Source organism: Apium graveolens, chromosome 9 (assembly GCF_009905375.1).
Source record: "Apium graveolens cultivar Ventura chromosome 9, ASM990537v1, whole genome shotgun sequence".
Taxonomy (NCBI): Eukaryota; Viridiplantae; Streptophyta; class Magnoliopsida; order Apiales; family Apiaceae; genus Apium; species Apium graveolens.
The window spans coordinates 20,785,009-20,849,238 of NC_133655.1; the positions used below are offsets into that span (position 1 = coordinate 20,785,009).

Here is a 64,230-nt window from a genome sequence, read left to right on the forward strand (position 1 = left end):
ACCGTTCCCACTTATTTAATTATTGTTCACTGCAACATCAATATTCTGAAAATAAATCGAGTGAAAATGACCAAGATAAATCAGATGAGTAAGTACTGATAAAGGAAAATCAGAACTTAAATTAAAACAGAATTTATATGGTCATCAGAATATGAATATGTATCAGGATTTAACAATGCATTAAAATATCTCAGAGACAAGATCTTGAAACAAAAACAAATTTTATTAATATATCAAGAGAATACATTCATGAAATTTAAATTACATCAGAACTTGTACAAGATTTCCCTAAGCTTCTAAACCTAACGTCAACAGCCTTTGTCCTAGCTCAAGAAGCAGGGCAAGGCTGATGATGAAGAAAAACAGGAAGAAGAAAATAAATCATTTCTTCTTCCTACTCTCGACAAACAGAATGGCGAGTCGAATGATTCGCTCTTGCTGGCGGAGAGCTTCCAGCCTTTCCTCCTCCAATCGCTCCAGATGGCGATGGTAATCCATATAGAAGAACAGGAGGTGGGTGAGTACCTCCTGGGGAACAGAGTCCCATATCTCATCAGGAATGGCAGTGACGTGTCATTCCTGCTGCCAATCAGCACAGCTCAGCTCCATGTTGAAAGTTTCGTAGTTCAAAAACATATTATATCTGACCATGGTGTTTTTGATATAAAAAGTATGAAGGTGAGTTTGTGAGAAGAGATTTGATGGGAAGGCTAATGTGAAGTGGTTGCTTATATAGACAAGAGAATGCCAGGAGACGTAAAGAAATTTAATGCTTACAGGTGGAATTAATTCTACCTCGTCTCCCCAGACTTGGAAAAAAACATTCATTGGAAAGAGAAAACATGGTTTAATGCGCACAAGAAGCAAGTAAAAGTTGACTGTTCAAGTACGAGTACCACTATCCCTAACCATAGTGACTATTAATCTTCCACTTCGACATATTCAGGTTTAAACTGAGACTGTTAGGTCAAATTTTATCCACAAATAAGTCAAGTAAAGAATCAGACGTGAATATCAGAACTTAGACTTATATCAGAACTTAACAGTCATCAGAACATAATCTCTTAAATCGAAAAATGAATGCCTATCTTAGTAAATCCTCACACAAATTTTGATTTATATTCTTCAGAACAAAATCATCAGAACATGCAATCAAAACTTGTCCTCGGAATTTGTGCAATATGACACAATGACTGTTCATCTAAAACAACATAGATCACCACAGTGATTTTCATCATTCATATGGAGTGGTTAGTGTGTGCATTAAGCTAAATATCAGACAAAGAGTAAAGTCTGATTCACTTCAGTACATCTTAGAAATAAGGCATAACTAAAACTTTGCTAAAGAGCTGTCAATATCCTGAAACCTACTGGTGAATGAGTTCATGCTTTAGTCCACCTCAACTATTGTGTGCTAATTTTGTGCATCTTTTTAAATTTCTTTTTACAGTGGCTTCTCAGTGTAAGTGAGTCACGACTGCTTATCAGAATTTATGCTATTATCAGAGTATTTCTCCAGTAATCATAGAGTGTGAAAAGTCACCAAAAAAATATTTTATTTGCTTTTCTGATGCATATTACTTAATACCAGTAACGCACTTGGGTCTTCCCTTCCACATTTTTACTCTAGATCTCAAAGGAGTACCTGATTTTTAATCCTTTTTTCATTTTTTTTTCTTTTGATAAGTGAGGTTTATCAGCACTTAGTTCATTCAACAGGTTTACTAGCATCAGAACTTAACAGATGAGCAGCATTATTCTAGTTTGTGACTTAGTAGTAAGATAGACAAAGTAAACTCAACTAAGCTCAATTATCAGAATTTGCTTGTGTCAATAGATTTCCACAAGAATAATTACTTCTTACATGGGATCCCTTATTTATTGAAGACTACTAGGTCAGCATCTAGCACAGTTATCCTTATAGGATTGAATAGTTACCTAAACAGACATATCACTATCAGAGTTTAGAAACATTGATCAGACAACAGTCAGTACTTTAAACAAATTTTTCAATTAAGCACAGAATACACAAAGAGATTAAATTTTGTAAATACTGATCATAAAGTCTGATGCACCAGAACAAAACTAAGCAGATTTAGAGAAAGAACCTGAAACCATTCCAAGTTCATTTACCAATCTTGTAAAAGTAGCTTCACACAATGGTTTTATGAAGATATCTGCTAGTTGTTGATCTGTTGGAATAAAGTGCAATTCCACTGTACCTTCATCTACATGTTCCCTGATGAAGTGGTACCTGATGCTGATGTGCTTTGTCATAGAGTGTTGAACTGGATTACCTGTCATAGCAATAGCACTTTGATTATCACAGTAAATAGGGATTTTGAAATATGTTAACCCATAATCCAGTAACTGATTCTTCATCCAAAGAATATGTGCACAACAGCTTCCTGCAGCAATATATTCTGCTTCTGCAGTTGATGTGGAAATTGACTTTTATTTCTTGCTAAACCAAGAAACCAATCTGCCTCCAAGAAATTGGCAGCTTCCACTTGTGCTTTTCCTGTCAATTTTGCAACCTGCAAAATCTGCATCTGAGTAACCTATTAGTTTAAAATCTGATTCTCTGGGATACCATAATCCCAGATCAGCCGTTCCCTTAAGATATTTAAAAATTCTTTTCACAGCTGTTAAGTGAGGTTCTCTTGGATCTGCTTGAAATCTTGCACAAAAATAGGTAGCATACATGATATCAGGTCTACTAGCAGTTAGATAGAGTAGAGAGCCAATCATACCTCTGTAATCAGTAATATCTACTGATTTACCAGTATCCTTATCCAGTTTTGTTGCAGTGGCCATGGAAGTGGATGCACTTGAACAATCTTGCATTCCAAATTTCTTCAGCAAGTTTCTGGTGTACTTAGTTTGACAAATAAAAGTGCCTTCTTCATTTTGCTTGACTTGAAGGCCCAGAAAATAGCTAAGTTCTCCCATCATACTCATCAGATACCTTGACTGCATCAGTTTGGCAAACTTCTTGCAAAGTCTGTCATTTGTAGATCCAAAAATGATATCATCAACATAAATCTGGACCAAAAGTAAGTCCTTTCCATGGTTGAGGTAGAACAATGTTTTGTCTATTGTTCCTCTGTTGAATCCACTTTCCAGAAGAAACTGAGCTAAAGTCTCATACCATGCTCTAGGAGCTTGCTTAAGTCCATAAAGTGCTTTATCAAGCCTGTAGACATAATCTGGATGTTTGGAATCTACAAAGTCTGGAGGTTGTTCAACATATACTTCCTCCTCCAATTCTTCATTGAGAAAAGCACTTTTCACATCCATTTGAAAGACAGTAAACTTTTTGTGAGCAGCATAAGCCAAAAATATCCTTGTGGCTTCTAACCTAGCAACTGGTGCAAATGTTTCATCATAATCAATTCCCTCATGTTGAGAATATCCTTTTGCAACCAGCCTTGCCTTATTCCTTGTAATTATGCCATCACTATCAGTTTTGTTTCTGAATACCCAATTTGTACCAACAACAGATCTATTCTTTGGTCCTGGCACTAGGGTCCAGACTTTGTTTCTTTCAAATTCATTTAACTCTTCCTGCATTGGTTGCACCCAATCAGCATCTTGAAGAGCTTCTTCCACTTTCTTTGGCTCAGTCTGAGAGAGAAAAGAATTGTAAAGACATTCGTTTGAAGTACTTATTCTAGTTCTGACACCTGCATCAGGATTTCCAATTATCAAATCAGGTGTATGTGATTTAGTCCACTTCCTTGCAGATGGAAGGTTTTCTCTAGAACTGGATGCTCCCCCATGATCCATGTTGTCTTCATTTTCATTTTCTGATGCTCCTCCTGAAACTATGCTCTCTGAGTTGGATTCTTCAGAATTTAGATTTTCAGCACTATCAGAACTTGGCTTATCAGAACTTGACGAATCAGAACTTGAAGAGCCAGATGTGTGTTCTGATGCTTCTTGAGATGTGGTATGTTCTTGAGTATGCTCCCCCTGCATAGGTGCATCTTCCTTTGGCGTAGTCACCACAGTTTCAATAACATCAGAGTTTAATCCATCAGAGTTTACAGTATCAGGACTTAGACTGTCAGGATTTTCAGTATCAGTACTTGAGTCTTCATTTTCAAATCTCAGCTGATCATAATCAATAAAATCTTCAAGACCAGTAATATTCTTGTCATCAAAAGAGACATTGATAGATTTCATGACCACTTATGTTCTCAAATTATAGACTCTGAAGGCTTTTGTGGAAAGTGGATATCCAACAAAGATTCCTTCATCATCTTTTAGATCAAATTTAGATAGCTGTTCAGGATGAGTCTTGAGAAAAAAACACTTGCATCCAAATACATGAAAGTACTTCAGATTTGGCTTCTTTTTCTTCACCATCTCATATGGTGTTTTTCCTTGCTTGTTAATGAGTGTTGCATTTTGAGTAAAACAAGCAGTCTGCACAGCTTCAGCCCAGAAATAGGTTGGAAGCTTTGCTTCTTCAAGCATTGTACGTGCAGCTTCAATGAGAGTTCTATTCTTCCTTTCAACAACTCCATTTTGTTGTGGAGTTCCAGGAGCAGAAAATTCCTGCTTAATTCCATGGTTTTTACAGAACTCTTCCATTATCAAATTCTTGAACTCAGTGCCATTATCACTCCTTATGGTTTTCACAGAATCTTTGACCAATTTATCCAGATGTTTGACATGATCAATCAAGGTAGATGCAGTTTTACTTTTTGTGTGCAAGAAATACACCCATGTGTATCTGGTGAACTCATCCACTATGACCAACGCATATTTCTTCTTTGCAATAGACATGACATTCACTGGACCAAATAGATCAACATGTAGTAGATGATAAGGCTCAAGAATTGATGATTCAGTCTTACTCTTGAATGAAGATTTTCTTTGTTTGGCCTTCTGACAAGAATCACAAAGGCCATCAGGAGCAAATACTGACTTTGGCAGTCCTCTCACAAGATCTTTCTTGACTAGTTCATTTATATTGTTGAAATTTAAATGAGAGAGTTTCTTGTGCCAATTCCAGCTTTCTTCAATTGATGCTCTACTCATCAGACAGATTGCAGAACCATCAGTACTTGTTGAAAGCTTAGCTTCATAAATGTTACCACGCCTGTATCCTTTTAGAACAACTTTGCCTTTGGATTTACTCACAACTTCACAGTGTTCTTCAAAGAAATCAACATGATAACCTCTGTCACAGATTTGACTTATACTCAGCAGATTGTGTTTAAGTCCTGAGACCAGAGCTACATCTTTAATGATGACATTCCCAAGATTGATATTGCCATATCCCAATGTTTTTCCAATGTTGCCATCTCCATAAGAAATACTTGGGCCAGCTTTCTCCACAAAGTCTGATAGCAGGGCTTTATTTCCAGTCATATGTCCTGAACATCCACTGTCCAGAACTAGAATATTTTTCTTGTTGCCCTACAATCACAAAGACCACTAATGATTAGTTTTAAGGATCCAGACTTGCTTGGATCCTTTGGCCTTATCAAGTTTGTTAACATTTGCAGCGGATTTAGCATCAGAGTTTATGTTAACATTTTTCTTATCAGAACTTACACTATCAGACTTTGAATCTGAATTTACACTAGAAGGAACAATGGAAACTTTCTTCAAAGAAGGTTTTAATTGATAATAATCATAGTACAAACTATGATATTCCTTACAAGTATAAATGGAATGCCATAAACTACCACAATGAAAACAAGGATTTTGTGGTTTATATCTAACAGACTGACTCTTAACTCCTGATTTTGAAGGTGAGGAGTTTATGTTCTTATTCTTCCTGCAAAAAGAGGCCAGATGGTTAGAACTTCCACAGTTATGACATGTTTTCCTAGGAGCATCAAGAATAGATTTATAATCATTGCTTTTATTTACACCTTCCTTTCCATTCCTATTTTTCCTAGGTGATTTTACCTTGTTTGCATTCTTAATATCTTTCAGCTTATGCTTAAGCTGCTTCTTAGTCATTAAGCCTATGTTTACTTCAGCTGTCTTTTCCTGTTTTAGTTTGTCAGAAGTTAATCCCTCTCTAACTTCTGATTTATCATTATCAGACTTTACAGTTACAAACTTAACAGGTTTTAACTTTGGCTTTTGCTTAACAACAGGCTTAATTTCTACAGTTCCTTTATCATTCTTATCCTCTCCATAACCTAAGCCCTCTTTCCAATTTTCACTACTTAGCAAATTTTGAGTTGTTCTGCCAGAGTTAGTCCAAGTCCTGATTATCTCTCTTTCCTTTTCTAACTCAGTTTTTAGAGATTCATTCATTTTTAGCACTTCATCCCTAACATAAAAAGCATCATCTCTATCCTTCTGAGTTTGATGGAACATAACTAACTCTTTTTCTAAGAAATCATTTCTTTTCTTAAAAGCAAGATTTTCAGAAGTTAATCTTTCACATGTTAAAGTTTGATCTCTATAACTAACAAACAAGGTTTTAAGATATCTTCTCAACTCATTAATATCATCAGTATGAAAAGCATAAGTAGTCTGAGGTACCTTTGTTTCAGCAGCTTCAGAACTGCTCTCAGCACTTTCTTTATCAACATTTGCCATCAACGCATAGTTCTCCTCACTTTCAGAGTCTGAGGTGTCTGTCCAGCTTTTCTGCTTTGTGACAAGAGTCTTGCCTTTGTCACACTTTACTTTCTTGCAATCAGGAGATATGTGGCCTTTCTCACCACAGTTATAGCATTTGACATTGGTATAATCTCCTCTATCAGACTTTCCTCCTCTGCCTTCAGATATTCTGAAATTCTTCTTATCAGAACTTGTACCTTTCCTGGAAAACTTCTTTCCCTTCCTGAACTTCCTGTATGCAATCTTTGTGATCCCTTTTACCATAAGAGCACACAGCTTTATCATCTCCTCATCAGCATCAGTCTCAGGCAAACTTTCAGAATCTGAGTCATCATCACTTTCAGAACTTGTTGACTCGGTATCAGACTTTGTGAAAAGAACTTTACCCTTGTCTTTTCTTGAGGTAGCTGCCTTGGGGGATTCTTCTTCAGCCTTAAGAGCAATTGTCCTTGACTTTCCTCCTTTCCTCTTGTTTCTTTGTTCCATCTCAAGTTTATGAGTCTTGGACATTCCATAAATTTCATCAAGAGTTGTTTCATCAAGACTGTAGTTGTCTCTTATTGTTGTTTCCTTCAAATCCCAACATTCAGGAAGAGCTAACAGAAATTTAAGGTTTGAATCTTCAAGATCATACTCCTTATTAACCAGTGACAGATCATTCAAGAGTTTGACAAATCTATCATATAAATCAGTCAATGACTCATTAGCCTTTGAGTCAAAGTGTTCATACTCTTGAGTGAGTATTGTCTTCCTGTTCTTCTTAATTGTATCAGTTCCCTGACACCTTGTTTCCAGAGCATCTCATATCTCCTTAGCAGTCTTGCAGTTAATAACCCTATTTGACATTACATTATCAATGGCACTATGCAGTAAGTGTCGTACCTTAGCATCCTTAGCAATTGATGTGATATCTTCAGCAGTATAATCACTCTTCTCCTTTGGTACGGTCTTTGCTGCTTCACCTGCAACTGCAACATCGAGCTTGGTTGGTTTGTGAGGCCCTTCATTGATTCTATCAAGATATTCTGGATCTGTAGCTTCCAGAAACATGGTCATCCTCACCTTCCATATGGCATATTCAGATGGTCTCAGTATGGAAACTCTGATGGTTTCATACCGACTTTGAATTTGTGTCTTTGGAGGTTCTTCAGTTTTGGTAGGCTTAGTTGGAGTTTCTGTGTCAGACATGATTGTGTTTGGATCTTTAACTGTATGTGTGTTAACAGATAGGCTCTGATACCACTTGTTAGGTCACACACACTGTAGAGGGGGTGAATATAGTGTAAAATACAATCAAATCGAACTTTTAATGTTTTGAGTAACAGAAAACAAACTTTATTGAAACAATAAACTCTGTTACAGTATGAAACTGTTACCTCTCAATGATGAACAAATATCACGAGAGCTGCTAGGGTTACAATGAATAATCTCTTCGAATATGATAACACTTATAGCGTAAACCCTATGTCTGTGTTTATATACTACACAGTTACAAGATAATCGCTAATTAATATGGAATATAATTCTGCTTCCTAAAATATATCAATCAGATATCTTTTCTTCCAAGTATTCAATTCTTCACGGAACTCCTTCTTCATGCATATCTCTTCTTATGTTTATCTCGATCTTCTTTCCTTTAATCAGCTATTGTCCTTATCTGAACGTCCTTCAGCACTTAAGTTCTGATATCCATCTTCTGATGATTATCTCCTGATAATATAAGTACTGATATCCTTAAGTCCTGACTTCCAGTAAGTACTGATTTATCCTGTTAAAGTAAGATCTGAAAACTAAACATAAATCATATTAGCCATGACATTATCAAATATATCTAACACAGGTGTTGGAGCAACTCCTGAAAGATTGAATCAACTAGAATCTGTACAGATGGTCTACCATACCTACTTGAAAGAACACATCTTGTTATATTTCATGACAGATGGTAGGGTTTACCATATAAGGGAAAATGATATACCACTGAAGTATTTTGAAGAACTAGAACATGTTTTATTCTAACTTCAAGTGAATGACAGAATAACAGAAAGTGCTGCAAACTATTTGAAGACTCAAATTCAGAGACAGGAAAGGCTTTATTCTGTAAAGACTGACATCACATATCTTCCAAAGTACAGAGATCACAAGGGTGATATAGTTGAAATGAAGCCTAACTCTGCTAAGATTATAACTACCTTTCTGGGGTATAAGGCTGTAGAATTCAATCTTGAGTCTGACAAGGCATATTTGATCAGACTGGATCAGAACATAAGGAAAGCTAGAATAAATGATCTCAGGGCTGCTATCTTCCAAACTGGTGAAGATTCTGCAGAACTCAAAGATGCTAAGAGGAGGATGATTGATGAACTCAGATATGCCGAGAGATGTTTGTTAAAAAACTATCTCAGAACAACTCCTGACATCAAAAAGATCCAAAAGTGAAGCCAAGTCAAGATCTATAACTGCTCAAATTCTGATATATATACAGACTAAAGTTGTTATCAGAAGTTAAAGTTGGTAAAACTTTAAGGACTGTAAGTTGTAGTTATCTAGTCCATTTCTCATGCATTTGTAATTAATGTTTTTGACATCATCAAATATCTGTTAAACTTGTATATTATGCTAATTTACAAGTTGGGGGAGATTGTTAGATATATTTGATAATGTCATGACTAATGTGATTTATGTTTAGTTTTCAGATCTTATTTGAGCTGGATAAATCAGTACTTAACTGAAATCAGCACTTATACTGAAGTCAGAACTTAAGTAATCAGTACTTAAGATTCAGGAGATATTTATCAGGAGATAATATCAGGACTTAAAGGAAACTTTCAGAGAAGGAAGGCGGCTGATTGAAAGGAAAGAAGATCAAGATAAACATAAGAAGAGATATGCATGAAGAAGGAATTCTGTAAAGAATGGAATACTTGGAAGAAAAGATAACTGATTGATATATTTTAGGAAGCAGAATTGTATTCCATATCAATTAGCGATTATCTTGTAGCTGTGTAGTATATAAACACAAACATAGGGTTTACACTATAAGTGTTATCATTATCAAGAATATTATTCATTGTAACCCTAGCAGCTCTCGTGATTTTTGTTCATCACTGAGAGAGGACAGTTCCATATTGTAACAGAGTTTATTGCATCTAATAAAGTTTGTTTTCTGTTACTTGTGTTATTTGAATTCGATTTGATTGTGCTATACACTGTATTCAACCCCCTTCTACAGTGTGTATGACATAACATATCAGAATCTAATATCCAAAACAGAGTATAAGCATTGCTAGATCATAAGAGTTACATATAGGATCAACACATAAGTCATAGAATCAATTAATCATTTATGCCAAGAGTATATCCAACAAGTATGCACTAACTGATTAGTCAAAACAAGACTGAAAAACTACTCCTGACATAGTCATGTCAAAACTATCACTAGTTATGTTGCATATTTATTCTAGCACAAAACAGACAAAGTTATTCTAGCATAAACATAGAATGAGAGTGACCAAGGAATCTGTTGTCAGACTTTCCTAGGGTCCGAAGCACAAAAATCATACAGAATTACTCAGAAAACATGATATAATCACACAAAAAATAATCAGTGTACTCAAGCTAGTTGCACAAAATCTTAAGCAAGATCTAAACCTATAAATCAGAGTTATGATAAAGTCACAAGTGAGATTGCAGGGTCTTAGATCAAAGTGCAAACAAATTGAGATGTGTGTGCGTGCTAAACTAAATATCAATATCATGAGTGTTTGCATCATAGAAAACATATAGCATGTAAACATTCAAACATCTCATATATTGTATCAAAAACTCTAACTTACTTACCACTAGCATATAACTTGTAACACATGGTAATCAGTTAGCTTCAAAAAAAGTTTACAAACATGGATATATATAATGAAATAGATATATAAACTTACTTTTCCCTCAAAGCATCATCATTGGGGTACTAAAGTTTACCCGCACCAAATTACATTTGTTGATTTTTAATTAATTGGACAAATTCAATATACCAAGTTCCCTAACCAACTTATTGAAGGTAACTTCATCAAGTGGCTTCGTGAAAATGTCTGCAATTTGGTCCGTTGTGGGAACATAATGAAGTTCCACAATTCCATTCATTATATGCTCTCGAATGAAATGATACCTTATATCAATATGTTTGGTCCTTGAATGCTGAACAGGATTGTTTGAGATTGTTATGGCACTTGTGTTATCACAGTAGATATGAATATTCTTCAAATCAAGTCCATAGTCTCGGAGTTGGTTTCTCATCCAAATAATTTGAGAGCAACAGCTTCCATCAGCAATGTATTCAGCTTCACCAGTAGAGGTAGAAACTGAATGATGCTTCTTACTAAACCAAGAAACAAATCTTCTTCCAAGAAACTTACAGCTTCCTGAAGTACTTTTCTGATAAATCTTACAACCAGCGTAATCAGAGTCTGTATAGCCAGTGAGATCAAAGCCCGTATCTTTGAGATACCAGATACCTAGATTAGGTGTACCCTTAAGATATCTAAAAATTCTTTTGACGGCTATTAGATGAGATACCTTCGGATCAGCTTGGAACCGTGCACACAAGCATGTTGCAAACATAATATATGGATGACTTGCAGTTAGGTAGAGTAATGATTCAATTATGCCTCGATAATAAGTGATGTCCACCTTCTTACCAGACTTGTCTTGATCAAGTTTTGTGGCAATTGCCATCGGTGTCTTAGCAGGTGTTGAATCTTCCAACTGATATTTCTTCAGAAGATCTTTGATGTACTTCATTTGAAAAATAAAGATATAATCTGGCTTCTGACTCACTTGAAGTCCAAGAAAGAATTTCAACTCACCCATCATACTAATCTCATACCTACTCTGCATAAGCTTAGAAAACCTTGCACAAAGTGCATCATTCGTAGACCAAATATAATGTCGTCAACATAGACTTGCACAAGTATGATATCATTTTTATGATTCTTATGAAACAGAGTCTTATCTATGACACCTCTAGTGAAACTATTTTCAAGTAGAAATTCTGAGAGAGTGTCATACCATGTTCTCGGCGCTTGCTTTAGACCATAAAGAGCCTTGAAGAGAAAATATATAAAATCTTTAAACTCAGTATCGATGAAGCCAAAGGGTTGCTCCACATAGACCTTTTCTTCAAACTCACCATTCAGGAAAGCACTTTTCACATCCATCTGATATACCTTGAAATTTGAATATGCTGCAAGTGCTAAAAACATCTTGATGGTTTCAAGTATAGAAACTTGTGCAAAGGTTTCATCATAGTCAATTCCTTCTTCTTGAGAGTATCTCTTAGCAACCAGTCTCGCCTTGTTCCTTATTACTACTCCATCTTCATCAAGCTTATTTCTGAAAACCCATTTTATGTCAATCGCTGATTTATCTTTAGGTCGGGGTACAAGCTTCCACACTTTCTGTCGTTTGAACTGATTTAGTTCCTCTTGCATAGCAATCACCCAATCAGGATCCCCAAGAGCTTCATCTACATTCTTTGGCTCCATTTGAGATAGAAACCCAGAATAGAAACATTCATTTGTTGTAGCTCTTCTAGTCTTAACTCCGCTGTCTGGATTACTAAGTATCAAGTTCCGAGGGTGGTCTTTACTCCATACTATATGTCTTGGTAGACTAGCCCTTGATGACTTAGTAACTAGCCCTTGATGTCTTGGTAGACTAGCCCTCTAAATTCATTCATCTTTGGGAACTAACTCTTTTCGCCTGGTAGAGGCCGATAGTGATCAATTTTCCCTGTCACAACCGGCTCCCGATCGACCCTTCTATCGACAAACATATCCTTCTCCAGCCTACTTAACCTGGTTCGGGACGCCTCGAGTTCAGCATCTGAATCAGAAGAATAGTAGGCTTTCAAGCGTTTCTTCTTAGGGTTCGAATCAGAGTCAGACTCGTATTCTTCGTTATGCCCCCTTCGCTCTCTTCTAGTATTGGCGATTACTAGCGTATCGTCGGCCTCCAGTGCCTCACGAAGTGCCTTCTCCTGTAGCACAATTCCCTCCCTCTGAAGCTGTAGAGCTTTCAACCGGAGTGCATCGGCCTCTGTTCGTGTCGTCCGGGCTTGGGCTTCATTTTCCGCCTGTTCATTCTACTTTTCCTTGCCTATTTCGTGGGTCAATTTCTCAGCCCTAATTTTAAGCAGCAAGGCTTCTTCGTCGGGGGTCAGTTTGAGTACTTCGTCGGCGTTGACCAACCAGTGGTTCATGTGGGGTGAAGTCATACGGTATCTCATCATTGTTATTGGCCATGGTCTCAGTAATTCAGATAATTCTTGTACTTCTCACAGATAGCGTCAAATGTTACCCTCATATTTCTGCGGATGGGAAGAACGTCTTTCGATCGCTTAGAACGCTCTCCGGCTTGACCTGAAAAGGAAAATAATGTGAGGGGTTATCCCCCTGATTCACCTCTGGTGTAAGAATCGGTAATCTGGATCCAAGTAGGTTTGAGAATGCAAGAAAGTATAGTGCATGAGTGTGTAGATAGTCCTTCTTTTTCTTACGTTCCTTGGATATTTATAATCAAACATTAGCCATTAATGTTTGTCCGTTATGCCGAAGATACGGACGAACGTTTGGAAGAGAAGAAAGGAGACATTTTTGTTTTGGTGAGATTCCCTAACCATTGGCTCGTATGTTTAGTGTTTTGGGCCTTCCACTTGATGGACTTTCGGCCCAATAATTTTTCAGCTATTAGGCTTTCGTCCATTGGGCCTTTTCGGACTTATAGCTAACAGTCTCATATATTAAAACGAAATAAATAATAATTGAACTTAAATACACAAATTTGGAGATGTGCCTGGATGGAACTCATAGATGAGAGATAAAGTTTTACCACTTAAGTTTTAATTTTTTTTCACCCTACCGAGCCCAGACATTGAACAAAGTTCTAGTACTTGGACCGTTAGAATTGCAAAAATAGTGATGATGATTACCAAGTAGTATAAATTAACTGCTCTCGATTTGTGATATTTTTTTACTAACTGCAAATGCACCGAATGTCCTAAAACCAATTAATTTTAGGAGTTTTCGGCCTTCGGGTCTGAAATTATAAAACGTTTAAGAAATGATCATCACGTTAACACTTTTTGGAACACATAATGCTACGCGAACCAGTTTATTAAAGATTTTGATTTCAAATATAAGGGAACTGTATTTGTACCACGGATAATGTTATGGGCAAGTTTTGGCCCATTTGTAAAATTAAGCCCAAAATTTCTATTGGACTTTGTTTATTAGCTGGGACAAAAGCCTTTCAATATATATGCTCTAGCTCCATTTACAACAAGTTGTTTTTTTTCAAATTTACAAGTTGATTTTTTGATATCGTGCGAAAATTTTAGAGCCCTCAAATATTTTTAACATTTTTGTTAAATATTTTATAAGTGGTGATTTTTATTATAATTATATGAGATCCTGTATATATTTATATGCGTTTACAAATTAAATTTTGATATTTCTACTACCATGTCATTTTGTAATATTTTCGTAAAATATTTAGATTACCTAGTATTACTCCATGCCGCAAAGACTTATGTGGTTTTTTTTGGGTCGGGATAATTTTACTCCTTGTTAAACAGGGACAAGGGTAGAAATTTTAATTAAATTAAAAAATTGCAGTAACAGTATTTAGTTTATTTTTAATTTAAATCATATATAACTGAAAATATCTTTAGTTCATTTTATGACTAACTAAATTCATTTCTTACATCTTAAAGTTATTAATTTATCATATCTACTATTTATTAATTATATATATATTATATAACAAAAGTGGAAAATTATTGTCTCCCATTGATTTAGTTATACCCTCTTAATTCTTTTTGAATATTTTTTTATCTGGTGATGTTTTTGTGATCTTGTAAGACGGTAAATAAACCGAACTAATTGTTTCTGAGTACTCGACTCGTTATGAAGTCAAGCTCGAATTCGAATAAAAGAAGATATTCGCTAAACTTATTTAATGGACAACTAAAAAAATAGTCTGTAATATCCCATCATCCCCAAAATTATATGAACATGCACAAAATAGTGAAAAATTATAGATAATTTACCAAAAATACTAACTTTTTTAAGTTTTTTTGTAATTTTAATATCTTTAAATTTTTTTTTGCAAAAATACGGAATAAATCAGAGTAAACCAAAATCAACCAATATGCAACTAGTTGAATAAAATTTTTTTGGTTAATTTGAGATTGCAGAAACTTACATACAGTTAATTCAAATTGCCAAAAAATCGTATTTTTGTAAAAGTTTTTGAAAAATAGTATTTTTGCAAATTAAAAAGTATTTTTGTAAATTTTTTGATAAAATGACAGTATTTTTGTAAAAATATTTTTAGATTTAGGTATTTTTCAAAAAATCCAAAATTATATGAACATGCACGTGAAAAAATAATTTAAAATGATTCAACTTTCTCAATTTGCAGACCAATTCGAACCTGACTTGCTTTTTAGCAATCTCGAGTTTGAACAATATAAATTGATTGATAACTCGAACTCAAAAACAAAAACTAGACGCTGACCCCTAATCCTATGCCTACATCTATGCTAATACAAACAAGAGTATTTTTTTTTTAAAAAAATTATTGTTATTTCAATTTTTTAATATGTTATCCCATGTGTATTATTTATTCAATTGAACAGATCATAAAGTTCAATTTTTAACTCTTACAAAAGATATATTCTTATTAATAATCAAAACTTATTTTCAATGGTATTTCATCATATTTTAATATTTTAATATTATTTTTATATAGATATGCATTCGTACTATACTCCATCCTCCCAATAATAGTAACCTTTTTTATGATATTTTTTTTTATCATACTACATATCCATTTTTCTAAAAAAATATTGCTATTTTTTCATAATTAGCCTTCCGGAAAATTGTAAATACAATTTAACTGTACAATTTTCTTTTTCATTTCGAGGAGAAGGTGCAAAACGAAAAGGAAAAGTGAAGAAATCCGAATCGGGCCTAAATGAGAATCACTTCAAAAGTCTTTTTAGAAATCTAGCATTCTGGGTGTAATATAAATGAGAATCACTTCAAAAGTCTTTTTACTGACAGGTGGGTATTCAATCGACTAGATTTGACCAATTTTTCAGAAAATGGTCTTTTCGTTAATTTTATATAAAAAATAGAGTTGACCAATTTTTCAGAAAATGGTCTTTTCGTTAATTTTATATAAAAAATAGGTTAAACTTATCCTTCAATCCTAACTTTTTAACCTTTCAAAAGCGTTTTGTACGTTACTACAATGCTAATAATTTGAGATTTTTGTCCAAAATTTAATTAAAAAAAATACTCTTCTTTTTTTTTGCCCCAAATATTAAATTCTTGCCCAGTTTAATATTTATTACGTCCCTATTAGTATTCCATGCAGGTTTATCCAAATCCAAACCAAAACGCAGAAACCGTGACAAAGCCGGAACGAAATCTAATAAAAGATGAATCATAACTGTTGAACAACCTGAAGACTCGCTTTGACTTATGAGACCCGGAGTATGCGTAAGCAGTTTGACTGGGGAGTGCAAGAGATAGCCGCGAAATTTCATGTTAGATTAGCACTAAAATAACTAATCTCACAAATTCCCAACTTTCGAACCGGATTTATGTCTTTTAGTGCTGCCTTATTTCGTGAACAAGGCCTTTAACCAATTCACACATGGTATAGTCACAACCGTACAATTATCAAATCATACAAGAATGTGATATACTATATATTTCTCGCATAGATCTTTGTTGCTGGTTAGGTAGTCCGTTCAGACTTAACAAACACAATCAAGTACGTACTTGTAATGGACAGTAAACTCACTTACATGTTTTTTTTTATTTCTTAATTAGAATTATATATGATTGAGGACAATAAATATTTAAAAATTTTAAACGACTTTCTTAAATACATAACATATTGCCGGGTTCGTTTTACTTTTAGAATTCGATATTCTGAAAATCATTTTTTCTAATACGTACCTAAACACATAATTTCATAAATTTAGCTCATTTTAATTGGCTATAATATTAATGGATCTCATATATACATATAAAAATTACACCAATCAAAATGTGCTAAACTTATAAAATATGGCGTTTAGCATGTGTATAAGCCCCGGAAAAACCCTCCAACTAATAGCTTAAGAGCATCTTCAATGGTGTTGACTATAATTGGTTGACTAAACCGGACCCGAAGACAATAGATAAAATTTGTTCAATCTGTAATATATTATACTTCGATGGTATTGGTTATATTGGTTAGCTATATTTTAAAAATGGTATGTTATTGAAATTTAATGTTGTTATAAATAGAATATATTACTTCGAAATGGTAATAAATTATTAGATTTTTTTTACAAATTTTTTACAGGTTTGTAGTGGTTCAACAAATATAATCAACATCAAGATGTTGGCTATATTTATAAATAAGGGGAATGTACCATTGGAGATAATTTTTTTTACAAAATCTCTATTTTTTATTTATAATATATATTAATAATTTTTAGCTAAGGATTTCACATGGTTGGAAATGCTCTAATAGCTTATTCATATGGCAAGATAGGTAAATGGGACTATTACGTAAGACCTTGGATTTTACCGATAAAATGACAAAAATAACCGATTTTTGAAAAAATTTAACAAAAATAGTCATTCTGAAAAATGTGGTCAATTTTGGCCGATTGAATACTCCACTGTCAGTTGGGTATCCCAATTTGTATAAGATACTCCAGTGGTAGTTGGGTATTTCATATATGGGATACTCCACTGCCAGTTGGTATCTTGTATAAAGTGGATACTCCACTGACAGTTGGGTATCCCATCGGCTAAAGTTGGCTAACTTTTCAGAAATAAGTTATTTTTGTCAATTTTGTGTAAAAACAGGCTAAATTTGTCCTTCACCCGATTTTACCCCGCATCCAAAATATAGCTGCTGCGGATTATATTCGATAAAAAAAAATAATTATTATTATAATAGGTGAATGGCTTGTAGCATTTCTTATGATATCTATTGCTGAATGGCTATAAACCATTTCAAGATATTGCAATTGTGGACCCAGACCATGAATTTTATATAAACATTCACAGCTAACTCAAATGATCTCCATCCAATCAAATTTAGACAATATTCCAAAATTTACAATTGAGACCGTGACTTATAATTCCTCTCGGGACTCTGACGTCCAAGAGTATTATTTTAACCTAGGAATGTTACATAGTACGTATTACAGACTTACAGTTCATCTGATAATGTATTTTTTTAATGGATGCCAATCGGATTCAGCATTACTTGCATCTTTAAATTCTCTCCAACACAGGATATCTAAGATAAAGTGATGCATGGTATCAGTTTACTAACATTCTAATACGTTAAGCAACATGGGAACACCTGGATCACCACATACCACTTGGCCATTGATATTTATACAGCTTCACACATTCCTTAGATTCTTAGAATAACACTGGTATGCCCCCCTCGACCTACTAATTAGGCTATGTTGTAAAAGTTGATCATTAATCGAGATTAGCTACTTATTAATAGCCAACTCTGACTAATCCCCTTGATTATGCAAATAATTGGTCAAAATTTATATTTTATAAAAAATAATCAATAATGAGATTTCAGACATATTTCATCTTTTCCCGCAACATTTTAGTGAAATGAATTTTATAGTTTTTGCCTAATAGTACATGCAACAATTTTATTGGGGCTAATGATGGAAATCTTGTATTTATAAAAAATTTCACTAATAAAATTTTGACGACTCATCCAATACAGATTAGTGTGTCACTGGGCACACACTTTAAATTTTTTTTAGCAAAATGTATTTATTCTGACAAGACAAATTATATGTATTCCAGATTTATTTACAATAAATTGAATCATTTTTGCATATGTTAAAGGATGTAATAAAAATATTATAATAAAAAATATGGATTTTTTCATAAATACCCAAATTTCGGAAAATATTTGCAAAAATACGGATAAATCTCAAATGAAACCTCATATGCAATTTGTATCCGTATTTTTGCAAATATTTATATAAAAAATGGTATTTTTTGATAAATTTCCTAAAAAATATGCAACACGCGTCTCTATTTTTGGTAAATTCTCTCATATACGTGGAGATGATAATAAATTAGAATATTACATAAAGATATGACTGATATGATTTATTCTTGTTATTAAGAAATATTATACTTAGTGATCAAATTTTATAATTTATATATATTAAATTATTATGAATAAGAATGTATAACTCCGTATCATATTTATCATGGTATCAAGTATTTAGGTTATCCTCGTAAAAGTTTGTGAGTATGAAAAAAATATGAGAATTCGTGATGTGATAGAAATAAACAAATGACATCTGAAAAATGTTTTTTAAATGAAAACAAATGACGACGACTCATTAATCGTTTCAAAATTGAGAATGATAAAAAAATGATGATGAACCAGTGACTATGTGACTATGACGATGTGGCATTAATAACAGAGATAACGATAATGACAATATGAAAAATACAAGGATGAAGATTCCTAAAAAATATGCAACACGCGTCTATATTTTTGGTAAATTCCCTCATATACGTGGAGATGACAATACATTAGAATATTATATAAAGATATGACTGATATGATTTATTCTTGTTATTAAGAAATATTATACTTAGTGATCAAATTTTATAATTTATATATATTAAATTATTGTGAATGAGAATGTATAACTTCGTATCATATTTATCATGGTATCAAGTATTTAGGTTATCCTCGTAAAAGTTTGTGAGTATGAAAAAAATATGAGAATTCGTGATGTGATAGAAATAAACAAATGACACCTGAAAAATGTTTTTTAAATGAAAACAAATGACGACGACTCATTAATCGTTTTAATATTGAGAACGATAAAAAAATGATGATGAACCGGTGACTACGTGACTATGAGGATGTGACATTAATAATAGAGATAACGATAATGACAATATGAAAAATACAAGGATGAAGACTTGATCAGAGAAAAATAGTTTCAAATTAAAGCAAGTGATTCAGAACGGCAAAATCGATTTAAGTGACTGATTAAAGCGGATGATTCAAAACAAGAAAACTGAATTAACTGGCTTGTTTAACGAAGGATTCCGTTTTTTATTTTGACAAACTCTCGATTCGATCGAAAATCGTGAGTTTGAGGGGGGATATTATGAGATATAATAAATATATTATATATAATAGAAAATTTGTGAAGATGGATATAAAATTTTAATTTTATATAAAATTATGATTGATATGTTTTATTTTCGTTGCTAAGAAATATTATATTTGTGACGCCCTCAATCTCGGGGTTAGGAAATGAGGACTCACACACCTCTAATCTAATAATTAAATATGCATAAACCCCGATTAACCCCTAACAGGATCAACAGGATAAAGTATGAGACAAGATCACAACTACCAATCACAAAATATAACTTACAAACCCAAAATATTATTAAATATACAATATCGATTCCGGCTGGGAACCGACAAATAACCCATTGTATCTTTATACACCTCTTTCTAGGCGCGAGCTCACTCATAAACACCACTACCTGCTCTGGTGACCGGAAGCCCTCAACACGGTAGGGACCACCAAGTACGCTCTTACGAGCAGTGCGTCTAAGTCTGACCATCTTCTTGCTTAACTGCCATAGTTAGATTAAGACAAAACAAATGAGTATAAAACTCAGCAAGTAACTATATAGCAGTTCTACAATATCAAATCACAATATGCTTTATCAAACTAGGGCATTCTACTTTAATTAATCTAGGTGGCAGATTTCCATCTTTTTGGGTTAAGGAAAGGTTTCTGAAGAATAGTAAGGGCTTTCAAGGAAACAAGGCTCAAAGCAGGACGAAAGCCGACATTCATCACAAATCATTATAGGATCAAAATAGATCTTTCGATAGAGGAAAGCAACAGTATTTCAAGATATAGAATCAATCATATGATCAACAATTTCAAGAATCAGGGTTCTCGAGCTTTAAGCTCCACAATGACATAATCAACTCTTTTCAAAGCAATATAAACCATTTTCATTTTCAAAATCAATTTACTGAACAAAAGTTTCAGTTCCCTTTTTAAATAATCACTTAGAACCCTTGATTGGATCACTTTATCTTTCCATTTTATTATATACGGGTGATCAGCCCGTATCGACCTCCATTCCGGTCTTTAAGGTACCAATCGGCATAATTTCAACCTTAAGTTGGACTAGTCCCACTAGCCTCTTACCATGACTGGACTAGTCCCACTAGCCTCTTACGTCCCAATCCAATCCATCAGGAATTCATTTGGAAAACCTTGAGTTGGAAAAACAAATAGGTTTTCTAAAATTCATTTTATCATTACCAAGTATTTGAAATCATTCGGACTCTTTCAAGCCGAAACTCATTCTTAAATCAGATTTTAAGGAAACAAAGTTCAGAGAGTGATTCAAAGGTACGCAAGAAACAATTCACAAGAATTCTTTATCAAGGATAACAAGGCACTAAATTAGAAGGATCAACATTGATTTAGGGATCAATAGGGTGATCAAGAGAAACAGGGTATCATTAAACAGGGTTAACAAGGATAATCAAAAGGTTCAATATAATCCATGGCTTAATAGGTACTTGAACAAAAAGACAGATTATCAAAGGGTGAAATCAATGGGATTATCAATTACAGGTTATCAAGAACAAGGGTACTTCAAATCAATATCAGGGTTTCATAAAGCAAGGGTTTCATATTTTAACAGTTCAATACTCTACATGGTATGAACAACATTTTCTTTATAACCGTTTACACAAGTAATCAGAGTTACTTGCCTGTATTTGCTTTCCTGAAAGTTGAACTACTGCCACCTAGTAAATCTTTTCCTTTCCTAACCTGAATGCCCTCACGCTCCGAATCTACAATAAAACCAAAAATCTTAATTAGATTCCCAACTCTCGTTCCCGGAACGATCACTCTATACGATAACTCGATTATATCTTTGACTCGAGCATACGAATATAGCTTATACATATAAGCACATAGCACATAGCACATAGCACATAGCATATCCCTTTCTCATAGTTTTTATATCCTTATATACTTAACCGTCAAAGTGCGCTCGCTCGACCTTGGCTATTTCTCAAATCACACTAACACGACTCTTTTACGAGTACAAGACCTATTCACAACCAAACATTTACGTTCATAACTATCACTTAGATCCTTTAAAATCAATCAACTTAGTTCCCTTTTCTTTTGTTCCTTAATTCGAACCACATATTATAATCAATCAAACAAATTCATAGATATTTACTTATACACCTTCAATCATCCTTTTAATCATAAAAACCAAACATTTTGACTTTCATTCCCTATGGCCTATTCGGCCTTATCACACAAAATAAACCAAATACTCACTTTAAAACACGTAACTCATTCAAAACCATTAAAGAATCTTTCTCATTTCTTTTAATCATAGAAATTCGAATCATAAATATGTATATACAATCAAATTTCTCAAAATTACACCATGCATCCTTAATCATAGCATAATCCAACAATTAAACTATCATCTCTTTTATATCAACAATAATTCGAACCAAATCATTCATACATGCTCGCATGCAATTCGATTCCAACTCATCATTATATCAAGCACTTTATTCTTATCAATTAAACCAACTAAATTTCCTTAACACAATCCAAGAATTTCACCTAAATCTCAACATGCATCCACTTATTCATCAAATTAATCCCCTTTTTAACTCAATTTCATTCGGCAAAACTCAAACTTACATCTCAAAGATAAATCAATGACATGCACATCTTGATCTTCCTTTAAAACTAGCATGCAATCACTTTTAGGCCATATAACTTAGTGTTTACCAAGATTATCTCACAAAATCAATTTCCTTTCTTATTAATACAAAAATCTGAACCTAACTTAGCATGCATCAACCATTTCATTCCTTTTTAATCTAATAACCATCCATAATCACTTTAAACAAGTTAACTCAAATCAATATCTTCAAAGATCAAAACCATTTGGGTTTTTCAAGAATACACATGCAATAATCGAAATAAGTTTTTGGTATAGTAGAGCTCAGTTTTTAACATCATAGCTCACCACCGGTTCACCGGAGTTCATCACCGGTGGCGGTGGCATCTCGGTGGTGCCCTCATTCGAGGGTGACCAACCACGAAGCCCCCGATTCCATCAATTACACAAAAAGAACTAATATGCACATCTTCTCTATCATTTGTTTACAAAGAATCAAGCTTAACAAGATGACATCAACAACAAATAGCAAGAACCATGTGGTTCTCGGGTGAACACACACACCGAACACCCACAACACACACACACATCGACATGCAAGTGGGTATACACACATGCACACACTTCTACCTACAAATAAGTGTTTAACAAGAAGATTTAGGGAAGATTGGTGTGTTTGATCAAAGAAAAGAGAGGTATACCGAGAGAGATTGAAGAAAGCCGAGAGAGAGAGAGGGTTCGAGTGAGAGAAGGAGAGAAAAGAGAGAAGAGAGAAATGATGTCACGGGAGCAAGAAGAAGAAAGAAAAAGAAGGGAGTGAGGTTATATAGCACTCAAAAACAAGGGCACTTTGGTAAACTTCTAATTCCTTTTTCATTCTTACTTGTCCATCTTTTTACTAAAATAAAACAAGGACTAATTATAAAATATATCTCTCTCGCGAAGTCAAGAATTATTGAAAATGACATTTTTAACACGTAGGCCTCAAAATTAGCTTTTTATCCATTACTCATAATAAGAAATTGAGCGAACGGTTGATTTTATATGAATTTCGCAAACTTGCTTTAATAATTACATTTTCCACATAAAATCAATTTAAAAATGCAAAGATCAATAATTAAATTCACTCATCATTTTTAAAAAGTCTCTAGGACCACTACGAAGATAACAGAACAGATTCCATATTTTTATCCTTCTCGGATAATTTTATAAAAATGCGCGAAGGTTAATTAAACATTTATTTAAATCACGTAATTCCTTTAAAATTCACAAAATTGACACAAAACCCATAGTCATGCACTCAGTCAAACAATCACACATATACAGTCACATAACGACTCAGGTCTGATCATAGATTCTATCCCTTTTTAATCTTTATCCTCTTTTACGCGTACTGGGGCACGTTCAACTTGACGGCCCGACGTTCAGCGTTTTGATTACGCTTCTCAATATCTTACCAATCAACACGTCACTTAGGACGAAATACTTTATTTACTCATTTACTCATTCATTCAATCATACATAATTCACATTTTATATTCTTTAATTCCATATTAGGACGGGTTCCGTTCTACCTGACGGCTCGACACCACAGCTTAACTTCTAAGCTGACTCTTTAAATTGGAACGTCTTTATCCATGCTCCTTAACTCTAGTATACATATAAGACAAATAATCATCACTTAGTCACATAATTATAATCACATCACATAACACATTCTTTATTTACTTAATTACGACGCAAAATTCTTAGTCGTCACAATCTACCCTCCTTAAAAGGATTCTGTCCCCAGAATCTAATCTAAGCAAACAGATGGGGATACTTTTCTTTCATTTCACTTTCTAATTCCCAAGTCGATTCTTCGACTAACGGATTTCTCCACAACACTCTAACTAGAGGTACAACTTTATTTTTAAGCGTCCTTTCTTTTCGATCCAAAATTCGCACTGGCTGTTCCACATAGGACAAATCTGGTTGGATTTCCACTTGTTCCAACTCGATCACATGGCTCGCATCAGCATTATACTTCTTCAGGAGAGATACATGAAACACATTGTGCAGATGTTGCATTTGCGGCGGTAGCGCCAATTCATACGCCACTTTCCCAACTTGACGCAATACTTCAAATGGTTCAATGTACCTTGGACTCAGCTTTCCTTTCTTTCCAAATCGAGTTAAACCTTTCCAAGGAGATATCTTCAACAAGACTTTGTCTCCAGTTTCAAATTGCACATCTTTCCATTCTTGATTTGCGTACTTTGCCTGTCGGTCTTGAGCTGTAATTAATCTCTTTCGAATTATTTCAACCTTTTCCTTCGTTTTCTGAACTAGCTCTGGGCCAATTAACTTGCACTCACCAACTTCGTCCCAATAAGTAGGGGATCTACACTTTCTTCCATACAACGCTTCATAAGGCGGCATGCCAATACTCGCGTGATAACTGTTGTTGTAGGAAAACTCAATTAAGGGCAAATGATCGTCCCAAGTTCCTTTGAAATCTATTGCACAGGTTTGCAAAATGTCTTCAATCGTCTGAATTATCCTTTCACTTTGTCCGTCTGTCTGCGGATGATATGCCGTACTCATTTTCAATTTCGTTCCAAAATGATCATGGAATTGTCGCTAAAATCTTGAATTAAACCTTGGATCTCTATCAGACACGATAGATACAGGAACTCCATGACGTATCACGATCTCATCCAGATACAATTTGACCAACTTTTCCAATGAAAACCTTTCGTTTATCGGCAAGAAATGTGCTGACTTCGTCAACCGATCGATTACCACCCAAATCGCATCGTGATTTGACTTGGTTTTAGGTCATCCTACCACGAAGTCCATCGCTATATGTTCCCATTTCCATTCGGGTATGTCCAATGGCTGAAGCAATCCGCTTGGCCTTTGATGTTCCGCTTTAACTCTTTGGCACATATAACATTTACTTATCCATTCCGCAATTTCCTTTTTCATGTTTGGCCACCAATAATTTTCTTTCAAATCCTGGTACATCTTCGTACTCCCAGGGTGAATTGAAAATCTCGAGTAATGCGCTTCTTGCAAAATCTCGTGCTTTAGTTCTACGACATTAGGTATCCAAATACGTGAGTTAACACGGTATATCCCTTTTCCATCCTTTTGAGCTTTAATTTCTTCTCCCGTCAACTTATCTTTTTCGCGACTCATCATTTGCTCTTGACAACATCGAATCTTTTCCAAAATTTCAGGTTGAAACAACATTGCATACATAGCCTCACCTCCATATTCTGGAGTCTGCACCTCTATTTCCATCTTGTCAAAGTTCTTGATTAATTCTTCCGATGACGTTAACATATTCAATCTTTCCTTTCGACTCAAGGCATCAGCTACCACATTTGCCTTTCCAGGATGATAGTTTATCGCACAATCATAATCTTTGATCAATTCCAACCACCTTCTTTGTCGCATATTCAATTCTTTCTGAGTAAAGATATACTTTAAACTTTTATGATCCGTATAAATCTCGCATTTTTCCCGTACAAATAATGCCTCCAAATCTTAAGAGCAAACACAATTGCTGCCAATTCCAAATCGTGCGTTGGATACTTCTGCTCGTGCGACTTAAGTTGCCTTGACGCATATGCTATTACCTTCCCGTGTTGCATTAACACGCATCCAAGTCCTTTATATGAAGCATCACTGAATATCACAAATTCCCTTTTATCATCTGGTAATACCAACTCTGGGGCGGTTACCAATCTCTTATTTAACTCCTGAAAACTTTCCTCGCACTTTTCTGTCCAAACAAACTTTTCGTTCTTTCTTGTCAATTTTGTCAATGGAACGGTAATCTTTGAGAAATCTTGCACAAATCTTCTATAGTATCCGGCCAATCCCAGAAAACTTCTAACTTCCGTCGGAGTCTTGGGTCTTTCCCAATTTATTATGGCCTCTATCTTGGATGGGTCCACTTTAATTCCTTCTTTATTAACTACATGACCAAGAAATTGCACTTCCTTTAGCCAAAATTCACACTTTGAAAACTTCACATACAGCTTCTCTTTTTGCAGAATTTCCAAGGAAATCCTCAAATGCTTCTTATGATCTTCTTCCGTCTTGGAGTAAATCAGTATATCGTCGATAAACACAATAACGAACTTATCCAAATACTGCTTGAATACTCTGTTCATAAGATCCATAAATGCAGCTGGCGCATTCGTCAAGCCAAATGCCATTACCAAAAACTCATAATGTCCGTATCTCATTCGGAACGCTGTCTTGGGTATATCTTCCGCTTTAATCATTAACTGATTATACCCAGATCTTAAATCAATATTGGAGAAACACGAAGCTCCTTTCAACTGGTCAAACAAGTCATCGATCTGCGGTAGAGGATACTTATTCTTGATTGTCAACTTATTCAGCTCACGGTAATCGATGCACAATCGCATACTTCCATCCTTTTTCTTTACAAATAACACTGGTGCGCCCCACGGGGATACACTCGGTCGGATCACTCCTTTGTCCAACAACTCTTGCAACTGAGCTTCCAATTCCTTCATTTCGACCAGCGCCATGCGATAGGGAGCTTTCGACACTGGTTCCGTACCAAGAGCCAAGTCAATCGTAAACTCGATCTCTCTGTCCGGAGGTAGTCTAGGCAATTTATCAGGAAATACATCCGGAAAATCTCTTACTACCGGAATATGCTCGATCTTTACAGATTCTTTCTCCATGTCCACGACATTAGCCAAATAAACTTCGCATCCTTGACGTATTAATCTTTTCGCCTCAATAGCCGTTAGGAATTTCCTCTCTTGCCTCTTTCCTTTAAATATCACTTCCTCACCATCCTTGGTTCTTAACTTCACCTTCTTACTTTTACATTCTATTTACGCCTCATGGTTTGACAACCAATCCATTCCTGGTATAACCTCAAATTCTCCTAACTTAAAAGGAATTAAGTCAGCAGAAAAGTGCCGACCTTCTATAGACACATCACAATCAGGACAAATCTTATTAACAACAACTTTCTCTTGATTTGCTACCTCTATAATCAAATTAGGCTCTAGAGGGTACGCAGCACAATTTAACTTATCAAGAATACTTTCAGAGATAAAAGATCTAGTTGCTCCAGAATCCATCAAAACTTTTACTTCTACTGAGTTTATAACAAGCATACCTGCTACCACGTCCACCTCTTGCACCGTATCTTTCATTGTCATGTTAAAGGTTCTAGCTCTGGGTTGAGCTGATGGTGCTGGGAGAGACGGCGGTCCAGCAATTCTGAGAACATTAGCCTTCTGCACAGGCTCCTTGCAATTTCTGGCCATATGGCCCACTTTGCCACACTTGAAACAAGCCAAATTAGGCTTCCTTATTCCATTTGAACATTCTGAAGAATAATGTCCCTTCTGGTTGCACTTAAAACATGTTATGTCCAGCTTATTACACCTCCCCGGGTGTCTCTTTCCACAGTTCCTGCATTCTTGCATCTGGGGCCTACTATCCTTCCCCGGTTGTCCTGCTTTCTGGAAACGGTTCTTCTGAGCTCCATTCCCGGGTCTAAACTTCTGGAACTTTTGGTTCTGACCTCCACCATTCTTCCCAAACTTTCCTCTGAACTTTGAGCTTCCTTGCTCTTGCTCAGAGCTTTCAAACTTCCTCTTTCTTCCTTCATTTTCTCTTCTGGCAGCTTCCCACTCACCTTCCACTATCACTGCTTTCTGAACCAAAGCAGCATAATTCTTAATCTCCAATATTGCTATTTGACTCCTAATCCACGACTTGAGTCCCTGCTGGAACCTCTTAGCCTTCTTCGCTTCCGTATTCACGTACTCAAGTACGAACCTTGACAATTCCGAAAACTTCACCTCATATTCTGCTACCGACATTTCCTCCTGTCTAAGATCCAGAAATTTCATTTCCAACTGATATTGCATATAACTTGGCAAATACTTTTCCAGAAACATCTCAGTGAACTTCTCCCAAGATAAGTCTTTTCCTTCCAACAACGCCTTAGAAGACTCCCACCAGAAACTTGCTTCATCTTTCAGATAATAACTTGCATACCGAGCTTTCTTATCATCCTTAACTTCTGCTAACTCAAAGGCTTTTTTCATCTCTCTTAACCACGACTGCGCTTTAATTGGGTCTGGCAAACCTAAGAACTCTGGAGGATGAACAGATTGAAAGTGCTTGAAATTTCCAACTTTAGGGGCCACAGGTTGTTGCAAAAGCTGAGTAAGTCTACTCATCATAGTGGTTTCTGGGTTTATTTCTGGGTCTTGGGTGAGAATTTCTTCTTCTTGCTAATCTGGTGAGTTGTCCATTTCTTACAAACCTGATTGAGCAATTATTTAGCAATACGATATCATGGCATATATATAACAACAGTTTCTATGAAATCTCTTTTGTGGGTTTTAAGTTTTACCCAATTTGCACATGCAATCCTATTACTACATAATTCTCATATCAGTGTTGTTTTATCATGGCACGGAATAGGATTTTATGATCTTTAAAACATGGTTGTACGAAAACATGGCATTGAGAACGGTTTATAAGATAATCAAGGTGCAAAAAGGAAAGCAAGATAATAGATTTATTTAAACAAAGGTTACATAGGGAATATTCTGGATATTAAGGTTCTGAAACAAGGTACAATAAATAGCAGGGTTAAACAGAGGAAAACTGGAAAACATCCTCACATCTACCCCTAACTTCCAACTACTACTACTACTACTACACTGGTCTGAAATACATCAAGATAAATGAAAAAGGGATCCCGGCATCTGACCAAGTATCCCAAAGCCTACCGGCGCTGAAAAATAACAACAATCTACGGGCTCAACCAACAGTCCCGTCTAATCATCTAGAATCTCTTTCAACACAACCAACATCCAGCAAATGATCTTATGCAGCCTCCGGGCCTCAGCATCAGCATCACTAGTGGATGGTCCCTCATCCAATCTCCTCCTGGCAACCTGCCCCACCAACTGAATCCTAGCTCTCCACTCCTCCATCACCACTGAAGTCCTCTGCCTAGAATCTCGAATCAATCTATCTACCAGACCTCCCAACTCAGGAATGCGGGAGTACACAAAGTCTCGATCCTGGGCTAACTTGCCACCAACACTGACAGGAACAGTCTTAGGAATCTCCGACTCTGGCTCAGGGGCAGGGGTCTCTAAATCTGGCCTCAAGGGTGAAATCTGCATGGGGATCTCACTACTCTCAGAAGGGTCCTCCTCTGGGTCTGAACTAACATACACAGGCTCCTCTGGAGAGGGTGGAACGAGGTCCACAAGGGTACCAGTCAAACTAATCTATGAGTCTGAGTCACTACCACTACTAGGATCCTGAGAGAAAACACAACACAGCAACCAAGAAACAATGTTAGGGTTAAATAAAGCTTCCAGCTAACTCACACCCTAACTCTAGTTTCCGCTTTACCAATCAACACTTTCCGTAGACTATACCTAATAGTCTAACTCAACTCTATATGAGTCGAACTCTCTCGCGATATAAATGTATTCCCAAAATACCCCTTTTAAAACCTAACTTGTCTTAGGGACTAGATCCTGTAGCTCTGATACCAACTTGTGATGCCCTCAATCTCGGGGTTAGGAAATGAGGACTCACACACCTCTAATCTAATAATTAAATATGCATAAACAGCGATTAACCACTAACAGGATCAACAGGATAAAGTCTGAGACAAGATCACAACTACCAATCACAAAATATAACTTACAAACCCAAAATATTATTAAATAAACAATATCGATTCCGGCTGGGAACCGACATATAACCCATTGTATCTTTATACACCTCTTTCTAGGCGCGAGTTCACTCATAAACACCACTACCTGCTCTGGCAACCGAAAGCCCTCAACACGGTAGAGACCACCAGGTACGCTCTTACGAGCAGTGCGCCTAAGCCTGGCCATCTTCTTGCTTAACTGCCATGGTTAGATTAAGACAAAACAATGAGTATAAAACTCAGCAAGTAACTATATAGCAGTTCTACAATATCAAATCACAATATGCTTTATCAAACTAGGGCATTCGACTTTAATTAATCTAAGTGGCAGATTTCCATCTTTTTGGGTTAAGGAAAGGTTTCTGAAGAATAGTAAGGGCTTTCAAGGAAACAAGGCTCAAAGCAGGACGAAAGCCGACATTCATCACAAATCATTATAGGATCAAAATAGATCTTTCGATAGAGGAAAGCAACAGTATTTCAAGATATAGAATCAATCATATGATCAACAATTTCAAGAATCAGGGTTCTCGAGCTTTAAGCTCCACAATGACATAATCAACTCTTTTCAAAGCAATATAAACCATTTTCATTTTCAAAATCAATTTACTGAACAAAAGTTTCAGTTCCCTTTTTAAATAATCACTTAGAACCCTTGATTGGATCACTTTATCTTTCCATTTCATTATATACGGGTGATCAGCCCGTATCGACCTCCATTCCGGTCTTTAAGGTACCAATCGACATAATTTCAGCCTTAAGTTGGACTAGTCCCACTAACCTCTTACCATGACTGGACAAGAGTCACTAGCCTCTTACGTCCCAATCCAATCCATCAGGAATTCATTTGGAAAACCTAGAGTTGGAAAAACAAATAGGTTTTCTAAAATTCATTTTATCATTACCAAGCATTTGAAATCATTCGGACTCTTTCAAGTCGAAACTCATTCTTAAATCAGATTTTAAGGAAACAAAGTTCAGGGAGTGATTCAAAGGTACGCAATGAACAATTCACAAGAATTCTGTATCAAGGATAACAAGGCACTAAATTAGAAGGATCAACATTGATATAGGGATCAATAGGGTGATCAAGAGAAACAGGGTATCATTAAACAGGGTTAACAAGGATAATCAAAAGGTTCAATATAATCCATGGCTTAATAGGTACTTGAACAGAAAGACAGATTATCAAAGGGTGAAATCAATGGGATTATCAATAACAGGTTATCAAGAACAAGGGTACTTCAAATCAATATCAGGGTTTCATAAAGCAAGTGTTTCATATTTTAACAGTTCAATACTCTACATGGTATGAACAACATTCTCTTTATAACCGTTTATACAAGTAATCAGAGTTACTTGCCTGGATTTGCTTTCCTGAAAGTTTAACTACTGCCACATAGTAAATCCTTTCCTTTCCTAGCCCGAATGCCCTCACGCTCCGAATCTACAATAAAACCAAAAATCTTAATTAGATTCCCAACTCTCGTTCCCGGAACGATCACTTTATACGATAACTCGATTATATCTTTGACTCGAGCATACGAATATAGCTTATACATATAAGCACATAGCATATCCCTTTCTCGTAGTTTTTATATCCTTATATACTTAACCATCAAAGCGCACTCGCTCGACCTTGGCTATTTCTCAACTCACACTAACACGACTCTTTTACGAGTACAAGACATATTCACAACCAAACATTTACGTTCATAACTATCACTTATATCCTTTAAAATCAATCAACTTAGTTCCCTTTTCTTTTGTTCCTTAATTCGAACCACATATTATAATTCAGCAAACAAATTCATAGATATTTACTTATACACCTTCAATCATCCTTTTAATCATAAAAACCAAATATTTTGACTTTCATTCCCTATGGCTTATTCGGCCTTATCACACAAAATTAACCAAATACTCACTTTAAAACACGTAACTCATTTAAAACCATTAAAGAATCATCCTCCTTTCTTTTAATCATAGAAATTTGAATCATAAATATATATATACAATCAAATTTCTCAAAATTACACCATGCATCCTTAATCATAGCATAATCCAACTCATCATTATATCAAACACTTTATTCTTATCAATTAAACCGACTAAATTTCCTTAACACAATCCAAGAATTTCACCTAAATTTCAACATGCATCCACTTATTCATCAAATTAATCCCCTTTTTAACTCAATTTCATTCGGCAAAACTCAAACTTACATCTCAAAGACAAATCAATGACATGCACATCTCGGGTGAACACACACACCGAGCACCCACAACACACACACACATCGACATGCAAGTGGGTATACACACATGCACACACTTCTACCTACAAATAAGTGTTTAACAAGAAGATTTAGGGATGATTGATGTGTTTGATCAAAGAAAAGAGAGGTATACCGAGAGAGATTGAAGAAAGCCGAGAGAGAGAGAGAGAGGGTTCGAGTGAGAGAAGGAGAGAAAAGAGAGAAGAGAGAAATGATGTCACGGGAGCAAGAAGAAGAAATAAAAAGAAGGGAGTGAGGTTATATAGCACTCAAAAACAAGGGCACTTTGGTAAACTTCTAATTCCTTTATCATTCTTACTTGTCCATCTTTTTACTAAAATAAAACAAGGACTAAATATAAAATATATCTCTCTCGGGAAGTCAAGAATTATTGAAAATGACATTTTTAACACGTAGGCCTCGAAATTAGCTTTTTATCCATTACTCATAATAAGAAAAATTGAGCGAACGGTTGATTTTATATGAATTTCGCAAACTTGCTTTAATAATTACATTTTCCACATAAAATCAATTTAAAAATGCAAAGACCAACAATTAAATTCACTCATCATTTTTAAAAAGTCTCTAGGACCACTACGAAGATAACAGAACAGATTCCATATTTTTATCCTTCTCGGATGATTTTATAAAAATGCGCGAAGGTTAATTAAACCTTTATTTAAATCACGTAATTCCTTTAAAATTCACAAAATTGACACAGAACACATAGTCATGCACTCAGTCAAACAATCACACATATACAGTCACATAACGACTCAGGTCTGATCATAGATTCTATCCCTTTCTAATCTTTATCCTCTTTTACGCGTACCGGGGCATGTTCAACCTGACGGCCCGACGCTCAGCGTTTCGATTACGTTTCTCAATATCTTACCAATCAACACGTCACTTGAGACGAAATACTTTATTTACTCATTCATTCATTCAATCATACATAATTCACATTTTATATTCTTTAATTCCATATTAGGACGGGTTCCGTTCTACCTGACGATCCGACACCGCAGCTTAACTTCTAAGTTGACTCTTTAAATTGGAACGTCTTTATTCACGCTCCTTAACTCTAGTATACATATAAGACAAATAATCATCACTTAGTCACGTAATTATAATCACATCACATAACACATTCTTTATTTACTTAATTACGACGCAAAATTCTTAGTCGTCAAATATTTGTTGATCAAGTCTTGTAATTTATATATATCAAATTATTCTAAATGAGAATATATAATCTCGAAAGCATGATGAGATATAATTTTAATAAATTTATCTTAAAATTTGAGAAGAACCGGTAAGTTAACTGTTCCTCAAACTACATTCATGAAATGGTAATCATAATATTTGTGTAAGTCTTCAAATTTTATTTGCAAGAGTCATTTTCTTGTATTTCCACGAATCTTTACTTTTTAATGCCGTGTATAGCTTCTTCTTGTTTGCCCAACTCAAATGTAAAATTTCTGATTCAAGGACACTTTATATTCTATATAACTACGGAGTTACAAAAAAGTGGCATAACTTTTAGGGTTTGGACATGCTTATACAAAAGTCCTCTTTAACTTGCAATTGTTTTCTTTCGTGAATATTATGTTAGTTTACCAAGTTAGCTAGAAAGTACCCTGCAGGGCAGATGGAAATTTCGGATCAGGTCATGTCCTGTTTATTTTAAACGATTTTGAGGGTAAAATTAATTATAAAAGAAGAAAATAAAACTATACCAAAAGCTCAATGCGAAAAATCCCACAAGAGTTTATTGTGAAAACAAAAGTTTTTACCAAAGTGGTGAATGTGAAAATACTTGACAACGAAGATGACGATGAGGAAAAGAGAAGGAAAATAAAATTATTGATGAATTGCAAAAGAGATTTTATGACAAAGAAGAAGATTTAGTAGAATCTCAAACAAACTTGTAATCCGGAAACTTTAACAACGGGTAATTCTGTTTTAATAATAAAATCTGTTTTTAGCAAATTCATTATCCTAATTAAATTTACATACTCATTCGGTCTCACTCAATTGTTTATATTGAGTTTGGCCACGGGGTTAACAAAAAGCATGAAATAGTGCAGTAAAGTTTTGAATTGTAAAAAATTGAGAGAGATATTTTTCAAATGTAAAGAATTTAAAGTGATATTAACGATGTGTAAAGAAATGGATGAATAAATGAAATAATTGACTGTTATAAATATATGAAAATAAGGGAATAACAAGTAAAACATATCCTCTTAAATTAAATATTGGTAGTTACTTGTCTGAAACAAAGAAAAATTGAATATTAAATTTTAAAATAATTTATTTGAATTTATGTATTACAAATAAATATTACATGAAATTTGCAATTTTATAATTGTGACCTCAGTGATAAATGATTACTGGACAGTAATGAAGTGCAAAAAGCGACCATGCGTGCGTTAGTGGTCGCCTGATCACTGTTGGACGCATTATAAATTTTTGGTGCTCATTAAATCATTATTTCAGCAGTTCATTCTTTATTGAAGGAAATAAACTCTTAATCTGTGTTTGGTCGGTCCAAAATTCATCTAATATTAGTTCCGTTTCTCCAAACCACAATTTATTTTTAATATAAATTTTTATTTTACATCTTATAACTCATAAGTTACTCCCTGGACCAATATTACATTTCTCGTTTTTACTTTTTACACTATTCGTCGTAAAAGATTGACTACTAATTTACGTCTAATCTATAAAATCAAATATAGTTATTAGTGATATTGTTGAATTCATATTTATGAGTAATTTAATACAATAAAGTTTTTATATTTAATACTAATACGAAATTAAATATATTAACAATCAAAATTGTGCATTGACAAACGTATCCAAGACAAACGGGACACCTTTTTAGGGACGGAGAGAGTAATAATGAAACTCTTACTACTTTTCTTTTCTTAGAACATTTTCAATGATCAAAAACTTTTAGCTAAAATTATATTAAATATAGTATAAATAGATATTATAGAGATCATGTAAAAAATTATTATGATTACCCATATTTATTGAACCTATACATATTATAATTAAATTATACGTCATATATTATCATATTAAAATATTTTTCTTTTGTTAACTAATTACACACTTTAGAGGTGTACATAACTCGATCAACCCGCCCAACTCAATCTGAACCAACATTATTTTAACCGATCCAAAACCGACTTTTCCCAATCCGAAACATAGTTGAGTTAAAAAAATGTCAACTTAATTTAATTAGGTCGTATATGGGTTTCAATATTTTTTAACCGGTACAACCCAATCCCGTAAATAAATTGAAGGTCTCTTCCAATTTGGTATATTTTTTATCGTAGATAACTCGCAGCCGATACCCTTCGGGTGCGCACTGATAAAACCTCCGGGCTCACACAATATTCGGCAAATCATGTGAACCAAGATAAACCGCATTTAAGTGACATGTTCAAACTCATGAGGCATAATCATAAATTCTTCTTCCGTGTGATTCAAAAATGTGACCAAGAAGATAGTTATCTTATCTTTAACCAACCGAGTCAACTCTTACGAGACAATTGTTGATATTTGTAATTCATTATCCCTCAAATTACTCTCACGTTAACTAAAAATGTAAAACCAATTTAAGTATAGTGTATTAAGTAGCAATTAATTATTCAAATAGATTCCTTCGTACAGAAAAACAAATGAGAATTTTAAGTATTTTAGACTTTAATTCGGTGTATTCTATAATTATTAATTTTAGTTTTATATATTTAGTAAACCGATCAAACTGATCCCAATCAAAGTATTATAAATTGAATTGGGTTATGATTTTTTTTTATGGGTTGGGTTACAACTTTGACAATCGGATTAAATTGGGCTAGGTTGTAAAATTTCAGTAAACCGTCCAATCCGAACCGTGTACATCCCTAACACACGTACACACCGGAGATTGAACTCTTGACCTTCCAAAAGGAGGTACAAGAGCTCAACCGCTACACTTACACTTCGTGGGCAAAATTAAATATTTTATTTACAACAACTGAAAATAATAACAACGTACAATTTTAAAATATAGTCAAACTCCGCTAACAAATTCAACAAATTTTACATAATTATCATTTTATACTATTTTAAATAGCATCGGAGATGCTTTTATCGAAGTATTTTTCGGGTCATTTTGGTTTACGTTAGGGACGTAATCGAGCCGAGTCGAACACTGTCAGATTCGGTTCGAACTCAATTAAAATAGTTCGGGCTCAAGTTCGGGTCGTAAAAAGTTCAGTAGACTCGAGTTCGGCTCGAAATCTCACTTAATATTAATAAAAACTCAAAATATGATCGGTTGATCTCGAGGTCGCCTTGAGTTCGATTCGATAATAAATAAATAATAATGTTAAAAATTTATTTAAAAATGTCTTTATAATAAATAAAATAAAATAATAGAGGCTCGATAAGGCTCGCGAACCTTATAAGCTGATTAATTTGAAACTCGAGTTCAGATCGGTTAAAATTTTTAAAAGCTCGAGCTCAATTATTTCCGAACCAAATTTAAATTTTTTATGAACCGGTTTCGAATAGCTCCGGATAATTTAACTAGACCCAATTTGCACAAACACCCCAGGAACTCCAAGGACAACTCAAAATATTATGATTACCATAAGACATGGGCCCCATTACAGCTAAAAATAAAAACAGTTTTTACTTGAGTAATATCAAAATAATTTGCAACACTGAAATTTGCTTCCAATACAACTTCAAGATAAATATAAATAAAAAATTTATTTTTTACATAGTTTACGATAAATACAAATTCATAACTTTTTTTGTTAAGATTTCTTAATTTTATTAGTAATTGTTGGCAGCCACAAAAAATTGGTAAAAAAGGAGTCCATTCAGAAAATATAGCAGTTAAGGATACCACCTCTTTTTAGCCCCCTCACCCCATCAAAACACACACACACACGCACTAAATTTATACATAGTACTTGCATACAATTTTCTGTATGTAAATATCCCAGTGCCCATATATAAATACACAGATATAGAGAGAGAAACCCACAACATTTTTCCAGATAGAAGGAGGAGAGAGAGAGAGAATTTCACAAAAACTGCTCCCTCCCCCTTCCCCACTTACCCAAATTCTCCCTCTAACTTGGGCTTTTTTGGGTAGTTTTTTTAACTGTAATTTAAAGGCTCTTTTAAAGATCTCTCTGTGTTTATGTATTTTTATGTAGAAGGGGCATTGATAAAGAAGAGAATTATTGGCATTCTGGGGGCTGTCTGGATTGTATTTGGGTCCTCATAATGCCTTTTCAAAATTACAAAAAGACTGATGATTTTTGTCAAGATTTTTGTGGCAAGGTATTTTTGCATTAGCCCTTTTGTTTCGTTTTTGTTTTTGAATTTAAAGTCTGTGTCTTTATTGATTCTTGGTTGTGGCTAATTTGTACTTGTTGGTTTTTTTTTAATATTTGATTAGGATTTGTTTGGTTGGGTTTGGTATTGAATTTGATTAGTAAAGTGAGTTGGGCTATAATTTATGTTTGATTGATTGTGTTCTGCATTGCAATATTGTTGGCTTGGGTTGATTTTGAATTGCTTACATGTTTTTAAGACAAATGTATGAGTTGTTTGATGTTTGTATGAATGCTATGTTTAAGAGTCTTATCTTTTTTTTTGCATTTGTGTAAGTATGTTGTTGAGCCCTTCTTGGGATGTTGTGATTCTGTAGGTTTCTTTGTATATTGTGTTTGTGTTTGGCGGAGATTGTATGCCTTCCTGAAGTTACTCTGTCTATGTATTTGATCTTTTTAGGGGATGTTTGTATAGTTTAGAGACGTTGTTGGTTTGGTTTAAACATGAATTGAAGTTTAGGACTCAAGAGTATTGAGGTTTTTTTAATGATATTAATTTTTTTTCAAGTGATTGAAGTTGTTATACAAGTATCTAGGACCTTTTATCTGCGCCCTTTTTTTGCTATTGATGGTTTGAACTATTTGTTGAATGTCGCGATTCTGGTGGAATATAACGGTGTTGAAAAATTAAAGTTAAAATCTTATGTTGTTTTCGTAGGTATTTGTAAGATATTTTACATTGTTTTCTATCTGCAGGATTCATCACGGCCTGCATTGTTGACGAGACTTCGGTGCATGCTGCATGGGGCAGACCTAAGGATTTTCATGTTGTTATTTCTGATTATTCCGTCATGCATCATTGGTATATATGTTCATGGACAAAAGATTACATACTTCCTGCGACCCCTCTGGCAGTCTCCACCTAAACCCTTCATTGATATACCTCACTACTATAATGATAATGTGACTATGGAAACTCTTTGTAACCTTCATGGTTGGGGAATACGTGAATATCCTCGGCGAGTATATGATGCTGTTCTGTTCAGTAACGAAGTTGATATGTTGACAATTCGATGGAAGGAGTTGTATCCTTATATTACTCAATTTGTTCTTCTTGAATCGAATTCAACGTTTACGGGATTGCCCAAGCCCCATTATTTTTCTATTCATCGGGATCAGTTTAAATTTGTTGAGCCACGATTAACATATGCAACAATTGGGGGAAGATTCAAGAAAGGTGAAAACCCATTTGTGGAAGAAGCATATCAGAGGGTAGCACTAGACCAACTTCTCAAGATTGCAGGTATAGAGGATGATGATTTATTGCTTATGTCTGACGTCGACGAAATCCCCAGTAGCCACACGATTAATTTATTGAGATGGTGTGATGAAATTCCCCCTGTTATTCACCTTGAACTGAAGAACTATTTGTACTCCTTTGAGTTTGAAGTTAAGCACAAAAGTTGGAGAGCTTCAGTTCACAAGTACGAGAAGGGCAAGACTAGGTACGCACATTATCGTCAGAGTGATCTTCTATTGGCAGATTCAGGTTGGCATTGCAGCTTTTGTTTCCGTCTAATTAGTGATTTTATATTTAAGATGAAAGCTTACAGCCATACAGATCGAGTAAGGTTTTCTCATTACCTGAACCCTGAAAGAATCCAATCTGTCATTTGCAATGGAGCCGATCTTTATGACATGCTTCCAGAGGAGTACACATTTAAGGATATTATTTCGAGGATGGGAAATATCCCACATTCTTATTCGGCCGTTCATCTACCTTCGTATATACTAGAAAACGCTGATATGTACAGATATCTTTTACCCGGAAACTGTATAAGAGAAAGTGGTTGACATATATAGCTTCCAGTTGTGGCAGTAGAAGGACTTTCTTGATTTGGAGACGCGGGCTCTATGTTTCGCCAACGCATATGAGGGTCATTCTCTGTACGTGATATCTGCAGTGAAGCATTAACTTGGAAAAATAGGCGATTCTTTGAGGAGATGCTGGGAAGGCTTGGGATGGTACCTGACATGCTAGATGTCGTTAGATGTCGTTCTTGGCATTCAGAGGATCGAGTAAAACTTTGTGCTGGACATCTTGGATGGAGGCATCTTCTTTTTGCCAGACCCTGCGTCCATTGTTTTTGTATGAAAGTTTGTGAGATAAATATTAACTTTAGATTAAATAACATCTCTTCGCCTCTCTTCGCCTCTATTTTATGCTGCTGGCCCTGGGGTGAGAATCTTTTAGTCTTGTTTTTGTTTACCTCTTACGATTCTGTTTTTATATTTATTACACATAGACTTGTCCTTTCTTTTCCTGGTTCTGCTCATCTTTAGTAACTGTTGGTGCTGTTATCCATATTTGCCCTTTGTTCGGTAACAATGAGATAAATTAAAAATTAAATAAAAGCTGAGTTGTAACTTATTACTACTATATATCAAATGGAATACTTTGCTACCTATCATACGGGTAACTAGAGATCATCTTCATGCCATGTACAAGACTACAAGTATCTAATATCTTTACCAAACTTTGCAGCCTATTTTTCTGATGTAAGATTTTAAGTATGATAAACTTAAATATTATAATATGATAACTTCAATCCCTATTGATTTTGCTAATTCAGATAAAAACTACAGATATCAACAAAATAGTAAAAAATGTAAAATAATTATTTTTGAAAAGCGTAAATATAATGGGACAAATGTTCAAGAAACATCACAAATACATATGGAGCATCTTGCAACAAGGAGCTCAAATGTTAAGAATAGATGATTGTAAAATTGCTGATGACTGGACTTTTTAATCGCTGTCCCAAATTTCATCAGCTTCTTTAGCAGTTCTCATCTTACTATATTCTCCACTATTCTTATTTTTCTGACCAACAGTTTCTGTTTTCTCGCTTCTATTACCATCAGTTGATGCTTCTAGTGTTTTACAGCCAGGTTCTTCATCGTCATCTGATTCCCACATCAAAATTTCAGAATCACTAAATAAATCCTCAGAAGATCGCTTCTGATCTCGGACACTGCTCCGTTGATTTTTCATCCCATTCACATGGTTTTTTGAATCATTTGTGTTGCGTGGACTCTCTTCATCACTGCTGCTCTTGTACTGATAACTTGACATTCTTGATTCTGCACTTTTAACTGTTTCACTTTTATCATCGGATTCCCACATGGCATCATCCAAGTCGGTTAACATTTCATCCGACTCTGAAACTTTTTCAGCTAGCTTTCCCCTGAATTTATCTTCATTTTTTATCTGAAACCCATCATCACTGTTGCGTTTGCCAAATTTAGCTGCCTTACTGCTTCCAGCTTTAGGTGTGGTAAATTTTTCACGAAATTTATCTGCGTTACCAGCATCAATTTCACGCTTATTAACTGCTCTAGCATAACTCGCATTCCATTCTTCATCATCATCATCATTATCCTCCTCATCCTCGGTATGGTCAATTCTCTGCCTGTTATTTTTATCTTTCCAACTCCTTGCCCCTCGTTGGCTCTCACCATCATCATTGTAGTCACCTTTGACCAGTTCAGATCTGTAACTCCTCCCGTCCATATCTTCTTTATTCCAATACCTAAGTTTGCTTGCTTCCTCTTGCTCTGCTGCTTCCTCAGCCTCCCATTCCCTATCAGCTGCATCTTCTATCTCAGCTATAAATTTGTCAAGCTCCTCCTGATCACTATCATCTTCGGGTTCTGCTTGTTTGATATTACTGGTAGACTCTGCTGCTCGTTGTTTGTCCCCATGAAAGACATACGGGCTTCCTTCTTTTTTGTCAATTGCATTGAAAAATGTTGAGGCTACTCTCTGAATGCTGGCCATGGCAACAGGATCATCGGGATTAACACCCATCCTACGGAGCTGCTGCTCCAACTTCTTTATGTTTAATTTTTGAGAATCAAGTGCTTGTTCAAATCTCGCTTTAAATAATGCCTGCACATAATAAACAATGGTGCTTACCCTCTGTGCATCAGTGGTTTGCGAAATGTGACAATACTTTCTGAAATCTCAAATAGTGTAATAGTTATCACTATCAAGTATTAACAGGCTATATTAGCAAAAAAATTATAAAAACAAGAGTATTAACAGGCTTTTCAGGTGGCAACACAAAGAAACCAATATAAACACATTCTTGTAGGACATTGCTCATGGAGTGCAGAATAACATAATATATTCAAAGCGCCCATTGCACAGACGGCAAAACTATAAACATAAAAGAAATAATAGTATGCACACCAACCTTCCTCTTTGTAAGGGTGTTAATAGGTATTAAATTCTTCGGCTGTCGATAGTTTCTACCACGAAACATGATAATAGTTTTCACATTATGTACATTTATCACAATTCCACCGCTCAACCTTGCAAGCATAGTTGCCATTTCTTTGATTTTTTCCTTGGGAAAATTATCACAGCAAACCTGCACAGTTTCATGAAATTTCCAGTGGAGGTGCATGTTTTGGACAACCCCTCCAAATACTCCACGGACACCAACAGGGACATAATTTTTGTTCCTGAAGCCAATTTTCCTGTATGCCTGGAGCTGCTCAGGAGTCAAAAGCTCTGGATCATGCCGTGGAGGTGGTAGCTCTGGTAGCTCATATTTTTTCAGCTTCTGGAGAAGCAACGCCACCTTTTTCTTGGCCTACACATATTACGAAGGAGAAAAGAGAATTACATAGTTGTAAAACTAATAGTACAAAATATGAAATATATTAAGCATTATGTCAATATTCCTCCATATTAAGAATGAAAAACATTCAGAGTATAGGTCTTGGGACATGACTAAAGCTATTATGATATATCCAACTAGGAATTAGCTGAAACCACATCATATGAATCGTACTGTTAGTTGTGGGCACAAACTGCAAAATATAGCAGTTCAACTACGTTTCTAATGCCACATCACCAGCATATATAGTTTAATAATTTGTTTGTTATAAGCTGACTGGTGATATAATGACACTCTTTATTCATAGAGGACTTAAAATTGCGATATACAAATCTTTTACTGATTTGAAGTTAAAGGTTAGTACATCTATTTTCCCCCATTGTGATCCAAATCTACGATTATGTTAGCCCTTCTTATCTATGAGCAATAACTATTTACAGAAATATTATATTATATATAAGTATAACTTAGAAATTGTCATTATCTTGAGTGTGAATAATCATATATGAATAATTTTATATTTCTTAATTTGACGCTGCACTGCACCAATGAAGTGGTTTATGACAATAGCAATTGCAATAAACCAGTTGCAAGCTTAAAATGTATACAAAACTCAATTAAATGCACAATCGTCTGAACTCTATTGAAGAATCTGCGAGAAAAAATAATTTACGTACTAATGCATATATTGTAATCCAATTATTCTATCAATCAGTATCAACACATGCTATATTGGTACCAAATAATTACAGATCTAGACTGTTACCTCTAGGTACTATAATCATGAGATAGCATAAGCAATATTATACATTTACAGAACAATGTCTTGTCTAAGAAGATAACTCTCTACAATGATTTTTTTTATCAATGAAACAAGAAACTGTTACTATTTCTAAACCTCCTGCCCAAAGTGTAACAGAAAGTTGACATCCAGTCAACTTTCTTCATCAAATGTTTGGTAAAACTACAGAAGGGGATGTCAAATTGTGGCTTACTAATATTACAGCAGCATAACCACGGCGTTAAGTAATACAAGGCTACAGCTCGAGTATTAAATATCAATCCAATATCTATATAAATCCAAGTATCAGATTTGAATTGCAGGATGCTTGGGGTTGCGGATATTCAACTACATGCAAATCATTAAAAACAAGCGATATGCAAATTTCCATATATACCATTCTTAAAGCTTATACACCAACCTAGGTCATTGTATAATAACCTAGTTTCTTAATGATGTGCTTATTATATTGATAAAAAAAAGTTCACATGACTGTAAAATCTTCATGTAGACATCGATGTTGCAAGCAAAGCTGCGGAGTGCAACATATCAACATTAGACAAGATAGAAGGAAAAGACGAAAGCAAGACCATCAATACAAAGAAATGTAACATAATAATATATAATAAACATACATTATACATGTAAACAATACCGAAATGATACCACCTCACTCTCATCTTCCGGCAGTGTGAAGTCATCAGAAGCAACTTGGTTCATTTTCAAAAGAACTCATTGTACAGAGGTACCGACTCATTTAATTACATTCATACTTTATATATGTGCCTGACTGCCTGTATCGATTACGTACTATTTTAAATAAAATGTACAATGTAGGTATGTAATTGAACTATTCAGGCTAAACGCTTATACTACAACCAACTTAATGGAGCTCTGTTATCTTAAATGTTGCACTCCAAATCAGGGCTACAGTCTAAGCTTTCATTTTTTATAAAAACCATGCCTTCATAAATTTAGTCAGCAAATGACAGACATTACATAGCTTCAACTATGTTCAACATAAGAGTATACGGTTTATCCTCTACTAACAATGATCTATCTAGCAGGTTAAATAATATGTCTTGCAGAATATAGTATTCTTGCCAAATAAAGATACTCCCTCCGTATTCAAATAATTGTCGCTTGACTTTTTGGCACACATGTTTAGGAGCTTTGACCACTTCTTTAAAAATATTTTAAAAAAAAAATTCTTTTCGTGGATTAAAGTATTGAATTGATATTTTTATTTAAGAAAAAAAATTACAAATACAATTTTAAATATGCGGTCAAAGCTCCTAAAAACGTGTGTCAAAAAGTCAAACGTCAATTATTTAAAAACAAAGGGAGTATACACTTAAGCTTGTAAAACGTTCAGATACTAAGCAAGGATCATGATTCATGAGTACAATAACCTGATATGCCTACAGAATTTAAACAAACATCAAGATAAATAATGACGTGCACAATCAAGCAGATTTGGTATAGTGAATCACTGAGCTTCAAATTACACATCAAAGCTTTAAAATCTATAACAACATATAAAGAATGACAAAAAATATATGTAAAATACCAATCAATATACGAAAGTAATATGCATCGTTACAAAGGAATTAAGACTTGAAAACATACTCTTCTGAGATTGTAAATAAGGCGCTCCTCGTCGGTCATCATCTTCTTCCTAAGTTTCTTGCTCCGCCTAATTTCCCTCAGGGTTTTACCTGATTCTTTTCGCATTCGATTCTCTACCTTACTTCTCATGCTTTTCCCCCTTGATGTAGACATTGCCCGATACCCATCAAAGCATTTCGATAAATTAATTGAAGAAACAGAGACATCAGTCGAATTCACATTGTTCAATATAATTCTTGGAGAAATATCATTGTGTACAATCACATTCCTGCAATCAATTAGTGAGTGCTTAGTTGAGTTCTTGAAATTACGGTAAAAATCAAGTCTTTACACATAATACATGTCACTATTAGAGGGAGGGAGGGAGGGAGAGCGAGGGAGAGAGGGAGGGAGAGAGGGGGGGGAGAGAGAGAGAGGGAGGGAGAGAGGGGGGGGAGAGAGGGAGGGAGAGAGGGGGGGGGGGAGAGAGAGAGAGAGAGAGAGAGAGAGAGAGTACTTGGAAGGAGAGTGGAGGATGAAGGAAGTAAGGGTTTTGATGGAATTCTTGTGAAGGTTCCTCAAAGCAAACATTTTAAAGTAAAACCTGTATATATAGATATGAATATTATTGAAAGAAATAGAAGGAGGTATAGGAATAGTGATTAAAAGACTCTTCTTGGTTCCATTTTCATACAGAGGAAATGTAGGAGGAAGAAGAAGATTTGGGGGTTTTCAGGGTTTAGGGCCGAACTGCTTCCCTGTATTTTAATCAACCATTAGGGGGAAAGAATTAGCAAAAATAAAAAATAAATGGGTGTGTTTAATTCTCGCACGGTGAATGACAAATTTAGCCTATTTTTACACAAAATTGACAAAAATAACCAATTTCTGAAAAGTTGGCCAATTTTGGCCGATGGGATACCCAACTGTCAGTGGAGTATCCACTTTATATAAGATACCCAACTGGCAGTGGAGTATCCCATATATGAAATACCCAACTGCCAGTGGAGTATCTTATACAAATTGAGATACCCAACTGACAGTGGAGTATTCAATCGGCCAAAATTGGCCACTTTTTTCAAAATGACTATTTTTGTTAAAATTTTTCAAAAATCAGCTATTTTTGTCATTTTTTCATTCTCGCATCACTCATTGTGCCCGTTTGGGAAATCTTAAAATAAGTAACTTATGACTTAAAATGAATAAGTGTGAAATAAGTGATAAGTTGATAAATACTTATAAGTTCTATAAGTGTTTGAATAAATTTACTTATAAGTCAGAAGTTTTTTTACTTAAATGAATTAAAACAAATAATTGTTAAATACAATTATCTTAGTTCATGAATCTTAAATTAGAAAATATTTAAAATTTATATTTTAAAATCAAAACTCTAGAAAAAAGTGAAAAAATGAAAATAAGTTGGAAAAAAGTACGTCACTGCCAACTTTCAACTTATCAGCTTATAAGTTGTAAATTCGGCTTATAAGTTGGGTCGACAAACACTCGTCGATAAGCTGTTACGGGCTTATAAGCCATAAGTGGCTTATAAGTATATTGCCAAACAGGCCCAATTATATTGTTACGCATTGAATTGTTATGTATCAACCGCTCTCCATTTTCCTTGTAACATCTATTCTACTGGTCTATATAAGGATGTCTTATATTTTGTTTATGATATAGAATAACAAGATTATCTCTTTCATTATTATCTAGTTCTCTCTCAATCTCTCTTATATATATTATATATAATACGTTATCAGTACGATTTGCTTATAAAATAAGGAGATCAATTTTATTTAAGTGTTGAAAGGAGATCATCAAAGTATAAATAGGTGTTGGAAATTCAAGAAGAAGAAGGATTTTACGTTATTTCAGTTTGTCCACCAGGTAAGTACACTATTTTTAGTTTACTTTGCTTCAGTTGCAATTGAATGATCTTTATGTGCTTGTTATATGTTTGATTCTTATATATTTTGTATCTTATTTATTATTCATCGGAATTTATTGAGTTTATACTCGTTGTAAAGGCTTTTTGATTATCTACAATCTTTCTTCTTTGCGTTTTTCCAAAATCTACTTATAAGTATGTCAAAATCTGTATTTTGTGTAATCTGATTGTATGATTCAGGATGATATGTAGTGACTTCTAAAATTCATATTAAATTGAATATTAGTTCAAATATTATGAGCCATACCATTCTGGAAAGATCCCGGAATTTTCTACATTTTTTGTGTTTTATACTTTTTCATATAAAATCATCTTCATAGAGTAAATTGGTATTCTTTAAAACTGATCAGATTTGACTTTATCATAATTAGCCATCTTGTACGATATTTGATTTGAGATATTGGATCAATATGTTTCATCTTTGTTTGCTTTAATAGTTCCCACCTTCCTTGATTTAATATTGAGGTAAATTATAAAGGTAAAAATGGGTGCAACGTGCTAAGACGCTAAATATACAGTAGATTGCATTCAATGTACCATTAGATTGAATTCAATGCACCATCATCATGTTATATTATCATGCGTTTTTAAATATTAATGCATATGTGTTTTCCTTGCATATTTTTAAATATTAACCGAATGTGCTTATTATAAAAGTGTTAACGAAATATGCACATGAAAGAGAACCAACCTGAGATACAGAAGAAATTCATGGGCATGAATATAAATTCATGGCCATGAATTTTTTCTGATTTTATATTATGTTTATTATACATGTGAAATATGAAATTTTGGTGAACTTCTATATTAAGATATATCATTATCTTGATATTAATGTGTATTACCCTCTCGTTTTAGTAATCAAAATATCGAATCTTACAAAGCTTGAATTCAACGCAATTCATGTCACCGGGAAAAAAATATTTGAAATAGATTCTTGATGCTGAAATCCATCTTAGTGCAATGGGCCTCGGTGACACTATAAAAGAGGTAAATAAAACCTCCAAATAAGATAAGGCAAAAACCATGATATTTCTTCGCCACCACCTTGATGAAGGATTGAAAACTGAATATTTGACTATTAAAGATCCATCAACACTTTGGAAGGATCTCAAAGAAAGATATGACCACCAAAAAATGGTGAAACTTCCTAAAACTCGCTATGATTGGCTACACTTGCGATTGCAAGATTATAAAAGTGTGAGCGAGTATAACTCTGTCATGTTTAAGATTACATTTCAATTGAAATTATGTGGCGAGAATATCACCGATAAAGATATGTAGGAAAAAGACATATTCCACTTTCCATGCAAATAATATGCTCTTGCAGCAACAATATCGTGAACGTGGATTCATAAAATATTCTGAGCTGATTTTTGTTTTGCTTCTTGCTGAGCAAAATAATGAACTTTTGCTAAAAAATCATCAAGCACGTCCAACTGGCTGAACACCATTCCCTGAAGTGAATGCGGTGACTAATAATGAATATAGAGATAATAAAACAGTTGGACATGGACATGGACGTGGACATGGACGTGCCCGTGGTCATGATTTTATGCATGATAGAGACCGTAATAAACAAAATCCCCCCAACTTTAAAAGAAAGCTGATAGTACATATAGCTCCTGCAAGGTCTAACCCTGAACTCCTAACTCCATATAGCTCCTGGAAGGACTTGTCCTGGACTCCTAACTCGGTCTAGTCCCGCGTACTGTCAGTCCTGGCTGGCCTAGTCCCGCAAACCCAGCCTTGAGAAATCCCAGCACGTGAGGCACTGGCCCAAGCACACGACAGGGACAACTGTCACACATCAATCATGGGAATAATCAGGGCACGTGTCAGTGGATTCTCAGAACATTCCTCGACCAATCCCGCGCTGACATGTGTAAGCATCCACTTCAACCAGGTGTCCTCCGCTCCCAGAACCGATGGCTAGGATTTAAAGGTACCAACCCCGAAACCCTATCCTTGGGCTATAAATAGCCCAAGAAGGTAAGGTTTTGAGTTTAATTACTCTCTCACACTCATATACACACATATCAACCCTTCATTCATATTTATCTGCATCTTCCCCAAAAGAGAGTTCTTACTCTCACACCGGAGGCGCCGCGGGACCAAAACCCCCCTTCCGGTGTTGTTTTGTAGGAACCCCACCACAACTACACCTTCACAGCGGCAAAGGATCCAGGCACGGCGTCGAAGGAGCGGCCCCGCCACCAGGAGTTATTATTTAGCGCTAGAAGGAGGGGTTCTCCATCCCTGGGTCTTGGTGCCCCCGGATTCACCTTCATCAGCAAACTCTTGAAAGAGTCCATTTATTCAACTTGTAAGAACCCAAGCAACCAACCTCTTCCATAAACATGAATGTTGTTTATTTAAGCCACGTTTGTGTGTGCTCGTCATTTTACGCCACGTTTGTGTGAGCCTTTTCGTTGATTTGAGCCACGTTTGTGTGTGCTATTGTTGGTTTTGATCGCTTTAGAACCCCGATTTTGCTTTAGTTTGCATATTGCCTTTGTGTTTATAACCCCGCTATACTTGTTCTGCCACCTCGTTAAGTAGTCCCAGGGAGCTATTTGTTGGTGTTTGTTATTATTCTGGGTAGTTTTTGCAATTTTTAAAAAGCAACCTCAGATCGATATTTTCTATAGCATATTGTTGTTAGTTGTTGTTGGTATTGTTGAGAAATGGCAAGATCGGGAAAGCATACTTCTGGGAGACCATCTGCTAGCGCTCAGGTCCAGGAGCCGAACCACTCCCAGGCCCTTGATGCGGGATCCGAAGTGTTCCAGGAGCAACCATTGCAACACACTCCCATCGTGGAGAGAATTGTAAACACCAGAGACGTCAGAAGCCTTATTGAGCTTAACCAATACAAGTACACCAATGTCCCAGTAGCCGAAGAGCACATGGCCAACCTTACAAGTGATGAACTAGCAGAAGCAATCAGGCTCTACAGGCAGGAGCAAACCCGGCTCCAGGAAGAAGCCAAACTTGAGGAGGAACCGGAGGAGTCCGGGGACTCCCAACAATCTAAAAGATCTGTGTTTGACCAAATTGGAGCCAAGGGGAAGAAAAGAAAAAAAGATCAAGGCAATAAAAAAGAAACAGAAGCTGCTAAGCAGAGAAAGTTGGAAGAGGTGCGGGAGCAAATCAAGAAAGAGGAAGAAGCAAAGCTTGAACTAAAGATCCAAATGAGAATGTATTTAGAAGAAGAGAAACTACTGGCCAAGTCCAGGAGCAAGAGAACCTGAAGAGACCCTACTCCAGAGCTAAATTCTGATGATGAAGAAGAAGAAAAGTAGAAGGACCTGAAAGATATGATCTATGAATTGCAAAGAAAGATGGACAGAGACTCAGGAGTAGAAATTGGAGAAATATTAACTCTCTTTAGCCACTCCTTAGAGGCCATTTCCCGGCAGCGGGACTTGAAGCATTACAACTTTGATTTCTTTGATGGTCTAGGAGACTCGGTGGAGCACCTGGACTACTTTGAGCAGATAGCACAGATATATTACTACAATGACTTGACAAAATCAAGATTCTTCGCTTCAACTCTTAAGGGAGGGGCCCAAAGATGGTTCAGCAGAATCCCCTCCCGCAGCATCCATAGTTGGAAGGAATTATGCGCTTCCTTCCTTCAAAGATTTCGGGCAAACAAAATGCACGAAATGCACATGTGTCACCTGGAGACAATCCGGCAGCATGACAATGAGTCCCTCTCTGCATACATGCGCCGGTTCCAGGAAGGAATCAACAAAGTCTCAAGCTTGGATGAGAGAGAAGCTTTGAGAATTTTCAGGAGAAAGTTGGACCCAGAGCACAATGAGAGATATATCGTGGAGCTAATTAATAAGGAGTCACAAAGTCTGGCAGCAGCTTACTCCATGGATGCCAGATTCGTAAAGGAAACAGATGTGCTCCAGGCAATGAGGATGACCCGGAATGGGGGGTCCAGGAGTAAAAACACTGATGACCGACCGAAAGGGGGTCACCATCAGGATAAGAAGTTCAAGCAAGGCAACCAAATCCAAGAAAGATAAACTACTCCGGTTTTCCAGAGACTTGGTCCTAAGCAGGAGTCAAACAGCGATCAAGGACCCGCGAAGCAACCCCGGGAGCCAAAGCAGGAGCCGGACTGGACTCCTCTCAACATGATCCGGGAGGAAATCTTGAAAGAGGTAAAAGACAAGCCTTTATATTATCCTCCGAAACCAATGCAAACTCCTCCGGAAAGCAGGCCTTACAATAGGCAGTGTGATTATCATGTGACACATGGTCACAAGACCGAGAACTGCTTATCACTCAAGTACTTCATTGAGGACCAAGTGAAGAAAGGAAATATGAACAAGTACTTAGTCCGGGATAGCAACAACAGGGGAGAAGCAGAATAGAGGGAAGAATATAGTCAATGTAGTCCTAGGAGGCTCACACTCCCTACCTCGGAGCCCGGACTTCGGCGAAGAAGTGCTCTCAATTCAATCACTCCTAGACCTGGTGATATCCTTCAGCAGTAAGGACTACGAAGGAGTCAACCCTCATCATAATGCAGCTTTGGTTGTCACTTTGGACATCTTTGATAATGAAGTAAGAAGAATGCTCATAGACAATGGTTCCTCAGTAAATATTCTCTTCAAGCACACAGTGGATCGAATGCAGTTAGGGAGCGTCTGCTCAAACGAGTTGCGGGAGGACCCACTCTATGGGTTCGGCAACAACTTAGTCTCGATCCAAGGAATTTTATATATGCCAGTCATTTTTGGAACTGCTCCTAACCAAGTGACTCATGTCATCAAGTTTTATGTAATCAACGCTCCTTCGTCATACAACGGAATAATTGGCAGATCAGCTATAACCATGATGCAAGCGATAACTTCAATCTCCCATCTCAAGATCAAGTTCTCAACCCGAACAGGAGTCGGGGAAATAAAAGGAGATTATGAAGTTGCTGAAACATGCTACACCCAGGGGTTAGTGATGGCAGAAACCCACCAGGATAACAAAAGGAAGGAAACAGTCCTTCGCAAGCAACAAAGCATGAAGAAGCACCGACCCCGGACAAGGGAAGAAGCAACAAAAGAAGTACAACTCATTAAGTCAAGTCTGGAGGAAGAAGCAAATATAACAAGTCCGGAAGGACCGGCAAGCAACCAAGTCATGGTAGTGGACAAGGCAAATCAGGTCCTAGACCAAGCCAGTCCTACCATGCAGGAAACCAAGGAATCTGAACAAGTAAACTCATATCTGAAGAAGAACTCTGAAGCCCGAATTCATCAAATAGTTTCAAATAAAGAACAAGCAAAAATCGAAGCTGCAGTAGAAACAGAAGAAGTCCAGGTTGATGAGAGCAGTCCTAACAAAAAGGTGAAAGTTAGATCAGGACTCGAGGAGTCCTTCAAGGAGAGATTAGTGTCCCTGCTCCGGTAATATAAAGATGTTTTTTTCCTGGAGTCCAAGAGACACGCCCGAACTACATGAGTCCATAGCAATACACAGCTTGGATGTCAACCCAAACAGAAAACCAATCAAACAGAAGAGAAGAAATTTTGCCCCGGAGAGGCAAAAAGCCATAGACGAAGAAGTGGAGAAGCAACTCAAAGCAGGAATCATCAAAGAAATCAAATATCCGGAGTGGCTAGCTAATGTTGTTATGGTGAAGAAGTCCAACGGTAAATGGAGAATGTGTTGGAACTACACCGATCTGAATGATGCATGCCCGAAGGACCCATACCCTCTCCCAAATATTGATCAACTGATAGATGCCACCTCCAGACACATCATGCTAAGTTTCATGGACGCCTTCTCCGGATACAACCAGATCAAGATGAACCCGAAGGACATACCTAAGACAACATTCATAACTCATAGAGCAGTCTATGCTTATGTGATGCTGCCCTTCGGACTAACAAGCGCATGATCAACGTACCGAGAGCCATGAACAAGATATTCAAGTCCCAGAGTGGGAGGAACTTGGAGTGTTATGTTGACGACATGATTTCTAAATCAACAACTATATCAGGACATGTGGAAGATCTGAAGGAGTGCTTTTACAACCTAAGGAAGAACCAAATCAAGCTAAATCCGGAGAAATACATCTTCGGGGTAGGAGCAGGCAAATTCTTAGGATTCATGATCAGCAACAGAGGAATAGAAGCCAATCCGGAGAAGATAAAAGCAATCCAGGAGATGAGGGCTCCCAGGACACAAAAAGATGTGCAGAAGCTAGCAGGATCCCTAGCAGCACTCGGGAGATTTGTCTCAAAGCTAGCAGAAAGGTGTTTACCATTCTTTGATTTAATCAAAGGAGCAAGCAATAGGAAAGAGGTGAACTGGAGTCCGGAGTGCCAAAAGGCATTTGAGGAAATCAAGTCTTACCTCTCTCAGCCACCAGTCCTAACTAAAGCTCAGCCAGGAGAGCGTCTCTATTTATACTTGTCAGCAGGAGGACAAGCCGTAGAAGCTGCCCTAATCAGGGAAGAGAATGGAAAACAACAACCAGTTTACTATATAAGCCAAGTCCTCAAAGACGCAGAAACAAGATACCCAAGATTGGAAAAGTTTGCCTTTGTATTGGTCATAACTTAAAGAAAACTCAGGCACTACTTTCAGGGAAGAGAAATCAGAGTGGTGATAAATCAGCCCCTAAGGAAAATAATTCACAAGCCAGATGTCTCGGGAAGACTTGTCAATTGGGATGTGGTGTTGAGCCAGTTCAATTTAAGCTTCATTCCCAGGACTGCCATTAAAGCTCAAGCACTTGCAGATTTCATAATCGAATGCAACTTCCCAGAAGAAAAGCCAGAACCAATGAACATGGATCTGGAGCCAGAAAAAGATGCAAGTCCAGGAACCTGGACCTTGAAAGTAGATGGTTCTTCAACAAGCGAAAGGTCAGGAGCCGGACTCATACTCAAGAAGGATTCACGATTCAAACAGCTATATCTTTCGGCTTCCCCGCAACAAACAATCAGGAAGAATATAAGGTGTTGATTGCAGGACTAAAGCTCTCCAGGACTCTGAGGGTCCAGGACTTAAAAATCTACAGCGACTCCCAGATAATGGTCAAACAAACAAATGAAAAATGCATAGCAAAAGACCCTACTCTGGCGAAGTACCAAGCATTGGTTCAAAGTTACTTAGCCTCAATACCAAACAATCAAGTACTTCAGATATATCGAGAAGAAAATGAAGAAGCGGATATTCTATCCAAATTAGTTCGGAACTCATCAGATCTGGACTGCTCAGTTTACTTTGAAGAACTCCACAAACCATCTATTGAATCCGGAGAAATCTTGGTAATTGAAAGCAACCAGAACTGGATGACTCCTTTCATCAACTAATTGGAGAAAGGAGAGCTCCCTAAAGACAAAGGAAAAGCCCAAAGGTTAAAAGCAAAAGCAGTCAAGTTCTTCCTCGAAGAAGGACTGCTCTACCGCAGGACTTTTTCATCTCCTATCCTGAAATCTGTCGGTCCGGAAGAAGCAAAGTACTGTTTGGCGGAAGTGCATGAAGGGATATGCGGAGATCACATGTCTGCAAAGTCCCTAGCTCATAAGATCATATGAAAATGCTACTACTGGCCAACTATTCATCAAGGTGCAATAGAGTTCGTGAAAAAATGCAAGGAATGCCAACTCTTCAGCAATGTGTCCCGGATCAGCCCAATCCTACCCTTCTCAGTCCTGTCACCTATCCCATTTGCTGTCTGGGGTATTGACATCATGGGACCCTTTCCCCGAGCCAAAGGAGATCTCAGGTACTTATTAGTCTCAATTGACTACATGACCAAATGGGTTGAAGGGAAAGCAATGAGAACAATCAATCAGCAAGACTGCATAAAGTTTATGGACAACATTTTGATGAGGTTCAGAATACCACGAGTCCTAGTATCAGACAATGGACCCCAATTCATCGGATCAGAATTCGAGTCCTACCTTCAAGAGTGCAGGATCAAGCACAAGAAGTCATCAGTAGCATATCCCCAAGGAAACGGCCAAGTAGAAGTTACCAACAGAATCCTACTCCGGGGTATTGAAAAGAGACTCAAAGAAAGCAAAAGCAAATGACCAAAAGAACTACCAAGCATACTATGGTCCTACAGGACAAGCCCCAGGACAAACACAGGAGAAACTCCATTCAAACTAGCTTATGGCACAGAAGCAATGCTTCCTATTGAAGTGGGATCTCCTTCTCACAGAGCAATAAACTTTGAGGAAGAAGCAAATGAAGAAGGACTAAAACAAACATGGAGTTAATTGATGAAGTCCGGGACCAAGCTATAGAAAGGATGGAAAAATACATGGAGAAAATAAGTGAGCACTTCAGTAAGAAGTCCAGAGTCAAAAACTTCCAAATTGGAGACTTAGTCCTTCGAGACACAGAAGCATCAGATCTCACAAACACTGGAAAGCTAATGCCCAAATGGGAAGGACCATACAAGGCCAAAGAAGTCCTAAGGCCATAAACCTACAAACTCCTGAATATGGATGGCTCAAAAATCCCAAATACTTGGCATGGACTAAGGCTAAAAAAATTCTACCAATAAAAGAACAAACAAAGCAACCAAAATCTTGTAGCCAATATGGCAAGAAACCAATTTTTTTTCCTTATATTTTGTTTGAATGATTAATGAAAAGCAATTCCTCTTTACATTTATCAAAGCCACCACTAGTTCGGACAAGCTATTAGTCAGGACTAGAGCAACCATTTGTACTTAGAATTAATTTTCTAAAAACCCACCACTAGTCTGGACAAGCTATTAGTCAGGACTAGTGCAACCATTTTTGCTTAGAATTAATTTTCTAACTAAAAAGCCACCACTATTCCGGACAATCTATTAGTCAGGACTAGTGCAACCATTTTTTCTTAGAATTAATTTTCTAACTAAAAAGCAACCACTAGTCCCGACAAGCTATTAGTCAGGACTGGAGCAACCATTTTTACTTAGAATTAATTTTCTAAGTAAAAAAAACAACCACTAGTCCGGACAAGCAATTAGTCATGACTAGAGCAACCATTTTTACTTAGAATTAGTTTTCTAACTAAAAAGCCACCCACTAGTCCGGACAAGCAATTAGTCAGGACTAGTGCAACCATTTTTACTTAGAATTAATTTTCTAAATAAAAAGAAACCACTAGTCCGGACAAGCATTTAGTCAGGACTAGAGAAACATTTTTACTTAGAATTAACTTTCTAACTAAAAATCTGCCCACTAGTCCGGACACGCAATTAGTCAGGACTAGAGCAACCATTTTTACTTTAAATTAATTTTCTAAGTAAAAAAGACAACCACTAGTCCGGACTAGCTATGAGTCCAGGACTAGAGCAACCATTTTTACTTAGAAATACCTCCCTAGGTAAAAAAACCTAACCACTAATCCGGACAAGCTATTAGTCAAGACTAGAGCAAACTATAACTTAGAAAAATTTTCTAAGGCAAAAAGAAACTAAAATAGCAAAGCAGAATAACAGCAATAAATGCAAGCATTCAAAACATAACAAGACTAAAAGTCAGCCCAGAGCAAAGTACGAAAATTACAAACAGCAAATGGTTAAAAGTCTCATAGCAACATCGAATTACAATTCAGAAGAAATTAAGACTCTGGAGCATTGGGAGGAAGGAAGTTAGGGCAAGGACCATCGAAGGGCTCCGGATCATCGAGTCCAGCCTCAATGTTCTGCTTAGCCTTAATGAACTCTTCAACAAAGCTGTCCCAATTTGCCTCTGGATCAGTCTTGATGTGTCTTTCAGCAATAACCCAACATCGACCAATCTCCGGAGCACCTACATTCGCAATCACCCTGTCATACTCTTCGGACTTCTTGAACTCTTCAATGACCTCGGACTCCGGCCTCACAGAGGAAAGCTGCTTCCGGAGTTCAGCTAGGTCAGACTTTAAATCCGCAGCCTCCTTCTCAGCAATCTCGGCCCGGGTCGTGACATCATTAGAATGCTTATTTAGTCCGGCCAAGGAAGTATCCTTGACAATGATCTGATCCCGGAGCTGACCAATCTCAGTGTCCTTATCAGCAATGGAGGTCTGAGCATTCTTCAAATCATTATATGCAAGGGAAGCATCTCCGGCCATATAACCACCAAGCTACAAAACATAAGATACAAACCTCAGAAAAATACTCAAGACAAGAATAAAAGATAAACAGAACTCAGGGAAACATTCCATACCCGGCCCCAGATACGAGTACACTCCTTCATCGTAGCATCGAATCCGGAGCGGTTCATCTCCTTCCACTCCTCCGGAGAAGGTATCTCAACCATAAAACGCGCAACTTCCAGCTCAAACTCCGGACTGGATCTCTCCAGTTGTTCTTCCACAACACCCTTCCCCCTATCCACCCTAGACCCAGTACCAGCATCAAAATTTTAACTCTGGGGAGGTTTGGAACCAAGAGTCCGAAGCCTCTTCTTCTTCCATCCGGATTCAACATCAGGAACCTCTCCAAGAGGCTACAAATCCTCCAAGTTGGCAAACTCATCACCCATATCCACCTCAGCATTTGGCTTCAGAGCAGTCTCATTCACATCAGCCTAGGGCTTCAAAGCAGCATTACTCTGCGATCCCTCCTCTGCGGAAGCATTGGATCCAGACCCACGAACAACAGCTTTCTTCGACAGCTTAAAAGCTTTTCCCAAACCCTTAAGTGCTTCACTATATGCCGAAGAAGACATATCTGGATTATAATTTGGTAAGCCTGCCAAAAAACAAAGCAAAAAACACACAAGTCAAAAAACTACAAAGAACCACAACAAAATAAAACACATAAACAGTCCGAACACAAAACATATAAATAGTCCGGACACAAAACCAAATTGCTTACAACCTAGCCTATGCATAGTCCTGTGAATCATGAAAGTGTCACGGGTCATCTGAAAACCAAGACATTCGCAGAAAGCAAAAATCATCCGGATAGCATCCCATCGGAGAACATCCCTACGAAACCGAGTCCGGACTCCCTCGGCAGCAACACGGGGAAGGTAATATAAATCTAAACCCCTAAGCATAATCAACTCCCCATTCCAGTGCTTTAAAGAGGACTGTTGAATAACGGGCCTGTACGATCCACCATAACCACATTTCGGAGCCCGGAACCGAATCTCATACAGAGGCATCTGGCTGGACCGGACCAGGTGGAAAATATGATGCCATAACTTAAAGGTGGGTTGCACTTTAAACTGGTTGCCGGAAGCAATGAACCAGGACATCCATTTTATCCTATTGGGAGTTATCTGCATGGGAGATAGTTTGTACTCATACTTACAGAGATGCTTCAAAAAGAGATGCCAATGTGGATTCCATCCGGAGCGAAGATGCTCCAACCACACAGGAACGAATCCATCGGCCGGTCTGTGATAAATCCGCTCATCGGGCTCCGGCCACCTCCACTTAATCCGACGGTCCAACTGAAAAGCAACCCGGAGTGACGAGTCATGCACCGCATGATCTAAAACAGTGTACTCATCCTTCAGCTCATAGTGTTCCTTGGCCACTATACTATCCGCAAACTTCCTGTCGAGTTCTTCTTTATTGTAAGGCCCCGGACCCGCATTAGGCTGCCTCACATACCCGGACCTAATACTTCTATAATAGAAGTTGTTCTCTATCTCATCACTCTTGGTGATGAAGTAACCCGGGGTGTCAACCCATAATCCCTCCGGAGTGCAAGGCACCTTCCTAGAGGAAATCCTAGCTACAGAAAGTTTGGTTATAGCTTCAGATTCTGAGGTGGACGCTTTCTTCCCCATCTCAATCCGCTCAGAATCACTAGAAGACTCTAAATCTGAACCAGAAACCCCAGATATCAAGTAATGTAGGCCTTTTCACGAGCTTTAGTCTGGACCATAAACCTAAAACAAGTGATAAAGGTTAGTCTATATCCCTACAGTTTATTTATCTTGAAAGCTATATGGTCCGGACTACCCTGTGTTCAATTTTATTTAAAGTCAAAAGCAAACAGTCCGGAGACCCATAACTCAAAAGCCCAAATAAACACCAAAAACAGGGTAACCACTCCGGACTACAAACCCCTGAAACTCACCTATTACTCCGGACACAAATGTCACAATAACACAAAAACAGCAAAAAACCGAATAACAAAAATATATCAGTCCGGACTAAGCAAGCAAGTCCAAACCCAAACAAAAAACCCTAAACACAGAAACACTATTGACCAAAATCAAACACCAAAATATGACAAAAAAAATACACATACGGATATATACACAAGCATTCAACCAAAAAACAAATACGACACAAAATCACTATAGCAGAAACACAAAACCCAATTGCACAGCAAACCAAAACAAAGGAACAAAGAAAGAAATAAACACTTACAAGATAGAGATAATGGAGAATTTGGGGACGACCGAGCAACGAACAGACACCTTCAAGTTCTCCCGTGGACAAACGCCGGAAAAGCTTCAGAAAAAATAAGGAGAGAAAAGCGAGAAGAGAAAGAAGAGAAAATAAAAAAGAAAGAGAAGGGGGAGGAGTGCCTTTTATAGGCACGGTGAATCCCAACAGCCGACGCCACGTGGCAAAATCTGGATCGTCCATCAAAAAAGTAATTGATACAGATAATGATGAGGCACGTCTATCCACAATTCTTACAGCTGTTAAAATTCAAATCATTAGGGGGGAAATCCCAAAAACTGTTTCAACTTCCAAGTCCGGACCACTGAAGTTAACGCAATCCGGAATGGAGGGCAAGAAAAGCTCAAATTCTTCTAAAGACAACCAACTTTAGTCCGGATTGGCCGAACTCAGCGCCATCCGGACTGGGGGGCCAAGAAAAGCTCAAATTCTTCTAAAGACAACCAATATTAGTCCTGATTGGCTAAACTCAACGTAATCCGGACTCGGGGGAAAGCAAAACTCAAATTCTTCTAAGAACAACAAACTTTACTCCTGATTGGCCGAACTCAGCGCAATCCGGACTGCGGAGTAAGGAAAGCTCAAATTCTTCTAAAGACAACCAACCTTAATCCTGATTGGCCGAACTCAGCGCAATCCGGAGTAGGGAGCAAGGAAATCTCAAATTCTTCTAAGAACAACCAACCTTAGTCCTGATTGGCCGAACTCAACCCAATACGGACTGGGGGCAAGGAAAGCTCAAATTCTTCTAAGAACAAACCTTAGTCGTGGTTGGCCGAACTCAGCGCAATCCGGACTGGGGGCAAGGAAAGCTCAAATTCTTCTAAAGACACCAATCAAAAACTCAAATTCATCAAACAAGCCCAAATTTACTCCCCCATCCAGAAAATCTGCATAAGGGATTGGGGGCACATGATAGTACATATAGCTCCTACAAGGTCTAGTTCTGGACTCCTAACTCCATATAGCTCCTGAAAGGACTTGTCCTGTCCTGAACTCCTAACTCGGTCTAGTCCCGCGTATTGCCAGTCCCTGACTGGCCCAGTCCAGCAAGCCCAACCTTGAGAAATCCCAACACGTGAGGCACTGGCCCAAGAACACGACATGGACAACTTTCACACTTCAATCATGGGAATAATCAGGGCACATGTCAGAGGATCCTCGGAACATTCCTCGACCAGTCCCGCGCTGACACGTGTAAAGCATCTAATCCAACCAGGTGTCCTCCGCTCCCAGAACCGATGGCTACGATTTAAAGGTACCAACCCCAAAACCCTATCCTTGGGCTATAAATAGCCCAAGAAGGTAAGGTTTTGAGGTTAATCACTCTCTCACACTCATATACACACATAGCAACCCTTCATTCATATCTATCTTCATCTTCCCCAAAAGCGAGTTCTTACTCTCACATCGGAGGCACCGCGGGACCAAAACCCCCCTTCCGGTGTTGTTTTGTAGGAACCCCGCCACAGCTACACCTCCACAGCGTCGAAGGATCCGGGCACGGCGTCGAAGGAGCGGCCCCGTCACCAGGAGTTATCAAAAGCCTTACTACCAGAAACAGACAATAAATGAGGAAAAATCTGAGGGAAGTACGATGGCTAAAAGGGGTGAAAGTACTTGTAGTCGATGTGGAATGAAAGGTCACTAGAAAAGTACATGTCATAGCTCCAAGCACTTTACTGGCCTATATCAAGCATCTTTGAAGAATGTTGAAACTAATTTTACCGAACAGAATAATCCTTTGGGGATTGCCCATCTTGAAGCACATCTTGGAAGTGATGATCTAGTTGATCCTTCGGCCTTTACTCACATGAAAGCTGGTGATTTCTTTGAAGATGTTGATGTGAATATGCCTAAATTTGGTGGTGATGAGCCTAAGAATAACTAAACAAGGCCTTACATTGACTTTTGAATTATGATAATCATCATTATCAGTTGCTTATATAATTTTCTTTTCGATAATGAAGTACTTGAGATGTTCTACCTCTACTTCTAATTTTCTTTAATTTTTCGTGAAGAAATATAGCCAACAGCCTCTCATCATGTGTCATAAAAGATGAGGAATCTTTTTGTTTGGCGAATAGTGCAATAACACATACAATTTTGAAAAATAAAGCATATTTTTCGCATCTAACATTAGCCAAAGCTAATGTAAATACAATATTGGGTGCATCAGATGTAATTGAAGGCTCTGGAAGAGCAAGTATAGTGTTATCCAATGGTACATGTTTATTGACTAAAAATACAATGATTTCCACCCAATCGAAAAGAAATCTTTTGAGCTTTAAAGATATACGCCACAATGGCTATCATATTGAGACGACAAATGAACGTGATAGAATATTTATGTATCACGACTATAGTCTCAGGGAGGAAACATGTTATAGAAAAACTCCCATCATATAATTCTGGAGTATATTATACTTTCGTAAATCCAGTTGAATCACACATGACTATTATTACAAGATCTGTTGACCTGACAAATTTTACTATATGGCATGATCGTTTAGGTCATCCGGGTTCAACAATGATGCGAAGAATTATTGAAAATTCAAATGGACATCCACTCAAAAATAAAATTGTTCCATTGTTCAAAGATTTTTCATGTGTTGCTTGTATTCAAGGAAAAATTGATAACAAAACCATCTCCTGTGAAATAGCCATTGAATGCCCAAAATTTTTGGAACGAATTCAAGGAGATATATGTGGACCAATTACCCCATCTAGTGGACCATTTCAGAACTTTGTGGTACTCATTGATGCATCAACAAGATGGTCACACGTTAGTTTATTGTCCACTCGTAATTTGACTTTTAAACGACTCATTGCTCAAATAATTCGATTACGAGCACAATTTCCTGATTATAATATAAAGAAAATAAGATTGGACAAAGCAGAAGAATTTACATCCCAATCTTTTAAAGATTATTGTATGTCTATTGGGATTGAAGTGGAGCATTCTATTGCCCACACACACACTCAAATTGGTCTTGCTGAGTCTTTCATTAAAAGGCTACAACTAATTGCGAGACTATTACTTATGAGAACAAATTTACAAACTACCGCCTGGGGACATGCAATATTACATGCGGCTTCTTTAGTCCGGTTAAGACCGACTTCTTATCATAAATATTCCCCAACGCAACTGGTAAATAGTCAAGAACCAAATATCTCCCACTTGAAAATTTTTTGGGTGTGCAGTTTATGTTCCAATATCCCCTCCCCAACGAACAAAAATGGGACCTCAAAGAAGATTATGGGTATATATTGGATTTGATTCTCCCTCGATTATAAAATATTTGGAGCCCAAGACTGGAGATTCATTCACGACAAGATTTGTTGATTGTCAATTGATGAGACAGTTTTTCCTGCATTAGGGGGAGATAAGACAAAATTTGAAAAAGAAAAGCAAGAAATTTTGTGGAATGCAGTATCCCTGTCTCATTACAATCCTCGAACAAATCATTGTGAACTTGAAGTTCAAAAGATTATCCACCTACAAGAAGTCACAAATAGATTGCCTGATGCATTTACTGATGTCATGAATGTGACAAAGTCACATATACCAGCTGTTAATGTTTCTTGTAAAATTATACTTCCTGAAGAAGATAATAAAATCATGTTAGCAACTGAGTCTAAAGCACGCCAGAAGCGTGGTAGACCTATTGGATCCAAGGATAGAACTCCAAGAAAAACAAGGAAACTTGATAAGAAAGTTGGAACATCAAATGACATCATAAATTTGATCACTGAAGAGACGTCTTCCAAGGATGATCAAACACCTGACATTGTTGATAATGAAGAGATCTCGATAAATTATGTCATTTCAGAAAAGAGGTGGAACGGAAAAGAAATTATCATGGATGATATATTTGCATATGCAGCTGCACTTGACAATTCAGAGGAAATCGAGGATCATGAGCCTAGATCGATTTATGAATGTAAAAGAAGAAATGATTGGCCAAAGTGGAAAGAAGCTATTGAAGCAGAATTGAAATCACTTGAAAAACGCCAAGTTTTTGGACCTATTGTCCAAACACCTGTAGGTATAAAACCCGTTAGATATAGATCGGTATTTGTGCGTGAAAGAAATTAGAAAAATGAAATTATGACATACAAGGCATGCCTTGTTGCTCAAGGTTTCTCACAAAGATCGGGAATCGATTACGAAAAAACTTATTCCTCTGTAATGGATGCAACAACTTTCAGATTTTTGATAAGTTTATCAATTCTAGAAGGGCTCCGAATGTATTTAATGGATGTTGTGATTGGCTACTTGTATTGGTCACTCGATAGTGACATTTACATGAAGATCCCTGATGGATTAAAAATGCCTGAAGCATATAGTTCAAGACCCCGAGAGATTTAATCAATTAAATTACAAAGATCATTATACGGATTGAAACAATCAGGTCATATGTGGTACAATCGTCTCAGTGAATATCTTTTGAAAGATGGATATACTAATAATATAATATGTCCATGTGTTTTTATTAAAAGGACAAAATTGGGGTTTACTATCATTGCAGTATATCTTGATGATTTAAACATCATTAGAACTCCAGATGAACTCCATGAGACGATTGGATATTTGAAAAGAGAGTTTGAAATGAAGGATTTGGGTAAAACAAAACTCTGTCTTGGTTTTCAAGTTGAACATTTATATAAGGTATCTTTGTCCACCGGTCTTTATATATTGAAAAGATTCTTAAAATGTTTATTATCGATAAGGCATATCCTGTGTGTACACCCATGATTGTACGATCATTTAAAAAGAATAAGGATCCATTCCGCCCAAAAGAAAAGGGAGAAGAAATTCTCGGTCCTGAAGTACTGTATCTAAGTAAACTAAAACATGTTTCATTAGACATGTTTTGACATAATTATAAATTAAGAGCGTGTTAATCTTGAAGTTTCAAAATAATAATTTTATTCAATCTCCACTAACCTATTCTATAAAGTTCTAACTAATTTTGAAGGCGGAAAGTGATAGGGAATCAAAAATTGAATAAATTAAGTGG

At 36.4% G+C, this 64,230-nt stretch overlaps 3 protein-coding genes across 3 annotated transcripts; 2 read left to right on the forward strand and 1 right to left on the reverse strand.

Annotated features, from left to right (window-relative positions):
- The first annotated feature begins 37,367 nt into the window (after positions 1-37,367).
- On the forward strand, positions 37,368-40,114 carry LOC141686957 (uncharacterized). The gene is made up of 2 exons (XM_074492073.1): positions 37,368-37,798; positions 38,548-40,114. The coding sequence occupies exons 1-2, from the start codon at positions 37,742-37,744 to the stop codon at positions 39,643-39,645; spliced, it is 1,155 nt and encodes a 384-aa protein (XP_074348174.1). The 5' UTR covers positions 37,368-37,741; the 3' UTR covers positions 39,646-40,114.
- A 334-nt stretch (positions 40,115-40,448) lies between these two features.
- Positions 40,449-45,623, reverse strand: LOC141687294 (CRM-domain containing factor CFM9, mitochondrial). Its single transcript, XM_074492512.1, has 4 exons — positions 45,386-45,623; positions 44,890-45,157; positions 42,051-42,452; positions 40,449-41,743 (listed from the first exon to the last, which is right to left on the reverse strand). Exons 1-4 carry the CDS (start codon positions 45,457-45,459, stop codon positions 40,601-40,603), a joined length of 1,887 nt encoding a protein of 628 aa, XP_074348613.1. The 5' UTR covers positions 45,460-45,623; the 3' UTR covers positions 40,449-40,600.
- A 4,537-nt stretch (positions 45,624-50,160) lies between these two features.
- LOC141685091 (uncharacterized) lies at positions 50,161-51,210 on the forward strand. Its single transcript, XM_074490217.1, has 2 exons — positions 50,161-50,742; positions 50,878-51,210. Exons 1-2 carry the CDS (start codon positions 50,161-50,163, stop codon positions 51,208-51,210), a joined length of 915 nt encoding a protein of 304 aa, XP_074346318.1.
- Positions 51,211-64,230: the final 13,020 nt, after the last annotated feature.

Coding starts and splice junctions, on each gene's coding strand:
- LOC141686957 (XM_074492073.1), top strand. CDS start 37,742: ATGCCTTTTCAAAATTACAAAAAGACTGATGATTTTTGTCAAGATTTT. Junction 37,799..38,547: donor GTCAAGATTTTTGTGGCAAG/GTATTTTTGCAT, acceptor TTCTATCTGCAG/GATTCATCACGGCCTGCATT.
- LOC141687294 (XM_074492512.1), bottom strand. CDS start 45,459: ATGTTTGCTTTGAGGAACCTTCACAAGAATTCCATCAAAACCCTTACT. Junction 45,158..45,385: donor ATCCTCCACTCTCCTTCCAA/GTACTCTCTCTC, acceptor AATTGATTGCAG/GAATGTGATTGTACACAATG. Junction 41,744..42,050: donor ACACCCTTACAAAGAGGAAG/GTTGGTGTGCAT, acceptor TATTATGTGCAG/GCATTATTTAAAGCGAGATT.
- LOC141685091 (XM_074490217.1), top strand. CDS start 50,161: ATGGACAGAGACTCAGGAGTAGAAATTGGAGAAATATTAACTCTCTTT. Junction 50,743..50,877: donor AGGAAACAGATGTGCTCCAG/GCAATGAGGATG, acceptor CCGGTTTTCCAG/AGACTTGGTCCTAAGCAGGA.